The 72,089-nt window shown below is 37.0% G+C and overlaps 2 protein-coding genes across 3 annotated transcripts; both read right to left on the bottom strand.

The window, feature by feature from the left end:
* Positions 1–14,194: 14,194 nt before the first annotated feature.
* gask1a (golgi associated kinase 1A) lies at positions 14,195–54,449 on the bottom strand. 2 transcript variants are annotated; one of them, XM_048153456.1, is made up of 5 exons: positions 53,969–54,445; positions 32,464–33,825; positions 23,405–23,527; positions 19,701–19,804; positions 14,195–16,643 (listed from the first exon to the last, which is right to left on the bottom strand). In XM_048153456.1, exons 1-5 carry the CDS (start codon positions 53,969–53,971, stop codon positions 16,439–16,441), a joined length of 1,797 nt encoding a protein of 598 aa, XP_048009413.1. In that variant the 5' UTR covers positions 53,972–54,445; the 3' UTR covers positions 14,195–16,438. The 2 variants fall into 2 exon arrangements, with proteins under 2 accessions (XP_048009413.1, XP_048009414.1); XM_048153457.1 differs by having other exon boundaries at positions 16,410–16,643; positions 19,711–19,804; positions 53,969–54,449.
* A 6,620-nt stretch (positions 54,450–61,069) lies between these two features.
* entpd3 (ectonucleoside triphosphate diphosphohydrolase 3) lies at positions 61,070–71,593 on the bottom strand. The gene is made up of 10 exons (XM_048154167.1): positions 71,409–71,593; positions 70,102–70,224; positions 68,705–68,822; positions 67,086–67,245; positions 66,385–66,544; positions 65,842–66,069; positions 64,924–65,196; positions 62,556–62,666; positions 62,276–62,410; positions 61,070–61,797 (listed from the first exon to the last, which is right to left on the bottom strand). Exons 1-10 carry the CDS (start codon positions 71,463–71,465, stop codon positions 61,606–61,608), a joined length of 1,557 nt encoding a protein of 518 aa, XP_048010124.1. The 5' UTR covers positions 71,466–71,593; the 3' UTR covers positions 61,070–61,605.
* Positions 71,594–72,089: the final 496 nt, after the last annotated feature.

The following is a 72,089-nucleotide window of genomic DNA, read 5'->3' as shown; positions in this document are numbered from 1 at the left end:
TGCCTTAACTATCCTTACTAGAATAGGAGGAGTGATGCAAACCAGGTAGCAATGTCAGGCAGCCCTGTGGGTCGACGCTAGATGTTTAATCCATCTGAAGTCAAAGTGCTCGTCTCTTTCCAAAAACCTCTTTCCAAACCTATAGGAGAGGAGAAAAACTACTCAACCCTGAGGTGGCTATCAAGACGGCCTGAAGACGGCCAGAGCAGTGGCCACAAAACCACTCTCAAGTGGGACAAGGCCAGCTTACTCACTAATAAAGAGAAATACAAAAGAGTGTGATCTCTCCAGAGAACATACAATAGGCGAAAACCCATACTCAACTAAGAAAACCCAAATGATACTTCTTTCTCTCTAAAAATCGTTCTAGCCAACCTACAGGGAACTTCAGGGCACTAATTATATTTTTACAATAAAAATAAAAAATCCTTCCTAATTAGATGAATGCCCACGCACGTCCTACACAGGGTACAGCGGTCTAAAAGAAATACATTAGTATTTTAAATAGATACAAGACCTGGTAACAGTTCCACCTGCGGCCACAGGGTGGCCACCTCCACCATGGAAATGTGGTGTTTTCCACCCTTACAAACCTGAAAGGGTTTTCTCACTATCAAAGCCAAAGGCAGACCATCAGAATCATAATATTCATTATCGGCCCAGCCACAGGCCTGATGTAAGAAGCGCCGGGGATAAAGAAGAATGGAGCCTTCTGGCCCTGTCCGCAGCCCTTGGGTCGCAACGGGCCAGGCCCAATCTGTGAGGACTCAGACCTCAGCGGCATGCACGCCTTGAATGCCGCTGGTCTGAGTCGCTTAGCAGGTCAGCCTGGTGCGCCAGCCACACAGCCATTCATGTGCAGAGCAGCACCAGCCTGACCCGCTGCCATGTATGCCCTGCCATCTAAGCGAGATGTAACTTTAAAGGGCTTAGATGACAGAGTCTGAGCTTTCAGTGTCAAAGTGCGCTTTTTTTTTTTTTTTTTGATAAATAATAACATTTATTAATATAATTATCATAATTATTATTATCAGTCGGTGGCATCAACAAATACCCATATTCCTTCCACAAACCCTACACAGGGAACAGTGGTCTACAAAGATTTAAATAGTAACTAGACCTAAACAGTTCAACCTGTGGCCACAGGGTGGCGACCTAACACCATGGAAAACGTTGGTCTACCACTTTTATCAAGCCTAAAAGGGCATTATATATGTTTTCAGAATATGTTTTGGCATTCTTCCGTGCCCCTACAACCTCAGTATGCAGGTCAGGAAGGAATGGAAAGCTCACTTGAGCTGTAGGATTATGGCCCGAGAGAAACCGATCATCATGCCTTTTCGAATGCTTGCGGTCTCTCTCCTAACGCGCTGCCATGGCAACATTAATCTGCCGGCAGCTCGTTCCATAATCTACAACAGCTCAGCATACGCGGGATAGGGGGGAAGAGGACAACGTATCCTCTCCCAGCAGCTCACTCTCGTGAGCCGCCGAATCGCATGAGCAGTCACACCCCTCTCAAACTGTGCAGCGAACTCCATCCGAGAGCCCCATAATCTTCTCTGCCTCAGCGCGAGCAGGACCCGAACCACCAGGTCCAGATGCTGAACTCTCTTCCTCCGAAAAGAGAGCCAAACGAGAACCGAGCATTCTTAACATAGAAAAACGCAGTAAACAGTTTGCACAGGCAACTCCCTCAAGAATTTCCTGTGTGTGCTCTTCCCCAGACAGAGAATGCACAGCTGGTGTGTGTCATCTGGTGTAAGATAACGAGGACACGGATCCACACACTACATAAACCTTCTAGTTTCTCTGTGCGTTTCATAATTGCCACGATAGTGTTTCACACAAAACAGTCCCTGAAGACGAAAAGAGGATGACATCTGGGCACCCCTTATATACTTGTGGGTCGCATTGTTTTGATGTCATGAGCTGTCGCCGGTCAATATGAAATTGCAGAGTTTGGCAGGGGGAACAAGATGGCGGGCTAAGCACATGTAGATTTCTCTGCTCTCCAGCAAATCTTGATTTTTATGTCAGCATTCAACTTTTAATCATCCTAATTGTTGTGTATCAGCGAGTATTGGACTATGTCAACAAAAAAAAGCTTCTAATCACCCAAAAATGGTCATTCCAGGACAAAAAGGGATGCCTGTAAAAACTTTGGGTGCTCTTGCCGAACGCGAATACGTCATAGAAGTTGACCACGTCGATCATAAAAAGAAATGCAAAGAATCTTCCTCCTTGCAAAACACTCCAACTAAAGTCCAGGCTAAGAAACAGAAGGGTGATGAAAACCCTGAGATTTCCAACACCGCTCTTCTGGAAACAAGACGGGAAGTTGAGCAGCATTGAGCATAAGATCACTGAGAACAGTCTAAAGCCCGGAACACACCAAGCCGACGCCGGTGAACTGGTGGCGACACACTGCGGGGTTGGCTCACGTCGGCAGCATCTGGATTCCAAAGTTGCCCTGACACACCAAACCGACGCTCGACACCCGACGGCCAAATAGCACGTCCGTTCTGCAGCTGCCTAAGAAGAAATGCTTTTCCGTACCAGCAGGTGGCAGTAGTTGACCAGCCAATCAGAATGATCAGATGGCCAGACTGACCTACAAGCTCCGACGCCGATTCAACATGTTTAATCGGCCGAAAAAAGCAGGCGAGGACCAACTTCAGTCGACAGTGCGGAACACACTAAGAAAACTTATTTGGCCGACGAACAAAAACTGCCCGATGGCTGACCGTCGGCTTGGTGTGTTCCGGGCTTAATGATCGTCAGCCTGACAAAAGCTGTGGAATTCAACGCTGCGGAAATAAAGGACTGTAAAACTGAAATAAACTTGTTTGAAAAATGACTCGCCTCCGTTGTCACATCACACGCAGACTTGATAAGACGCACGTCAGAGCTCGAATGCTACAAAAGACGATGGAACCTCAGAGTAATCTGAATGAAAGAAACCGCAGGTGAAGATATCCAAAGAGAAGTCGTCTCCCTGTTAGCTGAAATTGCTCCTCACCTGCAGCACAAACTTGAAGGCATCGTGGATACAGTCCACTGCGTTGGCCCCAAAACAAAGGATACATCCAGGCAGGTGATCATTCAGTTCTGCATGCGGAAACACAGAGACTCAGGGAAGAAAGCCTACTACCGTGGTCCCTATGGCTACATAGAGGGCACCTGAATTGTCAAGGATGGTTGATCTCAACAACCTCGAACACACTCATTTTCCTTTTGTGTTGGCAAGAGGTATAAGTGGGATGTTTGTCTTTGCTTTGAGCGAGATATTAGTGCTGTTTGAGAGAGACATTGTTTTGTGTTCATTAGAGCATGGTTACATATTTTCTATTTGACTGTTTATCTTCTTATTTCACATTTATTTTATTTATTATTTGTTTCTATCAGTTAAATGTTCTCAGTGAGATCATCTTTTTCCAGTATTTCTTTAAACGCAAGGGGCCTCTGTAACTCAATCAAAAGAAAAGCTTTCTTTCTTTTTTGCAAAAACAAAAACTCATACTGTATATTTTTGCAAGAAATGCATTCCAGCCTTGATGACGTGAAGTTCTGGACGAGTCAATGGGGGGGCAAAATCATCTTCAGCCAGGGGCGCCGTTGGCACGGGGGACAGGGGGGACAGGGGGGTCAGGACCCCCGCAGTTTTGTAAAGATAGAAGTCGACCCCCGCACTTATGATAAGGGCTGCTTCATTTAGTCACACTATATCATCTTTTAGCTTAGGATATTTTCTTTCAAATGAGACCATTTTCACATTTCTGTGAGCTTCCGTTCGTAAATAATCAGCTGTTTTGTCGCGGATGTGAACAGGAAATGTGCTCTCGAACGGAGAAACACGCGATCTCCAAACCATCGATCAAAGCGTGCTAGCGTTATAGGACAGGTCGATGGTATATAAATCATGCCCGAACGTTAGCGTTTGTCAATCAAGCCAAACCGTCCAAATTTGACACTTTAAAGGGATAGTTCACCCAAAAATGAAAATTCTGTCAGTAATTACTCACCCTCATGTTGATACAACCATGTAAGTCTTTCTTTCATCTTCGGATCACAAATTAATATTTTTGTGATTAAATATGAGCGGTGGAATACTCCTCCATTGGCTTTAAGGGGGCCCAAACTTGTCCGTCCAGAAAGTCAGTGAAGAAAATGTTTAAATAGTCCATGCCACTACAGTGGCTCAACCGTACGTTTCTCAAGCGACGATAATACTTTTCGTGCGAAAAAAACAAACAAAAGAACGACTTTATTCAACTATTCATTATTCTCGCTCTAAGTAATTGTTTATGGCAATGTTAAGGCACCTTTACGTTTACTCGTTAGTTTTTCACGATTCGGACATCCAGGAAATGCACACTTTCTAACCATTGTAAACAATTACTTAGAGCGAGACCAAAAGTACGATCAATGTCAAATTCAATAGCTTACATACAGCGCGCGCGTTCACCTGCTTGTAAACAAAGTTTAGCGCTTCCGGCTATGCCAGCACTTCATCTTGAACACTAGGTGGCGGTAATACTCCTAAGGAGTGAGCAGCCAGTAACAAGTAGTAGTAGAAGAAGACCATCGTCAGTTTAGCTCTCGCGCATGCGTCATGGAGCTCTCGTGAACTAACGTCAGAGGCCTACAAGAGAGAAAATGAATAGTTGAATAAAGTCGTTCTTTTGTTTGTTTTTTTCGCAAGAAAAGTATTATCGTCGCTTGAGAAACGTACGGTTGAGCCACTGTAGTGGCATGGACTATTTAAACATTTTCTTCACTGACTTTCTGGACGGACAAGTTTGGGCCCCCTTAAAGCCAATGGAGGAGTATTTCACCGCTCATATTTAATCACAAAAATATTAATTTGTGATCCGAAGATGAAAGAAAGACTTACATGGTTGTATCAACATGAGGGTGAGTAATTACTGACAGAATTTTCATTTTTGGGTGAACTATTCCTTTAAGGTAAGGAGGCTGATCTCTCAGGTTGACGCGCGAGCTGGCTTGACTGAAGTTTTCGTGAGGATTTATAGTTTATGGACTGTTTTGATTTCGGTAATTACATCTTGAAAGGCAAAAGCATTGATGGCATCTATAAAAGAGATATCTGAAATAGAAACGAAAGTGATATTGCCTCATTCAGTGGAGGACGCACGAGAGGAGATCTGTGCGTTTAATTGGTATGTGTATACTGTAATACTTAATACTTATCAGTGGCGTGCACTTTGATCGTTAAAGTGAAAGTGCCTTTTGCGGTCGCATCGCGGTGCTGAACGTGAACGTGAGCTCCAGTCCATTACATTTAAAGAGGTGTTAAGGCCCGGGTATTTCCCGCGTTCCGTTCAGTCTCACGCGAGCCTTTCAGAGAAACTCCTTTGCCCATGAGCGCGGAAAATCGTTCAGCGCATGCATTATGTGCACCGCCCGTTGTCATAACAACCCCCCCCACCGGAACGCAGTTTGGTCCCCCTCACTTTGAAAATGTCTCCTGCGCCCCTGTCTTCAGCCATGCTTCTACACATTCTGCAGGAGTGGCAATACTGTTCAACAACCTACCAGGCAAAATTATTAAGGTAGAAACAGATCCAAATGGCCATTGGGCTTCAGTTGTTATCAACATTAATGATGTTTTGTTCATTTTATTCACTGAAATTTCTGATTCTCTATTTGAATTGAAACTTGTTTATCCAACTGATAATATTATTATAGGAGGAGATTTCAATATGGTTATGGATGAAGCTTTAGATCGCTTTCCGCCCAAATTGAATACCTCTCACCCTAATCTTAACCTTCTTAATTTTTGCTTGAATAATAATGTAGTGGATGCTTGGAGAGCTGCGAATCCAAATCTTAAACAATTTTCCTGGTTCAAAACTAATGGGACTTCCAAATCGAGAATTGATTATTGGTTTTAAGTAAAATTTAAGTAAGGCCAGAACTCAATTGGAGTTAGAAAACAAGAGAATTAAACTATTTATGTACTAAAAGTGAAATGGACAATAAAACTAAATTACAAATTCTATCCTTGCAATCCAAAATTGATGATTTATATACTCAAAAGGCTAAAGGAGCATATGTAAGATCTAGAGCAAGATGGATAGAGAAAGGGGAAAAAAGTAATAATTATTTTTGCAGACTTGAAAAAAGGCGACAGGAGAAAAATGCCATAAATTCTCTCTATGTGAACAGAGATATAAATACTTGCCCTAAAATGATTTCCTCAGAGATTTTTCAATTCTATAGTTCTTTATATAGCTTATCCTTCTCTGTATCAGACTGTAATATTCTTTTTGATAATATACACACTAGCATACCGCAGTTAAACCAGGAATTTAAGGAATTATGCGAGGCTGACATCAAAATAGAGGAATTGGATAAAGCAACAGATGAATTATCTTCAGGGAAATCTCCAGGCCCTGATGGCCTTACCTCCAAATTTTATAAATTCTTTAGGGAAGATTTGAGAGAACTATTGTTTCGAGCCTTTCTTGAATGTATCCAAAATAATTCACTATCTTCGACTATGAAACAAGGTCTAATTATTCTTATCCCCAAACCAGGTAAAGATGCACAACATATAGATAATCTTCGCCCTATCACTTTACTCAACTGTGATTATAAAATTCTAGCTCATATATTTTCCAATAGACTCAATAATCAAATAATTAGTGAATCACAGTCTGGTTTATAAAAGGCAGATCAATACATCATAACATCAGATTGATCTTGAATGTATTGAGGATGATGGCTATATTCTCTTTTTAGATTTTAGAAAGGCATTCGACACGATCAAACATAATTTCATATTTAGCTCCCTCAAAAAATTTGGTTTTGGCAGTAAATTCATTTCTTTTATAAAAATGTTATATAAAGACATCAATAGTTCTATATCCCTTTCATTTGGAACATCCCAGAGATTCAACATTTCACGAGGAATGAGACAAGGATGTCCCATTTCCCCTTTTCTATTTATCTTAACAGTAGAAATGCTCGCTATCCTGATAGATAAAAACAGCAACTTTGATAGACTCAATGTATTTGGAAGACAAATTGGTATTAGTCAATTAGCTGATGATACAGTGATCTTTTTAAAGGACCAATTTCATATTGATAAAGCCATTCAACTAGTTAATCTCTTTTCCAACGCATCAGGTCTACACTTAAACTTGAACAAGTGTGAGTTACTTGCAATTCATGGCAGCGAACTAGACACTTTATGTAACATACCAAGTAAAGAAATCTGTAAAATACTTGGGGATAACTATTACTAGAGATAGTAATCAAAGTGTCCAAGAACATTTTGTTAAAAATCTTTCAAAAGCAAAAACTATTCTCAATAACTAGATACAAAGAGATGGAATGGAATTAAAATGGAATTACTCTCCAGGTTTGTTTATCCAGCCTCCTCTTTAGCTATCGCACCTCACTTACTAAAAGAATGTAATACTGCATTATTTAACTTTATTTGGAAAAATAAGCATCACTATATTAACAAAAATGATTTAGTTCGCAGTTACGAAAAAGGGGGATTAAATGTTATTGACTTAGAAATAATGAATAGTGTTTTGGTTAAGATAATTTCTTTGTAATACAAACTGCTTATGGTTTACTGTCTCTTCTTTAATTGGAATTTTTAATTAGATGTGACTTTGATTTGTCCAAATTACCTCTTAAATTGTCTGCTTTCCATCAACAAGTTCTTCTGTGTTGGAAATTAACATTTTCTCACAACTTTAGTCCACATAAAACGGACCCACTTTTTATTAAGTGGCCTTAACTACTATGTACTTACATTTAAATTAATTATTTGATACAATGCACTTATTGTGTACATACATGTTTTTACATTGTACTTATATTTTAAAAACATCTGCATGTAATTGCATCTGTAATTAATTTCTGTAATTACATTTATAATTACACTGTTGACCCATCCCTTAACCCTTACCCCTACCCTTAAACCTACCCATACCACCAAAGCTTTCCCTAACCTTACTCATACCCCACCTCAATAGCTGAAAATGTGTTTTGCAATTCAATATGAACCCAATAAGTACATTGTACTTATTTTTTGATGTAAGTACATAGTAGTTAAGGCCACTTAATATAAAGTGGGACTTCCATATTGGATATGATGGACGACTATGGTAATGTTCTCAGTTACAATGATTTTTGTTTAAAACATGGGTTTGTATGTCATCCTAAAGAGTTTTACAATGTTGTAAATGCCATACCAAAAAACATGGTATTATTAGTAAAAGGGATTCTTTCACATTGCTCTGTGACATTCTCTCTCCCATCTCCTTGTCTGGGTGAATTGTTTATTAGGGATCATGAATGCAACAACAAACATATAAGAAGTGTTTTCATTGATAAACTTCATCCAAATAGAATAAAACGATATTATGTTTTCAAAGATTTTAACCCTAAAGAGGTGAAGGAAATGAGAATGAATTATCTTAACTTTCCAAATCTCCCTAAAATGAAAGAACTTCATTTTAAAATAATAAATGACATATACCCATCTTAAAGAATTCCTCAAATCAAAATTTGATATTGGAGAAAATTCTTGTCAATTCTGTGAAATTGATATTACAACCACTGAACATTTTTTTTTATTATTGTAATTATTCAAAGTTGTTTTGGACCCAACTGTGCAGTAAAATGTCATGTATAATTACATGTGTAAAACCCCTTGAATACAAACAAATTAAGTTTGGTGTACTTAAGATTGTTCACAACATTACTTGATTAACAACCTTTTCGAAGTTGCTAAATACTTCATAAGTGTAGATTTCAGAAGTGTAGATTTTTTTTTGTTCTTCATTGCCCTTTATGATTGTACATTTTATGTAAAACTTCACTGTTACATATTGTAATTGCAACTATGTCTGCCTTTGAGAATTGTTAATTGTTAATATTGTTTGTTCAATACCTATTTTGTATGTACATTATTTATATGCTATATATATATATATATATATATATATATATATATATATATATATATATATATATATATATATGCTGAGATTGGACAAAGAACACTGACAAGAAGCAAAACTCAATAGAAGGTTCCATTGCAAAACCAGCGCCCAGCAGCAGCCGTGCGTTTCCGCCATTTTGGGGTGAAAACAACTCGGCAGTCCACTAGTTTATATGGCAATATCAGCTGATTTGTTAAAAAAAAAAAAGTACATTAAAGCTAAAATCCAACCTGAATGATGACAACACAGAATAAAATACTATCACTAGTGATCAAATCCTTTTAACAGTTTATTTTACAGACTTTGTGTTTAAGTCTTCCACTTTTTTCACGAAACCTTTGCTCTATAGAAACCCAGTCAGTTAAAATTCTTTGAAGTTCAAGTATTAGCATTATAAACACTGAGTTAATACCAACATATGACATTAAATTAAGGACATGCATCAGAAAAATTGGGAATGTTGGACAATAAATATATATAACAGCTTGACAGCAAACTGTTTTTGCAGTGTTGTCTTATATTAATGTCCGTTAAAGCAAGACTATGTAAACAAAAAAACAGCCACTGTGTCCAAAAGTGTCAATAATGGCATAACAGACACAGCAATGCATCATGTTCTGTTAGATCATGTTTGTAGCGTGATCCAGTGGATTAAAACGTATTTCAGACCTAGTGGAGTAATTTACTATTACTACAATAGGTGTCATCATTGTGTACAGTCTACATATCATACCAAAGTTCAGGCTATTCGATCCATGTCATACAGTGTGACTTGATCTAATGATCTTATAAGATTGCCGAAATCACACAGTGTGTAGCAGGCATAACAAAATATCACTGTTAACATTAAATATGTGAAGACACACAACTATAGTTACTGTGTGAGGCATGGATGATGCTTTTATCTATGCTCAAGGGGAAGAATACATTATGTGCTCACTTGTCAACAGAAACATTTATAAAACCAGAGGTTAGAAAAGGGCTTACTTTCATCTGGAGAATTGCATCCTTGTTCACTTACTCTTTTGCGTTTCTGTCTCATTCTCTTTCTTTCTCTAATTACACTTAGTTTAATTGCTCCCCTGGTTATGATTAATTAAAATGATGTTTCTTTTAAAATGGATGCAGGCCAGAGGTAACACATGGCAGAGTCTTCTGCTTTACTAACAGTCTTCTGAGAAACCCTCTTACATGGTCCAGCAATAATGGCTTGGTCCACTCATCTCTTGCCTAATGATGAGAGCGTGTAGTTTTATATTTCATCCTTTTTTTATTCTGACCTTGTAAGACAACTGCGATCGAGTTGCACTTATTTATAAATTGCAAAACCATAGACTTGGAAGGAAATTAAACGCTTATGGTCTTTGGGAAATTAAGCTGATTATAAAACAGAAAAGTAATTATATTTCGGAATACTTAACAGACAGGCTTTAATTATTATGGTAGGGGATTATTATTTGAAATAAAACAGTATTGTGCAGTAATTCTGATCAAGCAATGAAACAAATGTTCTTTAAGGAAATTATTTCTTCAGTTTTTGCAATTAACATTTGCTGCAGGAGGGGAAAGCTTATACTGTACTTTCCTTCTTCACACCACAATGTGAATTTCTGAGGTTTCTAGAGTCACATTTTGTTATTACCGGGTTAAAATGTTTCCCTTTAAAGGGTTAATTTACCCAAAAATGAAAATTATCCCATGATTTACTCACCCTCAAGCCATCTATCTTCTTTCAGATGAACACAATTGGCGATATATTTCCAAAATGTCCTTAGTCCTCCAAGGTTTATTCCTGACAGCAACATAGTGTCGGGCCGAATCTGGTCCACATCTGGTCCGTGTGTAATCCACATGTACCGGATGTGGGCCGGATGTGGGCCACATGATGTTGCTGTCTGGGATAATGGTTGTGAATGGGGGCCTGCATTTTGAACAAAAAAATGTATCCATCCATAATCAAAGTAATCCATACGGCTCCAGGGGGTTAATAAAGGCCTTTTGAATCCAAGTGATGCATTTTTGTAAGAAAAATATCCATATTTAAAGCTTTATAAATTCTAACTAACTTCCAGCGGACGACCGTACACATACTGCACAAGTCGATTTTTTTTGGGCGGAAGAGCAACTTTTGACGAATGTAGAGGTGCAGAGGAGAGAGCAAAACAAAACACCAGTCATGAATTATAAGTCTAAAACGAGAAATTTTAAAGAGAAATGTCAGAGGATTTCGATATAAGAGAAGAGGAGCTTGAGTTTGTTGCGCAGCCCTATTTGTTTGAACCGCGATAGGTGTCTAAGCTTACGATACTCCTACACCCTGTGTAATACCAAAGTCCCTTTAAGACAAGTCATTTCACTCGGCGGCCATCTTTGAAACGCCTCTCGGGCATCCTGGGCATCATGCAATCTCTTTGAATGGGGAAACATCAAATTCTCCAAAACTGTTCTCCAACCTTACGATTAAATTTCATATTTGAAATCACCAATGAAATCTAACAACAACCGGCTCATAAATTTAGTTTCTAAACGCTCGAATCATGACAAAAAAACTGTATTTTTCAGGCTGGATCAAGCTAATGCGCATGCGCAGACCTAAATGCGCATCTCTTCAGAGGCGCGCGTCTGACTGTTTCTATAGAAACCGGTGATTCTAACGGCCGCTGAAGTGACGCGATGAATTAAAAATGAATTTAAAAAAAAATCTATGGGGTATTTTGAGCTGAAACTTCACAGACACATTCAGGGGACACCTTAGACTTATATTACATCTTTTAAAAAGAAGTTCTAGGGCACCTTTAAGTACAAAATTAGTGTGTGACAATAAAGCACTTTAACTACATTATGAAAGTGTACTTTTTTTCACTTGGGGTCATGTGTTGTCATCTCAAAATTACATAATTATGACACAGTATGAACGCAGTGTACAGTAAGCCCAGAAATTAGCATGACACAGTCCATCACGAGACAGAAGAGAGCCAATGCCATTTCACAATCAAGGCTGACGTAACGCTTATTCTGGTAGCAAATCTATCATTTGGCCTTGGAACACTTGGAATATTTGTTCTTTTTGAATAAATTGTGACTGTATTTGTATTTGCCTGTTATATCCTGTGTTTTATATTATATAATAAACAAGTGGGTAGGATTTGTCAATATAGTGTAAATAAAGAAGTAAAATAAATGTAAATAAAATTCTGCTGGCTGATTAAATTGAAAACCACACGCCAATATGTCATAATGGAAAAATTATACCACAATATATAATTTCATCATGATGATAAAATTCCCATGCCCCTTGTGTGTAATGCCAAAGTTTGTCATTGAAAGCAATGGAGAACCCTCCGTGGCAAAAAAAAAAAAAAAAAAATGCTAAAAAACATTTTAAAAGTGATGCAGAGAGAAGGGTCCTGAGGTGGTCCTGACCATGTGGTGAGTTGGTAGTGAGAATGTGTTGCATATTGGCCAATGGCCAAAATCAGTTTGGTGTGTCACGGCCCTTATGAGACTACCCTGTGCTTTAGTGGAGACCTATGAGTACTTGTGATTTACCTATCTTGTCTTACAAAAACACTGTAACACTACAATACTTTCCTTGGCATTTTAAATATAATATCACCTCATCGGGAATATAAAATATCTCTGCATTCAGCGTTTATGCTAAAAAAGGCTGATGTTCTCGACTCTCGAGGCTTACAATTTCTTACAATCTCTGCTGTGTGGAGAACTCTCTAAGTTTAAAAAGAAGCAGTCAAAGTACTTTGAAGTGAAATTGGAAGCAGAACACAGGCAGGAATCTCTGGCCCACATTAGGCAAATGTAAATGAGACCTGTGGGAATTTAAACTGGATGAGAGGGAGATTTAATGTTTCGCTGATATCATTTATTTTTCTCCCTCTGCATGCTCCTAATCTTCAAATGTATGATCAGTATGAGGCTTATAGGAAGTGATAAGATCAGCTCATGAACAGATGGGCTCGATATAGCCTCTCTAAACTCTGCTTCAGTCTCTGTCTCTGATTGAACAGATATCTGATGAATATCTTTGGATTATTTTAAAGTTTTCAGTTGTGTTAGAACAAAGAAAGACAAACTCAAAAGTGCAAACTCCAAAAATGTGACTTAATCACTTATGTGTGTGCATTATAAATATGCTGTCAGATACTTGTCATTCTTCTTATGATTGAGGTCTTGAAATACTTCATAAATCTTATATAAACACATTTATTCAAGACAATTTTCTAATTAAGCTTTTTAATTATGCATAAACTAAATTATGCAAAACACGTACACACTACAACATTTTGGGAGAAGCAAACGCATGCAAATTTGGGTGAATCATCTAATGTCTAATGTCAATAATCTTAATGATGTTCGATTCTTGAATGAAATATTCTTTAGGGTAAATGGTTGAGTCGGTTCACAGAATCGAACTGAATTCTGATTCTGAAGTATCACAAATAAGCAAACCAGACGGGTTATTGAACCATAGAACTGGTTTAAAAATGAACGAATAAAAAGAGAACCGACTCAAAAACAACTGAATGAGTGACGTTTTCTGAGGTTCCTTGGAAAACTTTGACAGATTTGGCTAATTTGGTTCTTTTTGAGTCGGACATGACTAAAATGCTGACTTTCAGCTCTGCCTTAATTTCAGACCAGTTCTTTGGTTCAGTTACAGTTCTGGGTATGCTTATTGGCTCATTTGGTGCTCCACAAGCGTGCTTGCTGCTTTGGATGTCCATTTTGAGTCATCAGCCTGTACCATGATGGTAGCTGAACAAACTCAGGGTTATAGGATTAGTTTCAAAGTTGACAAAACCAAACCACTCCAATCTGGCTTTGTTGATACCATGATGCTGATCATCAGCTTTCTCTGTCAACTAAGGCTTTAGATTCTGAGTTTGTGGAGCGCATGCACATGAATGTGTGACATCAGTGGCAAACAGCCAATCACATACTATGATTCACTTCTCACGTGACAGTCAGCGCGATTCAAAACTTTTTTTGCTGAAGGTTAAGAGATTGAAGAAAATGAAGAATTTAAACACATGTAGACTAATAAAACAAATAGGACAAATAATAGAAATTATCTTGCTCAATCACTATATATATATATATATATATATATATATATATATATATATATATATATATATATATATATATATATATATTCATTTAAACTAAATGCTTAATAATAACTGATCAACTAAAATTGCTAGTGTGTAATGGATTAATAATAATATAGATCATAAAATAATTATATAAATCCTATATAAATCATTAAATAATTCTAATTATCATTAAAGCCAGACAATTTCATTGTTAAATATTTGTTTTTATTATATAGTGACCTTTAATTTGGAGGAAGAGAAACTGGGGGAGTGTCACTTTGCTCACATCTGATTGTCCAGTTTCAGTTTGAGATCTCTTACCCAGAACAAAACCTGTCCCGGGGCAGATTAGCCGTGGAGCATAAGTTACTATGGTGATGAACACCGCTAAAAGCCAAGTCACTTTCATGGTACCTAAAACCGGCGCAAACTAATCTGAAACTTACCTGGCTAGCCAGCTACATGGTACAGGCCCCTGGAACTAAAGTTCAAATCAGATCAATTCTGTGAACCGGCTCAACTGGTTACTTGCTTAAAGGAATGATTCCTTCAAGAAACGAATATCACTATCATCTAAATCCCACTAGGGGGTCTTAGCAAAATTCAAGGGAGCCTCAAGATGACTTAAAATTATTTAAAATTAGAGAAAACAAGCATTATAATAAGCTAAAAAAAAAAAAAAAAAAAATTCACCCCTCAATTATGATTATAAATTTTTTCTAGTTACGCCAAGCTCTAAAAAATATAACAACAATACTATATTTTATAGTATTTGGTTTGTAAATCAAGCAGAAAATCTGGAAATGTTTCAGCTAATGTATCCTTAATTCATTCTCCAGTAAATCACAAACTGTAGAAGTCACATGGCCTTTTAATATTGTTTTTAACAACAGGAGGCCAAAAAGGAGTCAAAAAGGTTGAGAACCTTTGGTATAAATGATCATTGCTCAGACAAAGAGTGACAATCTGCAGTGTGCGTATATGTGGCCTATAAGATCCAGTCGAAAGCCAAGAATTATGTATGATAAATGACAGCACAAATTTAAACTCAGCAGTTTTGTGCATAACTGTGCCTTTAGGCACTGAATGCCCTGTAGGAGCCAGCAGGAGATACCTGGATATGGGCTCAGTTTCACACCATAACACAGTTTTATAGTCCTCAGCACCTATTCTAGACTGAAACAGCCTTCATTGAAGATTTAGCTTGTACAACATAATTCCATTGTTTTTTTTTTTTTTCAAGTTTCACATACACTATACAACAGTGTTTTCTCAACTCCAGTCCTCGGGACCCACTGCTCTGCACATTCTGCACTCTCTTATGTGACACACTCAGTTCAGTTCATGCAGTCTCTCCTAATGATCTAAATCAGGTGTGTTAAATAAGGGATACATACAAAATATGCAGAGCAGTGGGTCCCGAGGACTGGAGTTGAGAAACACTGCTGTAAGAAAAATATTTTGGAATCATTTGCTACTTTTCTCTTTTAATGCACCACAGAAAGGCTTGCAAGACTTGTCAATTTCTTCCATGTAAATTATGGTTTTGTAAAATGCAGATGAATGAAAGATTTTGTCAATTATTTGGTGTCTACATTGTAAAGAACATTTTGGTTACACTTTTACAGTGCTGTAGTTACATTGTAATTACTCAAATAAGTACTGCATGCTTTTAACTAACTACATGTGCTTACTATAGAGACAGTTAGGGTTAGGGTTTGGTTTAGGGTTAGTTACTTGTAATTATGCATAATTTACTGTTATTACTAGTACATGTAATAACGTGTAACTACGGCACTGTAAAATAAAGTGTTACCAAGATTTTTTTTTATATGTTGTAAATAAGCCAAAGATTATTGGAGTAAGTTGTACAATAAAATTTCACATTTAATTCATTATGAATTGACTATAGCAATTTCTGAGTGAAAATTCTACACAATCAGCATGGAAAGACAAATTGCTTGTTGTTGAAATCTTGCATCGCGTCTGGTAAGTCTCTTCACAGTGATGGGCCTCTGCATGAGTTCTGCTTTGCAAATGACCATCTGGAATCTCTTCTCTCGGATACTGAGAGCGCCAGTTAATCACAGTTCAAGGACTGTCAACCCTGATTAGGGAAATCACTCAAAAATCCATGCAAATGCACTGCCTCCTCTCATTTAAGCTGTCTTTTATAGTTTGCATGACTTTCTAAACAGCACAACAAACACACCTCGAGACATGCACATAAATGAATCTGGGCAAATCAAAGCAAACAATTTCCATAAACCTTTTGTGTCTTCTGAGAATTCAGTATGGTTATTTACAAAATGAGAGAATCTCTTCATGGGAGAGTTATAGATCTCTGTTAAGTCTTAGTTTCTTCTCTTGTATATACTGGAGGAGGGCCTTGGCTCTTTGTTCTATGTGCCGGATGAGAGATTTGAGTCCGGACTCCTCTCCTCTGCTCACCCAGAATTCCTGATCCACAGATAGGGAGTGAAGGAGCATCCTCTCCAGACATCCTGACTGCAGCACTGAAACAGCCCTTTCCGGAAACCTGCCAATCAACAAATACACTGTTCACACCAAGAACGATAACTATAAGGATAACTAGTGTCAACACCAACACACAATTACATTCTGTTTAATATAAGCGTGCAGTTTTGTCGTCTGCTACTTTAAATACTTCAGCTCTTTAAAGCAGGATGGATTCTGACTGGCTGTCAATGTTTTCATCGTTCATCAGCTGGAAAAATCCTTCTGATTTCATATTATTTCTCTGTGTCGTTAACGTTAGTTGTGGTGTGAACTCTGCTAGTCTGTTATATTTAGAACAATTTTTAGAACTATACCTTTATCGTTAGAGTTACAGTCCTTGGTTTTAATGGGCCTTATACACTGAGAGTTGTGTACATGTTGATCAGTCCTTAAGAACAATATCTGGTAACACTTTAGTATGGGGAACAATTCTCACTTTTAACTAGTTGCTTATTAGCATGCATATTGGCTGTTTATTAGTACTTATAAAGCACATATTAATGCCTTATTCTGCATGATCATATTCTACATCCCTTAATCCTACCCAATACCTAAACTTAAAGGGTCATGAAACCCCCCTGTTTTAGCCTGGTCGGTCACACCTCAAAGCTTGAAATCTCTGTTAAAATGGGCGTGTAAAGCTCTGGAAAAGTGGGAGTGTAGAGGGGGGGAGAACAACCAATAAAGCACAGACATATAGCACACTTATTATACAGAATAATGAATATTAATATATGAGCATGGAGAAAATGACAACAAACTCCCAAGCACAAGGGAGAAATACGAAAGAATATTTAAAAGGGCTAATAATAGGCTACTTTGATTACGTTTATGAGCACTGCAGTCTCATGATAAACAACACTTAATTTAACATGGAAAGAATAAAGACATAGTTTATTTTTTGTCCATTTTTCTTTGAATTTTCAATCTAAATCAGTCTTTTGTCTATTAGAATAATCGTGTCATCGTGTTCAGGCTACACCACTGTAATAGTTTTCAGTTTGCACATATAACCATTTGAAGAACACTTGATGAAATATGTGTGCATACACCATGCTGGTTCATGTTTGGTGCAGGAGAATATGTGAAATATATCTATAAAAACTTTAAACACGGATACTTTATTCTGTATATGAGCTATGAGCCACGTGGCTAGTGTTGTTAAACACAACGCAAAGCTCAGCGCTGAAACCGATCATATGCGCGTTCCGCGTATATATCATAACAATTGTATTTTTTATGTGTTCGTATTCAAAGTCCAGTTCTGACCGCATCACAGGAAAAAAACAAACAACACTCATATGCTGCTGTGCTGAGGGAAACATACATATGGCTCGCGTGTCCGAACACAGCTAGAGCAGGCAGAGGTGAATGAACAGCACTTTTTTGACATTTGAATTCTCCACTGTAATGCGATCTCATGCGAACATATTTTCCATTTGTGCTGGTAGATTACAGCAAAACAATCCACATTCACCCAAACTTCTGCTCTGGTCGCCTCGCAGGAAAACGCATTTTTGTGTTGTAGCACTGAGGAAACAACTATACGACCCATGTCTCTGAATGACAAGAGACCAAGGTGAGAGAAGTGGTACTTCCTCATGCATAATACCGCAATTATAATCTTATGCATACTACAGCGCAGTGATTGGATTTAATGAGCTTTAAGTCATGAATAAATACAGAAACTGTTGACGTCAGCATGTTCGACCAGCCCATACTTGGAGCCAACCAGCACTCCGGATCTTGCCAGTAGTACACAATGACGTCAGATTTTGTGACGTTGCTCCGACTTTGCTTTTCAAACCGGAAGACAGAAATCGCTCTGAAAAATGCAAAAATAACTAATTTCAACTTGTAAATAAAATTAATGAGTACCTTTAGTGTTTTCAATTATGTGCAGCCTATACATATTTGTTCACAGCTCAAAAAATGTGTTCTGGGGTTTCATGACCCTTTAAACGCTACAACAACTACCTTACAATCTATTAATAAGCAGTAAAAGCTACTCCCAAAAGTCGTAGTTAATAGTGAATATGTGTTCCCCATAACAAAGTGTTACCCAGTAACTTTATTCTAAAATTTGTATCTGTAAACATAACTTATTTTGCACTTTTATCCAAATGTATTTGCAATGCATTTTACAGGGATATTTCCTTTGGGTCAACATGAAGTATGTTGCTCAAGGGCACAATTGTAAGAAGTGGTTCAAACCTAACACATTTTAACCAGTTTTATACTTGGCCACACCACTCTAGCCATATTTTTATACAATAACACTGTAAACCAGGGGTCTTAAACCCTGCTCCTGGGGCCGGTTGCACCAGCTGTGCGTAAGTTGCTTGCAAGCCTAGTTTTGACATAAAGGGGCACTAAGTTACAACTTTTGCGTTGCACCATTAAACTTGAATTGTAACTGTCTATTAGGTAAATAGTTACGGAAGTGTCTGACAAGGATTAATGGTTGGAATAAAATCTCAGATTGACTGAACTGCATCAATAAACTCTCATATTGAAAATGATCAGACTTCAGTTCTTTAGACATATATGATAATGTTGACATTTTACATTTTAAGAGAGAACATTGTGTGAATATACAGTATTATACTTTTTTAGTGGCTCTTCAACATGAACCAAAACAGTACACCTCTGTGTGAATCGTTCCATGTTGTGCATGTCAAATAAAGTCAATTATAATAAATAAATGTAATTTCTTATTTTATTTGTATCACCTACTTATGCAACACCTATACCTACAAGCTACATTCTGCCTTCAGAACAAATGGTACAACCATATAAAGTACAGAGATTAGTTACAAACTAGTTAGTAGTTTCTAAGCAACTAGTGTTGACTTTAAGCTCCAATTAAAGTAAGGACTTATGAACGGCTGGAGAGCTACTATCCTGCAGAGTTTAGCTCCAGCCCCAATTAAACACACCTTGAAAATTACAGACAGGCATATTGGAGAAGGTATGGAACTGAAGTCTCCAGGGAAGGTATCTTTCCAGGATCAAGGTTGGAGACCCCTGCTGTAAACTGAATAGATAGTATAAATATTCACATATTAATACTTACTCATCAATACCTTCAACAAGTCTGAAGTTGAGATTGTCTTGTGGTTGGTGTGGTCTTCCTGCATTGTCAATAAAAACCAGTCTGGATGGTTCTGTCTTCCGAACCTATAAATAGAGGTTTACACACCATATTTGAATAGATTAATGCTCATTTATATTACGTACAGTGCCCCACATTTGTTTTGGACTCTTAAAAAGATATTTTACCCAAAATGAAAATTCAATCAATTACTCACCCTCATGTCATTTTAAAAACCATAAGACTTTTTTCATTTTTGAAACACAAATGAAGATATTTTAACGAAGCGTAAGCAATTTCTGCTTCATTGAATACCCATTGAATGTTCAAAAAGTTCAAAACTTTGTAAAAATCGAGCAGTTTAATCCAACTCTTCTAAAGAGACTTGATCGCTTTATATGACTTCAACAGATTTAATTTTGTTTTTTATTCACATATAAACATTGATCAACACACATACATAGAGCACATCAAATGTGGTAAACGGAAGCTCAGCTGTACTGAGCCTCATTGATTCTTGCGCATCAAGCAAGCACATTTGAGCTTCCGCTTGCCATATTTGATGAATGTTAATCCATCTTTATATGTGATTAAAATACTAAATTCTGTTATCATATAAAGCCATCGTGTCTCCTCAGAATACTTGGATTTACCATTTTTTTTTGGTAACACTTTATTTTAGGGTCTTTTAACTAGTTGCTTATTAGCATGCATATTACTAGAATATTGGCTGTTTATTAGTACTTATTAAGCACATATTAATGCCTTATTCTGCATGACCTTATTCTACATTCTTAATCCTACCCAATACCTAAACTTAACAACTACCTTACTATTAGCTATTAGTAAATTAGGAGTTTATTGAGGGAGAAGTCATAATTAATAGTTAATATGTGTAAAATGTTACCTTTTTTATTTTTTGAAGTGTCAAAGTGCATTTACTTTCAATTGAGGGACAGAAATCGCTCAGGTTTTAATATTTTCATTTGTGTTTCACAGATGGCTTTGGAACTACATGAGGGTAATCAATGACAGAATTTTCATTTTTTGTTGAACCCTTTAAGTCACACTTAAAAATATTAGAATTGCATTGCATTAGATACAAAATATCAAAAACAAGTGGCACCTGATACCAAATTCCAGACCTCTTGTTTTTTTTGTTTTGTTTTTTAAATTACATTTCACATAATTGTACCAAAAGTATATTCAGTGTGTACAAAAATTAATGCAGAAGTCATGAATAAAGTAACACAAAAACATCCTGTCTGCCAAAAAGTCAGACTTGCATAAAATATGACTTTTTCACTTCACATGCATGTTCAATTTCAGGGTTAGGGTTAACAAAAGAGACAGCTTTTATAAATTATACTGGTTGCTGTGAGCTCTGTAGGTTTTTCTAAGCGATGGGGAGATATTTCTAAAATTGCGGAATGATTTTGTGGGCAAGCGATATTAAAACAGATGACTTTTGCAGACTGGCTCCAAAAACCTAAACCACACCACACTGGAGCTCCATTTCTCCAGCTCTCCGAACACTATCAGATAATGGCTACAGAACCAATATAAAGGCTCCCATGGAAACTGATTGCCTTGACTCATTTCAGCAGCCTCACTTAATTTAGTTGGGGTTCTAACTCACAGTTTGAGTGGGAGCTCAAACTTCACATAGATCTCAAGAGCTGTTGGAAAGATATTACTTTTGATATTGGAAAGCAGAATGAAAGAAAAAAATTGTATGACACTCTCCTGGTAGAAAAACGAAAACTTGCCAGCTATGTAACCTTGTCATAAGGTCAGTCAATAAAACTAAATAAAAAAGGAACTGCTTCAAGTTTTGCTGAAGCCATAGTGTCATTATTTACTCTCTTCAAAGTCAAATGAAGTCCTGACTAAAGACACTTGCACAAGCTTAAGGTCAAAAATAAACAACATCCATTTCTCATGGCCACAAAGTACAAACCCGATTCCAAAAAAGTTGGGACACTGTACAAATTGTGAATAAAAAAGGAATGTAATAATTTACAAATCTCATAAACTTATATTTTATTCACAATAGAATATAGATAACATATCAAATGTTGAAAGTGAGACATTTTGAAATGTCATGCCAAATATTGGCACATTTTGGATTTCATGAGAGCTACACATTCCAAAAAAGTTGGGACAGGTAGCAGTAAGAGGCCGGAAAAGTTAAATGTACATATAAGGAACAGCTGGAGGACCAATTTGCAACTTATTAGGTCAATTGGCAACATGATTGGGTATAAAAAGAGCCTCTCAGAGTGGCAGTGTCTCTCAGAAGTCAAGATGGGCAGAGGATCACCAATTCCCCCAATGCTGTGGTGAAAAATAGTGGCACAATATCAGAAAGGAGTTTCTCAGAGAAAAATTGCAAAGAGTTTGAAGTTATCATCATCTACAGTGCATAATATCATTCAAAGATTCAGAGAATTTTGGAACAATCTCTGTGCGTAAGGGTCAAGGCTGGAAAACCATACTGGATGTCCGTGATCTTCGGGCCCTTAGACGGCACTGCATCACATACAGGAATGCTACTGTAATGGAAATCACAACATGGGCTCAGGAATACTTCCAGAAAACATTGTCGGTGAACACAATCCACCGTGCCATTCGCCGTTGCCAGCTAAAACTCTATAGGTCAAAAAAGAAGCCATATAAACATGATCCAGAAGCGCAGGCATTTTCTCTGGGCCAAGGCTCATTTAAAATGGACTGTGGAAAAGTGGAAAACTGTTCTGTGGTCAGACAAATCAAAATTTGAAGTTCTTTTTGGAAAACTGGGACGCCATGTCATCCGAACTAAAGAGGACAAGGACAACCCATGTTGTTATCAGCGCTCAGTTCAGAAGCCTGCATCTCTGATGGTATGGAGTTGCATGAGTGCATGTGGCTTTGGCAGCTTACACATCTGGAAAGGCACCATTAATGCTGAAAGGTATATCCAAGTTCTAGAACAACATATGCTCCCATCCAGACGTCGTCTCTTTCAGGGAAGACCTTGCATTTTCCAACATGACAATGCCAGACCACATACTGCATCAATTACAACATCATGGCTGCGTAGACGAAGGATCCGGGTGCTGAAATGGCCAGTCTGCAGTCCAGATCTTTCACCCATAGAAAACATTTGGCGCATCGTAATGAGGAAGATGCGACAAAGAAGACCTAAGATAGTTGAGCAACTAGAAGCCTGTATTAGACAAGAATGGGACAACATTCCTATTCCTAAACTTGAGCAACTTGTCTCCTCAGTCCCCAGATGTTTGCAGACTGTTATAAAAAGAAGAGGGGATGCCACACAGTGGTAAACATGGCCTTGTCCCAACTTTTTTTGAGATGTGTTGATGCCATGAAATTTAAAATCAACTTATTTTTCCCTTAAAATGATACATTTTCTCAGTTTAAACATTTGATATGTCATCTATGTTGTATTCTGAATAAAATATTGAAATTTGAAACTTCCACATCATTGCATTCTGTTTTTATTCACAATTTGTACAGTGTCCCAACTTTTTTGGAATCGGGTTTGTAAATGCATAAACAACCTGCACAACAATAGCAACCTGACTCTGAAGGATGGACAAACTAGAATAAGGATGCTGGGTCCTCAGTATTGATATGTTATTATCAGATGATCTGACAAATATCACCAATATTCAATTTACCAGGATGTGCACCAGATTTAAGTCCTTTGGGTTTTCACATTTGATATGCAGCAGGTTTTCTACACACAGATCTGATGGGTCTGGTCTGAAACCACAGCAAGACCGGTCCAGTCTGTCATTCACCTGGAGAAAACAACAAATGAATCACATGTTAAAAGAAATTACATGTAATCTCTGTTATATGAAAAATAGACAATAACACTTCAGTTTGGGACCATTTCTCACTATTAGCTAACTAGCTAGCTTATTGGCTGTTTATTAGTACATATAAAGCACATATTAATTCAGAATAAGGATTTATTCTTAATCATTATTCTGCATGATCATATTCTCTTAATCCTATCCCATACCTGAACTTAACCAACTACCTTACTAACTATTATTAAGCAGTAAATTAGGGTTTTTTTAGGCAAAAGTCTTATTTATTAGTGAATATGTGTTCCTCATACAGACATTCTTTTAATCTCTTTATGTCAATAGACATTCACAAAAATAAGCTTTTAAACTACATCTTTTAAAACTACTTATAACTTAAAAATAAAGTGTTATGGTGAGCTGTAGTAATCCAAGAGATGCAAGAAGATGATCAAACTGACTTTTAATGAACACCAGGTTTACGAGATCGCCTGTCCATTCAATCTTAATAGATAATGGTAAACAACCTTGGCTTGTTGTACTCGAAGGAGGCTCGAACTTGAGGCTTGGCTCGAGCTCTGAGCTAAAACCCCTATATTAGTACTGCGCAGAGGGAGAATAAGAGAAATAAAGGAGGATACAGGGAGGAGGAGGGATGCTGGAAGAATTGCGTAGTGACTGCTGGGATACTGGGATGACACAGTGACTGCTGCTTCTGTACATTCGTAATGATGATTGACAGGACTGAATGTTAAGGCTCTTCCTGAACCTTCATTTGGAACTACATTAAAACAAGCCACTACAGTACACGCTATAACATATATGTTAACATTAGACAAGGGACTAAGGAAAACTCAGGGCTTAAATACACAAGGGGGCTAATCAACAAAACTGGAGACAGGTGTGAAGCATAATCAGTAAACATAGAAACAAACAAGGATCGGGAACACAGGCAAACAGAACAGAACCAAACCAAAACACTAAAGCCATGTTCAGGCTGTCAGTGCATATCTGATTGGAATCTGATCATATTTAGCAAGTGTGAATGGCAAGAAAATCACATGAAATGTTTTTTTAAATCCGTTTCGGGCCACATTCATATGTGGTTTAAAATCCTATTCACATTGCATTTCAGGAAATTTGTTTCAGTCTGACCACAACCAGATTTTGCATGGTTTATGTGACTTTCTCATGCCACATAAAATATAAACATGCCAGATGTTGTTATAGGAAACATGCTGTAAGTCGCTGCAGAAGCAATGTTGTGTCTGTGGAGACAACAGCACAGAATAACCCACTCATATCAGCCTCCTACCTTTCTGCCGCTGCCTCAGAGGACATAGTAGTCCAGACATCTGTTTGCAAACCCCTCCATGTTGTTGTTGTTGTTGTTTTTGGCGTATATTTACTAACGCAACTTCATTGCCATTTACGTAGAAACCAATGCAAACAGGAAAACAAAAGAGTGCCACGGGACACAAAAATCAGATCCAAACGGTTGTGATACACAATGTGGACAGTTAATAATTTAGATCAGATTCCCAATTAATCATACATAAATAATCGGATTTGGACTGACAGTGTAAACATAGCCAAATAAACAGTTAACCATTTTTTTCCTAGTGCAAAGAACATTTTAATATTCTGATTATGAATAACCTTTTTCCACTATAAAGAATTTTTTGTGCAGTGGAAAGGTTTCATGGATGTTAAAAGTTCTTCATGGAAGTAGATACCCACATCCAAACATTCAAATAAGGAAGTTAACACAGGACTTTCAGTGTATTGTATAAAATAACGAAACCTGACTACTCAGAATTATTTTCTAACCCAGAGTAGTATGAGTTTCAGACTCATTCTTCCTTTAACCCTGCAAGCAACTACTTGCAGGACAGAGAGTATTATGAGATTCCAGTGGTAATACAGTGGATTATCTTTTCTCGCAAGAATTAGCAACATTACGCCTCTTTGGTTCCTGTGTGTCGTGATACCACAATGTGGGATGTGGGTGAGGAGTTAAGGTGAAATGTGATCCTGTGGTACAGAAAGTGTTTTACCAGCTCATTCCCAGTTAGAACACCTTCCTTCCCTCTCAAACTCCACAGGCCATACTGACACATCACTGCTATATTTCACATTGTAAAGCGAACCAGATCTGATCTCAGAACAACTCTGTTTATCCACTGAAAATGGATATGATTTCAAAAGCTGAGTAATAATCTTGCTATTAAATGTTATATGCAATTAATACCCCCTTCCCCATGGACTTTAGAGGGTTTAAAGATAAATAAAAAATAAATTAAAATAAAATGAAGACAAACTGTTTGGATCTTTTGTTGTTGTTGTTAATGTAATGAACAACACCTGTGGCTACCAATAAAAGTAATTAAAGGTAATTAAGGCATAGGCATAATTTATGTATAATTTTTGAATAGACAAGGCATAATTTATTTGAACATGCCAATTGGTCTAATATATTGTATAGTCATTTTATGCATTGAAATTCATGTTTGGACTGCACGATTTTTTTTTTTTTTTTTTTTTAAATAAAACTGAAATCACAATATGGCTTATTGCAATTGTGTCATAGTTTTCTCTTTTCATTTCATTGAGTGTGTGTGTGTGTGTATATATATATATATATATATATATATATATATATATATATATATATATATATATATATATATATATATATATATATATATATATATATATACAGTATATGGATAACTGGAAAAAAATTGTATTAGAAAAGTCTTTGTCGATTAGGTAGAAGATGATAACCTTAAATAGACAAAAAAAGATAGAAAAAGATGCCTATGTCACTTGTCTACATGCTGATATTCTACTAAGAATAAAACCATTTTTACATCAGCTCAGTGTCTGTGACAGCTGCTGTCAGTTGACAGTATCAGAAGCAGACAGTCGTCAACATACATTGTGTTCTTCCCCAACATCATACTCAAATCTATGCTCTCTTTCCTCACACAGCCAGCACTGTGATAACCTTAGGGTTCTCTTACGTAATGTTCTAGCCCAGTACTGCCACTGAACCATAGTGAATGCCACAGAGCATTTCTGTTCAAGACATTTCCATGTCACGGCTGCTCAAATTCCTAATAATGTGACCTTTTGCTCAGAAACCAAGACAATCATTTTTTGCCGTTGTTTTGAGAGATGTTGGGTTTATATATTCAAAGACTTTATACATACCACATGACACTACTAGTAAAAGAAAATACTTCTGTTTTGCAAAACAAAAATAACATTAAAAAATATTGTAATTACAAATTATATTGGTAACACTTTATTTTGTTGGTCCACTTTAGTTACTTATAATTTAATTAACTTTGTAACTACATGTCAGCTAACTCTCAGAGTATTAGTAGACTGTTAAATCTGCTAACACTATTTTGATGCTCCTCAAAAGACATTCTACTGACTATAATTAATTACATGTCAACTTATTCTACAACTCGAATCCTAACACCTAACCCTAACAGTCTACTAAAAGTCTAGTACACTCTCTATATAACCTAATGAGAGTTAGTTGGCATGTAGTTGCAAAGTTATTATAGTGTCTAAAGTGGACCATCGAAATTAATTGTAACCATGATATTTATTATATACAGAATTACAATTTGATTTAAAAGCATCTTGAATCCTTCAAAAGAAGCAAGGAACTCCGACATTTGTACAAAGGAGCTCATATGGTCCAAATGTTTGTATTTGACTGTGAAGTAATGTAGGATGTTAAACATGTGCTATTAATTATACATCAAAATGTTCCTTATTTAAAATCGATTTGGACCGCATTGTAGTCAGACTTTTAACCACTTACAAACAAAAGTAAAGTAACAAAATATTTGAATATTATAACTTATAATATTATTAGTATCCAGTTCCTGTTTTATAGAATCTTGTGTTGAGTGGAAACTGTGAAATTGAAAAGAAAAAAAAAAATCTCAAAGAAGATAAAATAGAAGCCATGACACATCTTTATCTATATCAGTGGTTCTCAAATGGTTTTACTTAAAGAGATTTTCTGTTCTGATACTGATTTTTTGTGATTTCTTTGCCTGGAAAAGTCTGGGCAAAGGATAAAGTTCTTAAAAGGTGAAATAATGGAATACTAAATTATAAAAATGACATAGAATGAAAAAGGAAAATGCATTAACAATAGCTGGCCATTATCCATAGTGTCAATAGTGCAATGATGCATGAAGCTTGCTTCCAAACCAAGCAGCTTTATATTGGTAAATGTGAAAATTTCACCAAAATAAAATAAATAAATAAATAAAAATACAGAAAAACAACAGCAGCCTTGAATCCAATGTTAAATCCACGTGGAGAAAATGTTCACCTCTTGTGTCTCTCGCACATGGAATTTCACCCATGGATTTTCGCTGTACAAAGGTAAATGTATCACACATGGAACAAATAATATGGTAAAAATGCCAAATTATTTGACATCAACAAATGTTTTCCTCCTCACAACAAAAGTTGCTAAGCCTATTTCATTTGCTAAGTATGTATCAGATTATATGGTTAGCTCCATTGTATTTACTGCATTATCTGACTACCTCCCGTCTATGATCCTATCAAGCCAGATCGGCCCACCAGTTGAGAACCACTGATCTAGATTTCAGAGCAGCACACAGAAGGTCTTGTGGTGACAGTGAGTGTGTCCTTCACACTGTTCTGTGCTTAAGGGTGTGAGGTTTCACATCAGTGCCATCAGAGGTGCTAAATGAATAGAGAGGAACAAGTGTTCAAGGGTCCCAGTCAGCAATTTCACCAAATCAATACAAAGCTATTAGCTGTTGGCCATGTTACAGCTATTGACTTTTCTTCTAAGATCTAATGTATTATTCATAGACATTCATACACCCACGTTTTCACAGTACACACAGTTTTCACACACACAGATTATACTCACAAATCCATCAAGCACATTCATGAGCACATGCAATTACACATGCAAGTCATGGGTGCGCAACATTATCTACAGTAAATCTGCCATAAAGTGATATTTTTACACTTCATTTAGCATGGTTTGTAATCAAGTGGAAGAAAAAATTTCTCTTAAACAAAATTTGTTAAAACAGTACAAACTCCACAAAAAACCCCCCAAGAAACTCCATTGTTGTACAAAAGTGCTATAAATTGCATAGAATGACTTTCTTAAAAATTTTTCCTTGAGGCTCATCATGCAGAATTAGTAAAAGGGGAGCGATGATTATACTTTTGTAAAGATAAAATCATAAAATCACAAAATCGCAAAGGAAGTTTCAACCAGTCACTTTCTCTTTCAACCTGTTCAATAGAAAGGATGCATGCATGCATTTATTCTATACCTATGTTCAAAATTTTAATTACGCATCACCATGACAACAATGGTTCTTTCAAAAAAAAATGCTGCTATGTGTAAAAAACATCTTCTAAACCTGCTAATGATGTGATACCGAATTACAATCCTCATGTGATCAAGATTTTGTATCATTCACAGTGAATGAAAGTCTCTAGTTACAGTTCTAACTTTGGCAACATCATATAATTGTGCTTGGATAATGCTCTGGAAATTATTATGGAATCATTATTAATTCATTTATTTGTTTGTTTGACTTTTTATCATTTAGTCTGAAAAAGTTACACTACAGAACTTTCAAGAAATGATATATTCTTTAACATATTTCATTATTACAGGTTTGCATAATATTCTAAATTTGTTTTTATTCATTTTGAGGATCGTTTTTGTGCGAGTGAGATGAGTAAATAAATGCTAATATTTAGTCTAGAACTACAATAACCATCATGTTTACACAGCGCACACAAAACCTCTGCACTTACGATTTCTTTCAACCTGGGGACAATAGAGGTGTCAGTCGAAAAATGGCAAAACAAAGTATCTTGTGTTATTCGAAAAAGTAAATCAGATGCTTTTTATAAATTTAAAAGTAATGTGTTACTTTACTAGTTAATTAAACAAAGTGATCTGATTGCATGACTCATGTTTCTTGTAATGTGTTACCCCCAACACTGAATGTGATCATCTTAGGGCGTTTTATTTTAAGATCGAGAAAGTGCATACAAAGAAAATTTAGCATCTGACATTTAATATTATTTTCAATAAAAGCTCTGTGTATTCAGTATCCTGTTAAATATATCCGTAGTACGTCATAGCAACATGCAAGGCACATCATTCCTGAGAATGACCTGTTTACATTCCTCTGCCAAGTCTGTAATGGGCTGATGGCAGTTGCCTTATACCAATCCTAGAAGCCAAGAAATAAAAATATCCTAGAAAATAAATGTAATAAAACAATGGACTGTTAACATCTTTACTCATAGTAGGTCATAAACAGATAATTAAACTAAGCCAAATCACAGTTTCATTAATTACATGTCAAACACACACTCTATTTTGAACCTTCCTGTGATTCAGCTGGCTAGTACCTGTCTGGTTATCACTTACAAATGAAGAGTTTCGTTGCAAAACGAGATAACTCCGTTTTTAACATTTTTGTCAAAACATGTTTATTATTATGTTATCATGTTATTATTTTGTTTTATGGTGCTACTTAGCTGTATTTTTTAAGTTATGAAGGTTTAAATCAAAACAAACCAACTGCAGTTGAATTTATCTCGTTATCTCGTTTTGAAACGAAACTCTTCAAATATTGTTTTAAACAAGGTTAACTTGGTCATTTACTCACAGTGATTGAATTTTTTAATTATAAAAACATTCTGAGAGCTAAGTCTTTCAGCTGCATTCTCTAACTTATAGCAGTGGTGTTTCTTCTTATCTTGTAAATGTTTACATTTTGATACTCTTCTTAATAGAGATGTGAATTTTAACTCTGGATCAAACCCTGAGTTGACAGATATGTTTAGAGTGAACGTTGTGAGACCCCTGAACCTGATCTAAACCAGTTTGGATTTGTTTGATTTTGTCAACTTCAGACCTATTCTGAAAATCAGTCTTTTCAACAACTTTTGTGCAACAGGCCTTTAACTGACTGAGCGTCCCAACCAACACAACATAACAATCATGGCTCAACCACCACGGCAGTTTGAGTGCTGGTCAGTTCTTTGTCTTTCGACACCCAAAGCACCAGCTCTGAACCAGGAAAAGTGGTTCGTCATGGTGCGTTCACACCAGAAGCGAATTAAGCGTTAAGCGCGAGTGAGTTACATGTTAAGTCAACGCAAAGACGTGAATAGACATCCTGCAGCGCGATTCGCGTTAATGAGGCGGCGCGAATGACGCAGCGCGAATTAAGCGTTTCGGGTGTTTGACGTGCGTAACGCGTGATTCTCGTGAATCGCGCAAGTTGAAAAAAATCATCGTCACTGTACAATACATCTTCATACTTTTATAGAAACAGGAATAAAAAGGATCTTGCTTGGAAGACAGTAAGTGTGGAGGTCGGACAATCTGGTAATTTCTAAAAAACGCTCTTTACTCAATTTGAGCTATATATATTGAGACTACAAGCTAGCTAAAGCTTGAATTGAGCTTATTCGCCGTATTTTACAACTACTTTCCCGCTGATGAGTTGATGTGTTTATTCAAAGGAAGCATGCAGAAACGAGACTGGAGCCGCCTGGCAGAAGCCCCTCTCATGACGCGAATTCGCGTCTGTTGTGAAGTGAATTTCACGCGCGAATGAAGCAAGTAAACTCAAAATGTTCAAGCGTCCAACTACGCACGAATAGCGTGATTTATTCGTGCAAGTCACGTCTGGTGTGAACGGCCCATAAGAACCGCTTGCGACAGAGGCTGGGGGCGGGGTTCCTGTGATCAACAAGAACCTTACGACCTCCGTTTTTGAAATAGCAGCTAATCAGCTAATAGCAGCTCGATTGTAATCTCCATCTGTATACAAATTACGGCGAGCCGTATTTGGATGACGATGTAGGTTCGCAAAGCCATGAGTATCAATAGTAGCGAAACGTCCACCATTGTTGATGGAAGGCTTGTTCGAGATGCACCGGAGCAGAGAGGACCGATCGGCGGTTGCCGAGGATCCGCGGGAGCGTTTGTAGAGCATGTGTTTGGATTTTTCTCGTGGTGCTTTGATGTTATGCGCCGATCACTATGCGAGAAGCTTATGCATTTTGAACAAGCTTGGTGTGTTTGTATTTGGCGCTGCGGCGCTAGCTTTGCTGTGAAATATGAGATGTATACAGTGATGTAAGACCTGGCTCTGTGCTGGCTATCTAGCCTGTGGAAAGGCAAACCAATTCTTAGAAGACTCGTCAAACCAATTCTTAGAAGACTCGTCAGTTGAACCAACTCCGAACTGGCACTAGCACTAGCACTAGCTCTGAACTAGCACCTGGTTTATGCTGGTGGAAAAGGGGTAATACTGACTTGAGTTTGAGGCACAACTTACTGTTAGTCTAAACAATGACAGATGGGGCAAGTGTTCAGAAAACATGTTTGAAACCTCAAATCACACACTTCACCTTTAAGAGGGTCTGTTTTGAACAGGAAAAAAAAAAATGCCAATGCTAAAATTGGAAGACATGAATTACTTTAAATACCAGGCTTGGCAGGTCTGCCATTATGTAGCTGGCAGCCCTAAATTTTATGACTCATAAAAGAGTTTCTAACCACAACAGTCAAAGACAATTTAAACTAGAAACTAGTCATAAAACCTAGTAACCTTTTAAACTTAAATTAGTGACCATTTCAATTTTATATTTATATTTATAAATATATATTATTGGGTTATATATATATAGATAATCATATTTTTTATATTATATTATAAGATAATCATGTTTTCTTGTTTAATTTGCAATTTACAAATGCAATTTACTCTCATAAAATATGTTTTTACACATTTAGACTTCATGGATTTAGATCGTGGAAACCAAATATTCAAAATATTATCTGTTTCAGTGTTTCTTACCTGCAGCATGAAGTCAAACAAGGCCAGCCGCCCCCACTCTGAATGATGAACTCCCACACATGTTGTAAAGTTCAGCGGTACCCGAGTACCACACCTGCTCTTAAGCAGAGACTGATATTGTGGCCAAGTAAGGGAAAAAGAGTTCTGGTCATTCTCAGCGTCAGACAAATGTTGGATGCTGGGGTCCCACCACACCACCGGTCTAGGAGATCCAGTTGTGTACCTGTATGGTAGAATCTCACTGTGGAATGTTCTTAACACTGCGGGCAAGCTCCGGTTCAGACCTAGAACTCTGTCCAGGTGAAAGGCGAACACCTCAAACCAGTCACTGGGGCGTTTTATGAGAGCACAGCTTCCTGTCTGACAGCGTTTGATATGATTGTCCCCTGCAGAAGCAAAAATGTCATATCTATCACTGAATCCAACCTGAATCACTTGACCATGGCCCGGTAGCCTGGCTTTACTCAGCACAGTGCCTCTGGAGAGAAGCGCCATCTTTTTCATATCGTCCTCACTCAGCCAGGGTAGAGACTCTGCTTTGGTCTGGTTCCAGTTTTTAATAAAAGTCTCATCAGCGACAGTCTTACACCAGTCAGTGGCTGAATCCTTGATGCCAGCCTCTGCTGGAATCCTGTCATTGTTTTCTGCCCCGGATTTGGGCTTCTTCCTCTCAAAGGGCCCTGCTTGTCTTTCATGTGTCCCTGCTTCTCCAGGGGCCTGTTTCAGTTTTACCACCTGCTGTGTATCAGAGAACTGCCCCACAAGCCTCTTTACTTTGTCCCCATCTGGAGCACATTTGTGCCTGCATGTCTTGTTATTTGGGTGGAGGCTTTGGATGCTGGCAGGCTGAGGGAAAGCTGGGTCATGTCTGGAGCGAAGAAGATGGATGGTTGTGTTAGAGTTGCTGCTATTTCCTAGTCTATTGGCTCGCCCTTTTTTGGCACTGGCTGCAAATGGCTTGGCTAGACGCTTGTTTGTGTTCTGCAGATAGCGTTCTTTTTTGTTTGCTTTACTTTTTGGAGGCTTTTTGGTTGATACTTTTTCCTTAACTTGCTTTCCAGAGGAAAATGATAGTTGATGATGGTTGACCATCAGAAGATGCTTCGCGGAATCTTTAATTTCAGGGTTCTTCCGAGTTCTGCTGTTCTGTCCGTATGAAGACACTGGAAGGTAAGGTCTCAGAGACCACTTCTCGACCAGCTTGCTGGGTTTGTTATTGCGGGGGCCCCGTACATTCACCCTGCTCTGCTCAGATGGGAAGGGAGGAAGGGTGTATATCATCGCTACTGACAGACCGAAGAAAAAAAGGAAGGCCACCACAAACCGACATTTTAGTCTGAACTTCAACCACACTCTTAGAGCCTGAAAAGACACAGCAGAGAAAGTAGTGGTAAAGATAAATGGTACAATAAAGTCAGCAGGCAAGTCGTAAATCTCAAAGAGAAAAGGTTTTGTAAACTCTACAACAGGAAAAGCAGTTTGTATTTCAGGGAAGGTAAGGAAATCTAAATGAGCGAATGCTTTTAGAGGGAATTCCATTCAAAGGTCTGGATGCTGAACACACACACACTCATTTCACACTTTTCCATATGTGGTTAAGATTGACATTATGCCTAGAGATATTTTCCATATGTGTCCATTCCATTGTAAACTCCAGGTTCTACAGTGTCAGACTGGAATGTAGATTGAATATTTCGAAGCTGTTAGATTTACAGAGATAGGCCTATGCCGGAGAATTAATCAGACTGAATACGGAATGTTTGGTTCACCATGAAATCAAAATGAACAATTCTTATTTTGTTAACACTTTATTTCGATGGTCTACTTTAGACATGGTCCACTTTAGACATTTGTATGGAATATTGTTGTATTTTTTTTTTTTATAAATGATTTATCTGTGCACATCATTTATATATATATATATATATATATATAAAATGATGTCAATAATGTCATTGTATTTGGCTTGTTTTTTAGTTGCAGTCTCTAATTTTCCTGCCCTAACCATGACCCGTTCTAAACTGGGCAAAGCCTTTCATTTAAAGCCTTTCATTTAAGTCATTTAACTTTTTACAGTAAAAAAAAAAAAAAACTTTTGGTAAAAAGCCTTTATTTTTTTGTTTACTGAGTCAAACAGTGTTAGGTAAACTTAGCAACAGCAAGCTATAGTAGTCAAACTAAAGTGAAGCTCTTTTGAAAAAGTAGTTAAAGGGATAGTTCACCCAAAAATGAAAATTTGATGTTTATCTGCTTACCCCCAGGGCATCCAAGATGTAGGTGACTTTGTTTCTTCAGTAGAACACAAATGGTTTGTGCGAGAAACCGAACATTATTTATATAATTTTTTACCTCTAATACACCACTATGTCCAACTGCATTCGCTTAGTGAGGTCTGATCGCTCTCTGATAACGGAAGTGATGTCTCGCGCATATACTTCAATGAGTGCTAGACATCACTGTCGTTGTCAGAGCGCAATCAGACCTCACTAAGCGAATGCTGAACGCAGTTGGACATAGTGGTGTATTAGAGGTAAAAAATGATATTAATAATGTTCGGTTTCTCGCACAAACCGATCGTTTCGTGTCTTAGGACATCAATGTGCCATCACGAGCCGCAGGGTTTAATATGGATTTGTCTATGCATATTTTTCTATGCATATGCATACTGTTAGAAATTGTGTTACCATTCATTTGCATTAGAAGACTGACAGACGGCAACGGTTGGAGTTAAAAATCATCATTTGTGTTCTACTGAAGAAACAAAGTCACCTACATCTTGGATGCCCTGGGGGTAAACTATCCCTTTAACTACCTTAATAAAAATAAAATAACTAAAGATATTTAAATATATTTGAAATAAATAGCCATAGTTTGATATAATTTATAATTGAATAACACTAGTCATTACAAAAAGTAGTTTGTTTCTGAAAAAGCTTGGTGTTCTGACGTAGAACACGGAAGCGCTTCGCTGTGCTTACTACGTCAACAGCGTAGGAGACTGACATGGAAGAGAAGAGATTCTTGAATAAATTGTTATTTTTGTTTTGTTTTTTTCCCACAAAAAGTATTCTCGTCGCTTCATAAATTTAAGGTTGAACCACTTTAGTCACGTGGACTATTTTATCAATGTCTTTAGTACCTTTCTGGGCCTTGACAGTGGTAATTAAATTGCTGTCTATGGAGGAGTCAGAGAGCTCTTGGATTTCATTAAAAATATCTTAATTGTGTTCTGAAGATGAACGAAGGTCTTACAGGTGTGGAACGACATGAGGGTGAGTAATTAATGACAGAATTTTCATTTTTGGTTGAAATAACCCTTTAAGCTGGATAACAACACTTTTTTTTTTTCTAGAGCTGCTCTACAGCCAAAACAAACGTTGTTGCATTATTTTCCTGTTATCACTGTAAAGCTGCTTTGAAACAATCTGCATTGTAAAAAAGCTATATAAATAAAGGTGACTAGACTTGACTACTGATCAAATGTAGAATAGTTGAAACACTTGAAAATGCAGTTTTAGAAAAATTCAATATACAAAACCTTAGAAAATATTGATTTCATGATACCTAACTGCCATGTATTTCCATTCCACATATAACTGGATGCTAAACAGGAAAGAAAGTTCTCAATACGGTAAGATCTCTCCTTCCTGGCTGACATTTTTATGACTTTAGCAGTTGTGCACCTGTGAAAGACTTCCATTATGCTTCAGTTTAAAGAATGCATTGTGTGCGTTTTCACAAGGCTGAGGGGCGCATCAGTTAAGACACAGACTGGACAGGTTACGGCCTGTTTGACTGTAACTTACACAAAAAAGTGAATGTTTCTTTGAAGGCAAGTGGATATTTAGGTCATAATTATGCATGAGGGAACCTTGCAGATTTCTTGCTACCAGGTTCAGTAGGTTTTTGCCATATTTGCTGTGCAGTAGTTTGGTAAAGGTGTAAAAATCAAATAGATGTACAGTGGATACTTAAGCCACACATGCACATCACTGCATTATATAGCACAATACTAAAGCAAGTGGTCTAAAGATAGCACAAGCACACTTTCCAAGACCCTGTTTTCACCTGGTATTAAGATGTGTTTTGGTCAATTGGATCACAAGTGGACAACACTAAATACAGGTGTAAACGGGGTGTAAAATGTTTTGAGCTTGTCCACTTTCGACTACTTCCAAAGGTATAGTCGAAAACGCATTCGACCTGGATTGCTTTCATAGTGGGAACGCTCATGTGGTCGAATGTGTTTGAACAGCCACTAAAGACCACCTACTCTCCGCCTACTGACCTTGTGCGTAAACATAATGGGAAGCACGTAAGCCAGACAGGATTTAAATTTTGTCGGCTGAAGACCCGAGTTTGAAGATGAAAACATACCAAGCACAATGTTCTCTCACCATTCTTGATTTCTAACACACTCTCACAGCGTCTGGCGTGGTCTTGCAGCTGTCATAGCAGAAAGGAAAACTGATGTTTTTCCATCATCTCTGGGCATGTTCATATGTAAATTGCGTGGGCTTATTTTGTCTAGAAAAATCTGAAAAACCCATACATTTACCCTCCCCTCGAGGAAATCAGGACAGAAGTGGTTGAAAGTGGACAAAAGAGACACCAGGTGTAAATGAGAATGTGTCTGCCTCGTCTACTTGTGATCCGATCGATCAAAACACAACGCGTCTGAGTGTGTCTGTGTGTAAGAAAATTACTTTTTGCAGCCAATCATGGTCGAAGTGCAGGTCGGATAAAATGTGTCTTTATTCAAGATGAAAGGCTTTAGATGTGTTGTTATAAGTTTTATTCAAAGAGATTTGGCTCTGTCACACACATTCAGAAACATATATACAACAAAACTTCAGTTTCACAAAAGAAAATCTTTAAATTCAAGGCAGTGTGATAACAGTGAGTCAGAGCCAAAACCCCTTAGCAATTCACATTATCTATACAAACTGTTAGGAAATCACACAACACACTGAAGCACTGATCCAGAGACACAGAACATCTGCCAAAACAAATAAAACAAAACCTTCACAGCCATTAACATATCTTAGACCTTTTAAAGTATCAAATGTGTTTGATTACCCAGTGGTGAATGAACGGAAAGGTAACTAGACATTCAGATGGTTAAAGGAAAGGGTTGAAAGTCCTATATAGCTGGTGTGAAACTTGAAATAGACAGAACTTCATACTGAAAGTTGTTGTGTCTGTGGTTTAGATGACACTTGCAAATGAAGTGCCTTGCATTAAGCTCTCAGTGTTCCTTTTAACAACTAAGCATATTGACACTGTGTGTTAAACTGGCAAACCCAAACGGCACAAACAAGTATGGCAAAGACATCACACTGTTAAACAAGGCAGCAATCCAAGCACAACAAACACAAGGAGACAGACTGAGAACATGAAGAGGAATTACTCCGACAAGTACAATGTTTTGTGGAAAACATGCTCACATCTCAAAGTTATTGTTTTTCTGGGTCTTACTTGCACAGACTACGCCTTCATGACTCAAAACACAGTGTATTAGCCACTGGTAAAATAATGGAAAGAAATTATATAAGTAATAAAAACCGAATAGCATTACATAAAAAAAACTCCAAATGATTCCAACCATGTTGTCAACCAGTCAAAATAAAACATGATAGTTACTTCTCAAAGCGGATTATTTAAAGCAAGGTGTTTGAAGTGTTAATGTAAGGTGATATATATCACTCTTGTTTGTTCTTGCTATCTCTTTCTCTGTAAATGTTCCCTTCAGTAAAATATACACTACCTGTCAAAAGTTAGGAATAGAAAAATATTTATATATTTATATATTTTTAAAAGAACTTATGCTCACCAAAGCTGCAGTTATTTGATCAAAAATACTGTAAAAACAGTAAAATTGTGAAATATTGCTACAATTTAAAACAACTGTGTTTAAAACAAAGCTCCAGTCTTCAGTCACAGGATCCTTCAGAAGTCATTCCAATATGATGATTTGAGGCTTAAGAAACAGTTCTTGTTTCAGCTTTTGCTGCTTAATATTTTTGTGGAAGCACTCAAAAGTTTGGAGTAAGAAAGTTTAAAAAGAAAAAAAAGAAAGAAAAAAGAAATCAATACTTTTAAATGCAGCCTTGGTGAGCATAAGAGACTTCTTGCAAAAACATTAAAAAATCTTAAATATTCCAAGCTTTTGACCGGTAATGTGTGTGTGTGTGTGTATATATATATATATATATATATATATATATATATATATATATATAAAGCAATAAGGTACGAGAGGCTGTGCTGTATCATGAATAAGTCATGGCTAAAGGCTGTTAGGCACGACGCATTTGAATATTAAAGACAGAAATATGTATCAATGCAACTTTCATGAAGTAAACTTTTTCTAAAAGCCTTCCCTCCGCCGGAAAAAATGGTCCCTGACCATGAACAGCAACAGAAGTTACATTAGTACACCATTAGATGGTGGCAAAGACTGTCTTTATGAGTGTGTCAGTCAGTAGCGAAGACTTTTATATTGAAAAGGTGTTTTGAAAATGGAACAAGATGCAACTGACAAATGCTTTGACTAGCAACTGTCAGTCACGGGAAAACCTCTTAAATGTTAAAAGGACAAGATAATACATCAGACATTTAAACAGATTTTTTATTATGAACATAGGAGTGATCTGAAGGAAAATGCTAAATCTGAATACAGGTAATAAACTCGCTCACTCGATCTCTTTCTCACAATACTCTTCTACATAATATAAGCTTCAATGAACAATATCAATTGAGAACATACAGTTTACGTTGCTAAGAGTGGTTGCTAAGGGTGTTGTGTAGTGATACACAGAACCGTTGGGTGAAGCGGTCATAGCCGTGTTTTATCGTGAATAGGACAAGAATCAAGGACAGGAACCAACCGTATATATATATATATATATATATATATATATATATATATATATATATATATATATATATGGTAACGCTTTAGATTACAGCCTGGAAAGTACTGCGTAATTACAACAAATTAACAGTGTAACTTTCAATAAATTATAGTATAACTATACAGTAAGTATGTGTAAGTATAGGGGAACAATATGTAAAGTATTGGGAATAAAGGGGTAACAACCAGGAAAATAATTTATTTATACTGTAAATATTTTATAACTTAGGGGTATGTATGACATATAACTAAGGGGTAAGTATGACATTACCGGCCGTAAATTAAAGTGGAGCTTGTTACCCTCTTATTTAATGTAATTACAGGGTAAATATGACATTACGGGCTGTAAATTAAAGTGGAGCTTGTTACACTCTTATTTCATGTAGTTACAGGGTAAGTAATTAATAAAATAAATAAATAAATAAATAAACGCAAACAGTCATATCACTTGGAAAACTTTATTTGAAAAACAACTTATTTCAAAACAGATTTAAAGTTACAACACTTCTTATTCGTTTCTCTTGCTTAGCTACCTCCTCCTCTTGTTCCTCTTTTTCTTTTTTTCCACTAATGAATCTTAAGAGGGAATCCCATTTGCTATTCTGTATTAAAAGAAAATACAGTACACCCGGAAATGTGCTCACCGTTTACTCATCTTTTACCCTCATGCCATTTGACATGTATACGACTTTCCTTCCTTTTATACGATGAACACAAAAAGGTTTTTAGGAAAAAAATTAATCATCTGGAAACGCTTTATAATGCAAGCTCACGTGTTCCTAAAAGTCGAAACATCAAACAGCACAAACAGTAATAACTACAGTAATCCATACGACCCCAATGGATGAATCGATGTCTTCTGAAGAGAAACGATATGTATTTGTAAGAAAAATACCAACTGTCTTCTGCGTGTGCATGCGAGGGTTGAGAGTTCATGCTTGATGTAACTTGAAGCATGACGTAGGCGCCCCGAGAAACTCACGCAGATGTTGGATGCCGTCAGTTTATTTTATTTCTTTTCTTTTTTTTTTCTTTTTTTTAGTAATGCTCACAACAAAATACACAGAATAACAGATAATGAGAATGAGAAACAAACAACACAGAATAACAGAGATGGCAGTTCTTGCGCGAGTTTCGCACAAATCTCCCGCGAGAACATCATGAAAGCTTCACGTTGCTCATTTCAATGTTCTTCGTCAAACGCAAAGTCGACTCTCATGCAGGCGATGGTGACAGTTGGTCGGAAGCGAAAAGATGAATAGCCTAAACCATGAATTTCTGGGTGTACTGTATTTTCTTATAGTACAGAATAGCAATGGGATTCCTTCTTAAGATTCATCAGTTGAGAAACAAGAGCAGGAGGAAGCCAAGCGAGAAACAACAACAACCAAAAAACGGACAAAACTTGTTACTTTCTGTCAGGACTTTAGAGTTTGAAATGAAAATTGATTTAAAAAAAATAAATAATAAGTGTTGTAGACCTGTTTTTAATAAAGTTGTTTTTCAAATAAAGGTTTCGGAGTCAGTGATATCAGATTGTTTGCGTTTTATTAATTACTTACCCTGTAACTACATGAAATAAGAGTGTAACAAGCTCCACTTTAATTTATGGCCCGTACTGTCATATTTACCCTGTAACTACATGAAATAAGAGGGTAACAAGCTCCACTTTAATTTACGGCCCGTAATGTCACATTTACCCTGTAACTACATGAAATAAGAGGATAACAAGCATCACTTTAATTTACGGCCCGTAATGTCATATTTACCCTGTAACTACATGAAACAAGAGGGTAACAAGCTCCACTTTAATTTATGGCCCACAATGTCATACTTACCCTGTAACTACATGAAACAAAAGCATATTTCTCCATGTATTAAAAAAAGATTGCAATAGTTCTTTCTACTTGCCTTGAAACAACTTAATCAGTGGACTTTCTCGCTAAATTGCTCCCAAACGTAAGATTGTTGTCTATCATAACAGTATAAGTACCCCTTAGTTATAAAATATTTACATTATAAATAATTTGTTATTTTCCTGGTTGTTACCCCTTTATTCCCAATACTTTACTTATTGTTCCCCTATACTTACACATACTTACTGTATAGTTACACTATAATTATTGAAAGTTACGCTGTAAATTCGTTGTAATTACGCAGTACTTTCCGGGTTGTAATCTAAAGCATTACCCTATATATATATATATATATATATATATATATATATATATATATATATATATATATATTAAACGATTTTTAGAAAAAAGTAAGCATGAAGGGGATTGCATGAAAACATGCAAATGAGATTCAGACGAATTAGCCACCAATTCGCCAAAATGTAAAATAATTATGACTTGCCATGAGAGTATGTTGGATTTTGAAGTAAACTAAAGTAAAATACTGAAATGACCCTTATTTTAATCAAAAGTAGGTTACTCGTTTCCCCCCAAAAAACACAATGAAGACATCTGAATGAGAGTTTGTTCTTTTTGAAATAGCGGTTTATCGAGCTATTCTTAGACGAAAGGGGACAGCAAAAGAAAACTAGCTTAACTGTCACACTCTCACTTTTAAGGGCTAGTCCAGAAGGAAGAAAATAGACCAAAACCTACAAGAAAAATAGAAACAGTGTTCTGTGGAAGTTCTAGCTCCCACTCACCTGCTCACTGGCCCTTCTCATTGAAAATAAATTGTGATCATTCAAGTAACTCTTTCCGAGCAGCTCGCTGTGCTTTCATTCTCTGTCCTCTCTCACTTCAGCTGCTTTGTGTCTACAGTACATCATAGAAATAGGATAAGCGGTTTGTCCATGTTAATCTCTTTATGTGCTAGAAGCCAAAAAGCTGCTGTCAATAGATGTTAAAGATGAAGTATGTGTTTTTCAGAGTTAAAGGGATAGTTCACCCAAAAATGAAAATTTTATGTTTATCTGAGTTATCCCCAAGGCATCCAAGATGTAGGTGACTTTGTTTCTTCAGTAGAACACAAATGATGATTTTTAACTCCAACGGTTGCAGTCTGGTAACAAAATCTATGAGAGTTAAAAAAAAAACATGCACAGACAACTCCAAATTAAACCCTGCGGCTCCTGACGACACATTGATGTCCTAAGACACGAAACAATCATTTTGTGCAAGAAACCGAAGAATATTTATATAATTTTATTTTTTTTTACCTCTAATACACAATCAGATGACACTAAAAGATATACACTATGACTATTGACACTATATCCAACTGCCTTGAGTGTGCGCATGGCATTCCGGTGCGTGAGGTGTGTATGTGCTTTGGCGTAGTTTAAACATGGTGCCTGTAGTACAACGCACGTCCTGATATTGCTGAGTTAGATGCGTTCCTGGGTCAACATATTTTGTTGATCCTGGAACAACATTCTAGTCTGAAAATTTTGTCTTAACCCTATTCCTACTCCTAAACCTAACCCTACCCATAAGTTATCCCAAAAATCAGAGGGAAATGATAGATAAATAACACTGATGTAGAAGCACCAATTCATGATTTTAAGCCTAAACTTGATATAATCTGTAAACTTGTCCCTCAAATCTGATTGGTTGATTTGAATGTTGTTCCAGGATCAACAAAAATGTTGACCCAGGAACATGTTGAACTCAGCAATATCAGGTTATGCGTAGTAGCACAACAGTTGCTATACAAATGGAATTAAACCACTAAAAAACATGATTTTATTACATCAAAACTTCATTTTATTTTGTTACTTTTCGTGAGGGCAGATTTACAAATAAAAAGGACATATACAAAGATCTTGTTCACATACCTCAGTTGGATGTGGAAAAACCATAGGCACAGCTAATGGTTTAAGTCGTACGTGATCCTCTCCTGGGTATGTAAAATCATCAGGGGAAAAATGATCGCTGCAGACCCTCAACAACTTTAGTACATTAAAGGGTGTGTTGATTTCCAGCCGAAGAGCAATCAACCATAACTTCAGGCGGCAGGCTCAGAAGTTGGGAATACATGGAAAGTCACCACTCCCGAATGAGTTTGTGTGAGAGAACGTAATCTTTTAGTTTTAAGTTGGTTTGAACAATCCAGATAAGCACAAGTAAATACCATTTTGATTAGCCGTCATACCTACAATGTTTGTGCACTGTGTAAACAATGAGTGACGTATACGTGCGAGAGATCACTTCCAGCGTTTGCGTCTACGCCAGATCGCATACACACCGCATACACACCTCACGCACTGGATGCCGTGTGTGCGCTCAAAGCAGTTAGACATAGTGGTGTATTAGAGGTAAAAAATTATATACATACTGTTCGATTTCTTGCACAAACCGATCATTTCGTGTCTTAGGACATCAATGTGTGCCGCACGAGCCGCAGGGTTTAATTTGGATTTGTCTGTGCATGTTTTTTTTTTACTCTCATAGATTTTGTTACCATTGCCATGCATTGACTATATGACTGATAGACTGCAGTGGTTGGAGTTAAAAATAATCATTTGTGTTCTACTGAAGAAACAAAGTCACTACATCTTGGGTGCCCTGGGTTTGAACTATCCCTTTATTTTTGGGTGAATTATCCCTTTAAAATACCTTTTCATAGCCTAGTTTAATATGCAGAGACAACTATAATTAAGCCATTTGCTCTGTTCGTTTGAACACTCTGACCAGCCCATAGCAATATTTTCTCAACCAATGGCATGACTTCAGGGCAGTTTAATCTGTTTGGATGACCAATGACAGATCAGGGGAGTGTTCTGTGACAGTTTTTAAACATTTATGACCGTTCATAAATTTTTGTAGATCCATTTGTTGCTGCAAGTGCCACAGAAATGAAACATTTCACTTTTAACTTGTATTTACCCAGAACATTCATTTAAATAAATACAGAAAATTCTGTTAGATTTCTATACATCTTAAAAATGGCATAAGTCCAGAGGAAGTTCCCTGGCATCTAACATTGCTCAGAAAGGAGGAGTTGCTGAATTTCTGACTGAATGAAAAGACTTTTTAGAAATGTCAAACTACTTTACAACATCTATCTCTGTAAAGAGCAAGACAAAGGAAACAACCAAACTGTCAGCGTCTGAGTGGTTATGACAGCTGTATTAGAGATCTGAATGAACAACTCATGACAACAGAGAACAAAGACTCACTCAATTCTAAGATGTCTATAGAAAGATGGATAGATCAAACAATCAATCAATCCATCCATCCATCCATCCATCCATCCATCCATCCATCCATCCATCCATCCATCCATCCATCCATCCATCCATCCATCCATCCATCCATCCATCCATCCATCCATCCATCCATCCATCCATCCATCCATCCATCCATCCATGAATTATTGTCACTGTACACTTATCTGTGTGTTATATTTTCATATTGTCATGAAATGGTTAGGTTAAGATATTGTAACTAAAATTAATGTCATTGTGCATTTAGCTTATGCCATTTATGTTTAGTGTAGGGGTGAGATTAGGTACTCAAAAATGTCTTTATAAAGATTTTTTCCCTTTAAAAAAAACAAGCAAACAACAACAACAAAACATGTATCATAATGCTTACATTAAGAAACTCTGTAGTCCCCTAAAACTAACAAAAAGTGTAATGTCAGCATCCAAGATCTTCCATTTCATGACCGGCTGTGGGAAAACTCTGTTTGATATATGATCTTTCATGCATTGTGCAAAGGTCAGCATTACCCTCTATCCATAAAGGGGGATCAGCTATACCATTGCATGCAGGAGGAAAATGGTTCAGGGGGAGAGAAAGGTACACTGAGGGGGAAAAGTGCGAGAGAAAAGAGAGAGGAAGAAAAAAGAGATCAGCCATCTGCTGTCTTGTCTGTCCTGCCTCAGAGTGTCATCAGTGGAGTGTCTTTTTTTATTACGGAGCAGATGCTTTTGACACGAGTGCCATCCTGAAATATATAATGTGCAGGTCTCTGTGTGTAGGATGAAAATGTGTCAGTGACAGTCTGCTGCAGTCATTTATATTCACACACAGAAAAACAACAGAGAACAACAGTAAAAAAATAAAATAAAAATTAAATAAATAAATATATAGAAACAGGCTCTTGTGCCCCATTCTTTGGTAAGCTAATAAATACACAACCAAACATACCAGTATCTGTGCACATGTAGGCTTACTCATACTAATTTAAACACCACAAATAGATGCCTAAGAAATGCATAAAAAAACACTGTCCACAGAACAAAATGTGAACAAATGTTTGATGATTAATAACGTCCATGACAAAAAATCAATTGCTGTAATTTTAATTCAACATTCATTGCATAAACAAAAACAAACGCTGTCCAAAGAACAAAACTTGAACAAATATTTGATGATTAATAATATCTATGACAAAAAAATCAATTGCCATAATTTTGTTAATTATGTACATCTGTATAAACATCTGTACGTCCAGCACTTCCAGGTTCTACATCAGAATGCAGACTCAGTATTGGCCAAAGCTGTAACATTTGAGCAGTACAAGGCATGCAGGAGTCGGCCAATAATGAGCCGGCGTTCTGATGTAGAACCTGGAAGCACTGGCTGTAAACAACATAGCAGAAAGACAGGGGAGAGAAAATATTGTTGAATAAAGTCATTTTTATTTTTTTATGCATGTCGCTTCATAACATTAAGATTGAACCACTGCAGGCACATTGACTATTTTAACAATGTTTTTACTACTTTTCTGGACCTTGAATGATGGTAACTGACCCTTCGCAAAGACCCGCCCCGCTTAGTTACTGTTGTTTTGTCCGACAATACATGCTGTTGTCACACCACTTAGAGGGAAAAATACATTGCGGAGCAAAGAGGACACTGACAACACGTTGATTGACAAGACAGAGCAGGTTACTTATGATATTAAACAAAGTCCCAGCTTTCAAATTGTGTAATTTTTAAAGAAATTCGAACAATAAAAAGTTTTATGGCTCTTTAATGTGCCATGACAGATTGATGTAGCACCTCAGCTCAAGCGGCTCGTGAACCGATCATCTCTTCCTACTAGTTAATTTGTGTCTCAGCTTTCCTGTAGCTCAGTGGTTAGAGTGTAGCACTAGCAATGCCAAAGGTCATGGGTTCGATCCCAGGGATTGCACATACTCAGATATAAATGTATAGTATAATGCAATGTAAGTTGCTTTGGATAAAAGTGTCTGCCAAATGCATAAATGTAAATGTAATTTATAGCATCAAATCAAACATGAATGAACATGAGAAGGAGTGTTGTTTCAAATGCAGAAAGACAATACACACCATTTTTCAAGTTCAAGTCCACTGAACTCCTGACTGCTTTGTTGGACAAAATGGTGGATCCGGCATTATGATTGGTTAGATCGCTTGTCAATCAAACTCCCGGCGAAGGGTCAATTACGTTGCTTTCTATGGGAGATAAAAACCTTTTGGATTTCATCAAAAATATAATTTGTGTTTTCTGGAGATGAACGAAGGTCTTAAAAGTGTGGAACCGCATCAGGGCAAGTAATTAATGACAGAAATTTCATTTTTGGGTGAACTAACCCTTTAAGTTCAACCTACTACAATCAAATTTTGAGTTCACACAACTTTTTTCTTTTAAGTACAATGAACTTTCATTAATATTTGAGTGAAATTAATTAATTTCACTGTTCATTTTTACAGTGGTGTCAACACCACGATGCAGCATCTCGTTCCCCTTCTCAGGACACCAGTGTTGCATATGCAACCTGAGACATTTCTTATATTTGATTTTATTGTATATAGTAAATATAAACCATGGTAAACAAAGTGACGTCAAGCCTGAGGCCAGATCAGTGCATCTTAAGAGGTTAAAAGAGGAGATAAAAATGTAAACATGAAAGGTTACAGTTTATTTTGATAGCCCACTTTAGACATTCTACTAACTATAAGTAACTTTGCATGCCAACCAACTCTAACTAAAGAATATTAGTAGACTGTTAGACTTGGTTAAGTAGAATAAGTTGACATGTAGTGCAAAGTTACTTATAGTCAGTAGAATGTCTGTTGGGGGACCATTAAAATAAAGTGTTATCAGATATTAAGCAGACAGTCTACTACTCTAATGACTGGTAGGTGACATTTAGTTGCAAAGTTACTTGTAGTTAATAGAATGCCTAAAGCCATGCACACACTTAACGATTGTAAGGCCTATTATGAATATAAATTGATACTTATGACTGATCGCGCTCAAACGAATCCAATCAGAGAAAGTTCCGTTCAGTCGGCAATTACAGTCAGTGTTCAAATTCTGTGTAAGTATTTAAATCTGCTTCAGTTGAAGAAAACAATCGCTGTGTGTTGAGCACAGTCTTAGAATGTTTTAGCTATTCGTTAAAGGTACAATTTGTAGGACCTGCCACTAGAGGGCGCACTACCAAAACAATAACAATCGTGTGGTTTGATGACGCTAAGAAGGTGCATGGAATGATGGGATTTGTTGTCTTCTACCCAACCGCTGACGGCCATCAATCAGACGGAAAGATAAATCATGGATTTAACGGATGAGGTAAAGTTTTATAAATGTATAAACTATGGATCAGACGCGTCCTCGCGTGGGTCTAGATACGCGATGCCCCGTTTTGATGTATATGCCCCATAATACTAATCGTGTTGATCGTTATAATGGCATACATTTTCTGTAAAGATACGAATCAAAACAACTCAAATGTCGAGTAAAACACAAGCAAGATTGGCATCTCTTTATAGGTGAAGTTTGTCGCGAAGCTCTCTCCATCTAGAAAATGCAACACCGATATTGATCCTCGCTCTTTCTCTCCTCTTGTCCCAAACTCTTCTTGGGTCGTTTGGTTGGCCCGTACGCTTACGTTTGCGGGAGCTGTCCTTGTCGACAGAACCAGCGGCAGATGGTAAACAGTAATTATGTCCATAAATAAGTAACACAATCCACCATAAAACGTGCAAGAAGTAAATAAGGAACAGCTTGAAGCAAGCTAGTGGTTTGCTGGACGCTAGACACTACTTCCGCATTTGTCCACGACACTGTTGTCATGTGGTTTCTACGTCAGTAAAGGCGGTAACAAAGGGTAACTGACGTCATTGACAGGCGACTGCACTGCCCCGTGTCACTGTTTAGAATGGGAATTTTCTCATGATTTACAAGTTGAAAACATTAGAGATATTGTTAGTAATCAGCTGGACAAAATATATAACACTAGCCTAGTGGTTTTTGGATATTTTACTGCAAATATCTTACAAATTGTACCTTTAAATGTGTGCCCGGCTTAAAGAGGATTATCAAAATAAAGTGTTACCACATGAAATATTAAATCTACTACCCTCATTGAACTGTCAAAATATCATATCAGCAGTGGGGGCTTTCTAGAATTTTAATCTTATAGGTGGGCTTGGCCCCCTACCTGGCACGAGCTGATGTGTCTCAGAGGAATATTTCTTGATACAAGTTTGAGAATCTTGACTAGGCAACAGTCTTGACTGACAATGTTTTTAAATAAATTAAAATAGCATCTGTCTGCCGGTAGATGCAGTATATGTCAGTAATGGTGGCATATGTGATTGCATTTTAATGTTTTAATTTCACTGGAACTGAGAGTTTTTGGATGAGGAATAGAGAAGTGGAGTCTGAGAGTTGTGTGACTGAGAGTTGTGTGCAGGGGCTTTGCTGCCCTATGTCACCTATGACCGTGTCTGCCACTGCCTAGAGGGAAAAATAATACTTAATGTAATGAAGTTGTTCTTTTTTTATAACGATTGGGAGGATTCTGAGTGAAATAATCACAAACAGCTACTGCTGCCATGAAAGGAGATGTCATAATCACAGAAGGGTGTTGACAGTTAATCACAGATTTTTAGGAGAACAAAGGCCACATTAATCTGGATATATTTGAAAATAGTGTTTTTGTTTCAGAAAGTTAACAAATACAGATACAAATACATCTAATATGCAATGTTTTGCCACAGGACAGCAATTGCAAGTACATTTTTCTGTCTTATGTCTGTGTGGAAGGCCAAATGTTAAGAGAAAATTTTCAAATTTATCCGGATTAATGTGGATGTAGCCTTAAGGCCAATTCACACTGCACAGACAAATGGCAACAAACACGAACAAACAAGTTGGTTATTGGATTTAGAATTTTATGAAAAATAACTGCCATATTCACATTGCCTCAACAGACTCAGAAAAACGCTGATTAAACATGTTCAGTCGGGTGAAAAACAAACCCTGACCAGCGGCAACAGTCGTCGACAGGGGTAACACACTGATCAGACAAAACCCATCAAACGTGCTTGTTTGCATTTGTCTGTGCAATGTGAATTGGCCTTTAGTGCACCTGGCTAATTTGGAGCATTTGTTTCTGAACCTGGTGCATTTTCTCCCTTAGTTTGGTTCATTTAGGCATATACGAACACAGCAGTTGCGCTCGGATCCACACCAAAACAATCGCTCCAAGAACTAGGTGGTCTCAGCCCGACTGAAAACGAACTCTGAAGCGGTTCGGTTGAGATGAGAAAGCAATCTGACCCAACGGACCAACGAACCTTGCGGTATCATAATTCACAACGGGAAATGCGTTACATAAAATGCAGCAGCATATTGATGGATGACGCAGATGAACGTAAACAGGTGAAATCTAACCAATAATAGGATGTTATTGGTTAAACACATTTTGGTACGCTTAAACAAATTTTGTTACGCTTTGAAATGTTGCCTTGTGAAAGTGAACCAAACCAAGAAGAAAATGCAATATTGTAGTAAATGAAGCTACAGGTCTGAAAACGCCCTTAGATGAAAGACCGGGGAGCTGAAGCCCCCTTAAATAGGGTATAGTAACACCTACAACCAATGAGTACCACAAAGTAAGTTTGTCTTTAAAAAATCAGGCATACCTCAGACAGTTTCAGATCTGTTTGCTGGATAAACCAAATGAATTCAGTATCAAGCATATCATCATATTTCTTGATTATTTACATTTAGTCTCTCCCTGACACTGACTTGCTCCAAAAGCTCAGCCAAATTGTGTGCAGGTGCTGTTACTCCATGGCAATTTGAAAAGCCATTATTATAATGCCACAACTTCCTCAAACAATCAATTCTAATTCCCTTGGTGACTATCTCACTCTGCCATGCTCGTGCACAGCTCACTGCTCATTGGCTGCCTCTGGTTAACAGGCAGGCCAGTAACACTGCAGACATGACTTTTAGATAATGGTGTGTGAGTCAGAGTATCTCAATTTTTGGTGGAAAAAAAATAGCAGTCAACTGTTCAGCAATGTTTAAAACTCAAGTCTTTCAGTCTTACTATGTCACCACATCACTAGAGTAACAGAGTAAAGAAAAACTGGCATATGTTTGAAGCTTATCCTTGTTTATATGCTTTTTATATGCTTCTTATATTTTATATGCTGATTTGGTGCTCAAGGTCACAGCTGCAAATGATTGTGCTGCTTAATATTTTTGTGGAAACTGTGAAAACATGATTTTTTTCTCCCCATGATTCTCTGCATAAATGTTAAAATGATAACAGCATAAATGAACATTATTGTATTGTCATTATACAAGTAAAACTAATGTTTTATTTTTTTATTTTTTTATATATATATATTTTTTTAGTACTACATCTTTTCCAGAAGGAAATGTGTGCATCTATTGATGTTACATAAAGGAAAGAAATAAGCCTTAACTATTGCTTGGGAATCTGGGACAACAATTCTTAAAGTTATTAGTAGGAAATACTGCTCTTTCAGGAGGAACTAAGTCAGCCAAGCAGTAACTGGCATACAGATGGCATAACATTTTTTTCAAAAATAGTTCCCTTCTTACAAGTCAATTCAAGATGTTCAGCAATGAGTCACATTTAGCAGATGTTACAACATAAGTTCTGAATTAAACACCGAACGTTTCAACCTCACCTGCAAATGCTTCAGCTATGAAACAGACTTCACTAAATGATAGTGATGTGTTGGTTTTATGGTGCGTTTTCCTATATTTTGACTGTAACAGTTCAGCTTTGACAGACAGTTTTAGGAATAGTAATATTATTTGGGTTTTCAGAATCCATAAATCTGTGGCGAATCTGGCAAACACAGTTTTGTTTTTCCAATCTTGTAGAAAAGTCATGCCAGCTATCATAAAATAACACAAACAGAACAACAAACAAATACATACAAAAAGGACCTTCCAGAATCATTGGAACCCTTGATACATGTTCAATTCAGTTGAAAACATATGGTTATTGCAAAGCTGGCCAAAAATCAGAGATACCCATGCCCATGTTCATGTAAGATTAGAGAACACAAGTTAATGAGACATAAGGCTATAGACATTATAGACATTATAGACAAAAAAATAATATAAAATAAAATAAAAAATAGAAAATGTGTATTGTCCACACAGCAAGGATCACAGATGGACAATTGCGGGTGCTTTTAGCATCCTGGTTTCAACAATCCTGCAACCTGTAATTAAACACCATCTCCATGCCAACAAAACAATTGGAAGGTTCGCCAGAAGAAAAACTCTTAGCTCTTGCCAAAGTAAAATTGTAAATGCCAAGGATTTTCTGTTGTTTAAAAAGTAAATTGCCTAACACAATTAAACTAAAATGACAAATACACAGCTATCTGCCATATAGGTTTAGTTTTGGTGAAAAAGTATAATGTCATGCAGACAATAACCGAATCTCCTTGTGAGGTCTGATAATTTGGTTTTCTTAATAAAAGAAGAAAAAGAAGCAGATTCAATTCCTTAAATTCCAGATATTACATCAACATCTGTATACCAGTGCCAGCAGGCATGAAATGTTTGTCTCACATGTATACATGCATTATTTCCTTATTATACTACGGGGGCTGTTGAATGCTTGAATCTGATGGGTCGACAAATGTTCTATTGGTGTGTAATTATTTTCAAGGAAACACGTGGCTAAAGTAGTTCCAGCCAGGTCATGACCGCATTTCAGGCAGCGGCTATTTGCACTAAGTCACTAAGTGCAAAAAGCGATAGATGCTATTTACGCTAAGTGAAAATAGCATATTTTCTTAGCAATAGATACTATTTACATTATGTGCAAATAGCTGTAGATGCTATTTACACAAAGTGCAAATAATACTTTTGAAGTGACAATAGCAGCATTTTCTTAGCAATATGCTATTTACACTAAGTGAAATTAGCAATATATTCTATTTACACCATTTAAAAGTAACAGTTCTTTGCAATAGCCCAAGTGTAAATATTTGTTAGATGCTATTAATACTTATAGTGCCAGATACTATTTGCACCTCAATATTGTTGTACACTAACAGGATGCAATAATAACATAGAAATAATTATATTGATTAAAATTATTAAATGGATGCCGCCTTGTTGGGACAATAAAGCCCTCCCTACCCCTAATCATACCCAATAAAATAAATGCCTTTCTGATCTGATATGTGATGGGAAAAGTAAGAAGACCGAGTTCGGCAAAAGGAAGATTCAAACTCGGTTCGATCGCATCGAAAGCTACTTCCATGTGTCATACTCTCTATGGCCTACACTGACGTTGAACGTTGCACATCTTTTTCATTCTTGTGTGGCCCAACCAGACATCGGTGGCCAGAGTTAGTGTAAATAGCCTTTGCCAACAAGACAGGTTATTTACACTTAGTGTAAATAGACACTCTGTTTCAGTTATTTTAAAGGTTCTTTCTACCTCCTTACAGCCTACAACAGCAAAAGAACAAAAACCACAACGACACTGACCAAGCAAATAAATATATTCAAATAATATATCAAAATATATTACTTTTTTTTTTTTTTTACCTTCATGTAAAAATCACAGTGGGTTCTACAAGAAAATATTTTATGTCAAATGTTTGGCTGACTAAAAAGTTACAGGGATACAGGGAATGATACAGGGAATACCTGCATTAAAGGACTCAGCAATGTTCTATAACAGCAATGAGTGTCCACCTATGTTCTACATGCATGAGTGCCTAGTGACCCAGATCAAAGGTAACCTTAAATAATTTTACCTCATAAAAGACTAGATTTATCTTAATGGTTCAATGATCGGCAGATAAAGACCACATGCATTTTTCATCACCTTCTCTGCAAATAATTGCAGTGCAATGCATGGTAACTGCAACTAAACCCTAAACTGCAGAACACAGTCAACTTTGTGTCTGCTGAGTCAGGGAGTTTAATGGGGTCTGCTGGGGAGGGCTAGAGCTGGGATGAATGATTCAAAGAATTCTCAATGCTGAAAAAACAGACACTGTTGTTGTACAACTCTTGGGTGCATCATGCATTACTAACAGAGTCTTTTCTGCGGAGTATATATCAGAGGTCTCAATACACACAATATGTGCTTTAGTACCATGTCCTGCAAAGAGCAACAAATTCTTTTGATCTGTCTCAGTCAGAACTATTATTTTCAGTGAATTCAGATACAAAACATGCATTCCAATTTAGGTGAGAGATTGCATTAAACAATAAAAGCTCATCTCAGGCAATTCATGCTTTCAGGTATTTGATAATTCACCAATGAACATGACCTGTGCAATATAAACTCTAGTAACGTTAATATGTATAATAATGAACAGTTCTCAATTGGACACTTACCATTATAAACACTAAGGTCAGCAGCCTAATGTGCTTTGGCTGTTCACTCACAGCATCAGCGCCACATCATCTTAATTCCTGCGCTCCTCATTCAAACACACTATTATTCCAGCACACAAACCTTCTTGAAGTTCCTCTCATCTTAACTGGACCATACGTGAGATGCATCCAAAGTCAGATTCTTTAGTGACTTTCCCTTGGTTTATTCTTCAGTTTCCAATGCATAGTCTCCAAACTCTCAGAACAAAGCTCTGATCTCTAGCAACACGTTGCAGGAGGATGGTGGACTTGAGAAAAGAGAAAAGAGAAAGCAGAGTGGAGGTTTGGAGAGGAATGTGCTGTGTAACATGAGAAGAGGCTTTAAAAAAAAAAAAAAAAAAACATGCTGAGGAGATTTATTGTCCTGGGCTGGGCGCTTCTAGAGTTTACGCCGTATTGCTAATGCACAAATGTTGTATGTGATCTTCATTTAATATTTATATTAAAAAAAATCCTCATTCAGATCTCATTAAATTTACTATGATAATTAATTTCCATCAAAGTAATTACAACTAGAGTTAATGTTGTTATAACATTTCTGTTGCAGTTAGCCTCCACTGTTATTTAAAAAAAAAAAAAGAGAGAGAACAAAATGATGAAATGTTCCAAAACATTGTTTGAAGGAGATCCAATATTAATAAATTATGATTTCACTGTACTAACAATAATTGTTCTTAAAATGGGGAATTACAGGAAGAAATGTAGGCCTTTGGAAAACACCAAACTTGAATTGTACAAAGACATATTCATTATTTCACATTTTGTGCCAGGTCCTCAAAGATTATGTTTAGAAATTATTTATTGAACCTTGAGAACTGATTTTGGGATTATACTGTCCTCTTCTGGTTAGAATGGTGATTTACAGTATGAGGGAAGATTATACACCAGGCTAGTGCATGAGGCCACTAGTGTACACTTCACTTTTTCTCTTATTGTAAAATGCCCCCTTGTTGAGGAACCTAATGGGCCTCAATGAAAAACCAAAGACCTTAAAGATGGCAGAGTAGAAAGATGCAATACATGTTTTCTGATTGTGAGAGAATGGATTTTTGGTGAAGTTTGTGCAAGACTAAAACTAAAACCATAAAAAAATATATATATTTTTAATTACTTGTAATTAAAAAAAAAAAAAGTTAACTGAAAAAACAAAAACAAAAAAAAAATGTAGCATTTACCATTTTCATTTAGTTTAATTTGATGTACTAAAATAACTTCTGTTATTCTGAAAATTCTGTCATTACTCACCCTCATGTCATTCCAAACCCATAAGACTTTAGTTCATCTTCAGAACATGAAGATCTTTTTGATTACAGAATGCTGTCAGATTTCACAATTATGCCAACCAAAATGGTACACTTAACCGGTACTGGCCTGAGACCGGGTACTGAAACTGAGCCGGCACTGGGCCACAATCACAGCAACACTTAGCCGGTACTAGTCTTGTTTGCTAAATTAAAAAAAAAAAAAAAAAAATATATATATATATATATACTTGCACTTACTCACATTTTTGTGTGTTCAGAACAACTTCTAAGATATGTGTATTGAAAACCCCTTCCAGTTTTTAAATATAACATTTTGAATAATTTGTTTTTCCACAAAATTAAATTGTTACCTTAAAATCCTTAAGATGGCATCTACTGCCAACTTAATATTTTACATTGTCCTTGCCTACTGTTACGTGTAGTGTGCGCAGGAGAGATGAGGCAAACACAGAGATCCACAAACAACAGGGTTTTAATGATAATCCAGGAGAATAATACAAAGTAGCACACAAGGCACATCAACATAACATTAACAGAACGGACAGGGAGTGAAGGGAGTGAGACCATTATAAAGGTAGTGCTGATGAGGAAGTCCAGGTGCAGGTGATCCGTGATGATGGGGAAAAGACGAGGGAAGTGAGTGCAGGTGTGGAAACAGGAGGATGATGGGAAATGGAGTCTGGGAGACAAGGGATCTGTGACAGTACCTCCCCCTCCCGGTAGGCGTTTCGTCGGGGGGGTTTCCTGGAGACCTCACACTGGTGCAGGGAGAGGGACGGACATGATCGGAGGTCTCCAGGATGAGTCTATGAGTCCAAGCCGCCATGGCGGGTCTGGAGACGAGGGCGGCCATGGCGGGTCTGGAGACGAGGGCGGCCATGGCGGGTCTGGAGACGAGGGCGGCCATGGCGGGTCTGGAGACGAGGGCGGCCATGCGGGTCTGGAGACGACTGTTACGCCATGGCGGGTCTGGAGACGAGGGCGGCCATGGCGGGTCTGGAGACGAGGGCGGCCATGCGGGCTGGAGGAGGGCGGCCATGGCGGGTCAGGTGAGCAGAAACCCCACCCACATGTTCCCCACACTCCCCCCCCCCTCGGGAAAGGAGAAGATTCGTGGGTTGGAGTGGGCTTGTGGGCGGCGGAGTGGTAGGAGCGGCAGGCTCGGCGGCTGCTGAGACTGGAATGCCGGCGCGGCTGCTGAACTGGAGAGCCGGTCGGCTGCTGAGACTGGAATGCCGGCTCGGCTGCTGAGATGGAATGCCGGCTCGGCTCTGAGACTGGAGATGCCGGCTCGGCTGCTGGACTGGAATGCCGGCTCGGCTGCTAATGGAGATGCCGGCTCGGCTGCTGAGACTGGAATGCCGGCTCGGCTGTAGCTGGAGATGCCGGCTCGGCTGCTGAGACTGGAATGCCGGCTCGGCTGCTGAGACTGGAGATGCTGGCTTGTTGGCAGCTACTGGAGCGGCTTGAAGAGGGGTCCAGTCCATCCCCTCATACACGATAAGAAGCCCCTAATGGTACCGGAGTGGGCTCAGCGGAGTCTGGAGAGGGCTCCGTAGAGACTGGAGAGGGCTCTGAAGTCTTCCTCTCCTCCTCCTCCTCCGCCCTCTGGACCCAGCGGAGGTATGTGGGTCCAGCAGGACACAGGGGAACAATTCACTGGAGGGGTACGTGGAGGAAGACGGAGGCTGACGAACTGGCCAGGCCGACCGTGTTTCTGGGGGGGACTGGACGAGATGAGCACCTAGAATCCTGAACCTCTTCAACAACGAATTTGGAGCCATTTAAACACAAAATTAAATAGTATTGTTTAAGAAAACAATCGTCAGGTTCATCAAAACGGATCGAGCTCTCGTCCAGTCCGTCCAAAAACAGGTCGATTAAACGAGCGTCTGACCAATTCGTCAGATAAGCTAACTCTACGAACTCCTCCACATACCTCTCCAGCGAATGTCCCACCTGAAAGAGCCCAATAAGACGTTCCGCTGCCGACATCGGAGTGGGAGGCACGGGAGGAGCTGAAACCTCAGAGAGGATAAACAAACCCATGCAGTTGGTTTGGTGGATCTCCAGCGGTATTGGTCCGTTCTTCTGTTACGTGTGGTGTGCGCAAGAGAGATGAGGCAAACACGGTGATCCACAAACGACAGGGTTTTAATGATAATCCAGGAGAATAATACAAAGTAGCACACAAGGCACATCAACATAACATTAACAGAGAACGGACAGGGAGTGAAGGGAGTGAGACCATTATAAAGGTAGTGCTGATGAGGAAGTCCAGGTGCAGGTGATCCGTGATGATGGGGAGAAGACGAGGGAAGTGAGTGCAGGTGTGGAAACAGGAGGATGATGGGAAATGGAGTCCAGGAGACAAGGGATCTGTGACACCTACATGTACTTATGCATGTCAACTTTACAAAAATTAAGGGTTTGGCCCTTACACTGTTTTTTTTGTTTGTTTTTTTTTTCGTTTTTTTATGGCATCCCCACCTACTAACCCAGGAGGCTCCTCAAGTAAGTGTACCCTAAAAGAGGAACAGATTGACAGAGAGAGAGAGAGAGAGAGAGAGAGACAAAAAGGGGAACAGACAATGACATGTATGGTTAGTCTGATCCCAGAAATCTCAGACTGATAACACACTGAATAGTAACTCTGATAAATGTTAACATTTGTAACATACCTTTGGTAGAATTTGTTTGCTTTCAGGCCCACTCTTTTCTTCCCCCATCTCTGTCTGGAGCGAGCTACAGCCATCTTTTGATGATCTCTTCATCTGATGCACTGGCAGTACTTGCATTTCTTCACACTGAAAAAAAAAAGAAGAAGAAAAAAAGATCAGTTCGCATTACTATAGACATTACTTTCAACATCAACAAAAAACTTCTTTACACTGCAAATTTGGAACAGAAGTTGCATCTGACATGGCATTTATGCTTATTTACACAGACTATTTAACGCTGTTCATGTACATGTATTATTGCTCCTGATAATAGATATCATTACTGTGGTGGAGAAAAAGCATGTCATATTCTGGCTTCAGACAAAGCAATAAGAATCGTTTATGAATTTATTAAAAATTAAGACTTTACATTGGTTAGATTAGTAGCTGGTGTCCTGCAGAGTGTAGCCAGAGATTGTATATAATAGGGAGATAAGAGGGTCTGTATATCTTACCATTGGAGAAAGCGTAACGGCTAACTTAATCACGTGTGGCACCTCTCAGCGTATCGTGTAATGGCAGTGACATCAGTCGCAACATTCCCTAGTCTGCCTTCTCTTAAAAAATACATTTTTATCAAGCTAAAATCTACATATAGTTCCCAATGAAAGTATTGTTTAGTGTAAAACATGCTGAAGATTAGTGAACAGGCTGTCGATTAATTAAATGATTAGCTATTTCCCCACAAAAGCTCTTTAATCAGCATAGTGAAGCCTCTCATCCATTGACATCCATTCAAAAAAAAAGCCTCTGGTCTCCTTCTCTGCGTACCGCCAGGGGCAGGGCGTTAGAATTAGTCATTACGGTTTTTTTGACTAAAGGTTGCAGGCTTGCCTTCCAGTGGCTCCAACCAGCTCCAAAACACCTACGTTTTTAGTAATCCTGGAGACTTTGATTAGCTTCAGGTGTGTTTAATTAGGGTTGGAGCTAAACTCTAGCACTATGTCAGCCAACTCACAATTATAGCTTTATTATAAATAAACATTATTTTGATATTATATGTGTAGAACGGTTTATTATAATGATATTATATGTTAGATTATCAAAGTTTTACTCACCATGGTAGCAAGTTCTTTTGGTCTTCTGGCAATTAGCAGCACAAAAAGTCCGCCAGGTGTCGTCATTAGATGTCAAAGTCTTGAAACTTATATAGCAGAAATAATGTTAAAGTTCCCTTTAACCACTTTAAGCTTGTTTCATTATATGAATTAAATCATTAATTTCCAAATGTAGTTAGTTAAGAAAAAAGAGAATGTGGGGGGAAAAAAGGGGGGAAATAAAAAAAATAGGAATAAAAAAAATAATAAAAAAAAATAAAAAAACACCAATAAATATCATAATGTTGACAGGGAATTACGTTTAAGTGTAAGGGTCACTGCTACATGCAATTTACCACAATGTAAAAGGAGACCCACCCCCAGCATTCAATCTAATCTTGTCCGGGTCTGTGTGGCCGTATCTCACCCAAAATCAGACCAGCCCTTATGATCCGTAATCGGGTCGAATGTGGTTAAATGTGTCATGTCTCTGTGCAAATCGGGCCAAATCCGCACATGCAAAGCCTAGCCAAATCTGGCAACCATTACTGGGCCAGAGCTGGCTCACTTTTGGTGAGCCGCAGCCAGAACACAGCCGAAACTCAGCCGACACTCAGCCGCAGCTGACCCGATTGCGCTGGCTACTAATAATATTTCAATGAAAATAACATTGGTGCAAACTGGGCTCACACTGATTTTTCAGTAATTATGTAATATTTCAATAAATAAAACATTTTGGACTAAAAACATCTTTAAGGGATGTGGCGTTCTGAAATGAGGAGGCAAACAACGACCTCAGTTTTTTAAAATTATTTAAATTTTTTTATAAATCAAATGTAAATTCATATCCATTACTTTTAATGTTGTCACATTTTCCTCGTTAAATGAACATTACATTATATCAAAAAAGAAACCAAATACAATTCTATTTTGCATTTTTACAGTAACAATGTAACTAATGTTCTATTTATTAAAACCACATCATCAAGTTAGTGTTTAAGCATTTTTACATTTATTCCAAAATAATAATAGTGGCAGTAACAATTTAACCCTCTATGATACGCAATATGATATCAATGAGGAAAAAAAAAATATTTGTGGTATTTTTCCTGCTTAAAATTGGACACTATAACACTATCAATAAACATTTTCATTAATTTTTAATTAATTAATTTTTAAAAAAGTTCATTTAAAAGTCTAATTTTTATTAAAAACAAACTAAAATAGACTATTTTGCCTGGAGGAAACACCATACCATAAAGAGTTAAACAATATATTTTTATTTGTGTATTGATTTTCAGATCTTCAGTTCTTTTTAATAGTCAACTGCCTCCTCTCACGTGACTTTCCCCCATTCATTCTCTATTACCCCCCACAAAACCCAACACACACTTTAGGGGCTCTGTTCATTCTCTATGAGCTCAAGGGAGGCACAAGAAACATGGACTCCCACTGTAACTTTACCTGCGGGTGTCGCTGTTGGACAATGTTCCTTTAGAAAAACATGCGACTTGTACAGTTTTTATTGTCACATATTGTAATATTTGTGTCATTTTATTTTTTTAATAAGGATTATTTTCTCATCCTAATTTTTTGAGGAGGCACTGCCTCCCTTGCCTCCTCGGAGGAGACGCCCCTGTTACGTACTGTATAGGTATGCTCTGTATACATTTGTTTAAAAATTCCTACTGTTTCTGAGTGTTGAAAGGCACTATTCTTTGTAAAACTGCTTTGGAACAATAGGTTTTGATAAATTCACTATCTAAATTGAATTTAATATTATTATCATTATTATTTACATTATACATTTTATGGCTGCTTTTCTTATTGTTTTGTTTGTTAACAGACATAACACAGGCAGAACCATTAACAGACACAAATTACCCTAATTAACTTGAAATCATTCCTAGTCTCCCATAATTTGTGTCCTTCATTTGTAATAACTTTAATAGCATTAACATTATTACATCATATAACGTCAAATGCCCAGATCATCAGTTAAAATACCTAGCAATATAATCACTAGTCTTCACTACACTGTCATTATCAACCATAACATTTATTTAGATACTATGACATTTCATCCAAAGACAATGTGCGCTGAAGAGCACATGCAGAAATACATGTATGAGATACATAAGGCATGATGCTAGGGATGAGACAAACATTAGATACAATACACAATCAAAACATTATCATGACCATAGTAAATACTTTTACTGTATATAAGCTAAAACCTTTACTTTGTCTTCAGTGTCTTTATTCAGATCCACAGTACAAGAGCTTGCCACTGTATTCCTGGACTAGAAAGACCTGTGCACCCCTTTTTGGATAGAATGACATTTAATACAGGTTTTAAACACATTTGGAGTTCACATCAGGTGTCTTTTTTTTTTAACCATAGCACCGCTAGACATTCAAGACCTTCAGGTTCCAAAATTAAAATCCTTCTCTAGCAGGTGCATCTGCATTGACACATCAGCATCTTTTCTGGTTTCCAAAACCTCCCTAAGTGGGACACTAGTCCTACAGGTGAGAACTCAGTGCAGTATAGATGGGAACTCAGTACAAAAACCTCAATAACAGAAGCGCACCAGAGCAATGACGAGGTATGTGAGGGTGATAATAGTCAGAGCAGAGAACAGAAGGAGGAGTCCAGTGAAAAGAACATTGTTTATGGGTAGCTTGATGATTTTCCCTTCGGCTGGGATCATGTTGGAAAGTGCAAGCATGTAGCCAAGGGACCAAGCTATACTGGTCTTATTTACCTATGAAACACAAAGAGACAAATGAAGAGGTCCAATTTAAAGCACCATTTTGGACAGAGCTGATTTGCAGAAATTTCACATTATAGTCATCCACTGAATCTTGAAGTGTATGTTCCTTAGAAATCAGGTGCTCAGAAATGCATTTGCTGTGAAAAGGTTTAAATGAATATTTCATTTCAAATAAATGTTTTCACAGCAAATATGCCACTTACAATGGATGCAAATGGGACCAATTTTTGGAGAAATTTTGTGGTAATCAACATCATGCCACAAGTTATACTGAAACAATAATCCTTTAATAGATTTTGTACAGTTGACTGGTACAAAAGTTTACTCTTTACCTTTTTTCAGAATTAAAGGGAAGAAATTATGTTAGAAATTGTGAGTGGCCAGAAAATCTTATCCTAAACTGTAACCTTAAACCTTTCTCGTGATAAACATAAAAAATGCAATAGAAATGCATAGAAATGCAATGTACCTCTTTCTGAAAATTGAGATTTTTCCAGTTGTTCGTGTTAAACTTGTAACCATCTGCAAGAATGGTATGCACATAATTTGCAGAGTAGCAGTAGGACTTCAGATGGATGTCACTGATGTTGTTGTTTTGCTTGAGCTAAAGGAGGGGGAGGGGGACATTAAAAGGTAGGTTTATTGATTGTACACATATATAATAAATGTAACACAAAGAACCACAACACCAATTCCTCCCAGTCTATTTATTCCTGCTAGTTGTGATTATGCAGTTGGCTGGTACTCACACTTTTCCAGTCCTTTGAGCAGAACAGATTCATGTTCATGTTGAATGTCTCCATACTTTTGGAACCCTCTACTTTAAGAGCCCAAGCAGTCCAGTAGAACCCTGCATAAGCCTAGGAAAGAAAAATAAGTGCTTTAATAGATCTGAAAGAAATGGTTTAACAAAAAAATTTGTGCAATATAACGCAGGCTAGATGTCATAACATTTGGTCACAATAACATGCAAGAAACATGCAAGTTATTAAGGTTCATTTACACCAGGGGTGTCAAATTCAGTTCCTGGAGGGCCACAGTCCAGCAGAGTTTGGCTCCAACCCTAATTTAACTAGCCTGGTAATACCAGACTCTGCTACTTCACTTTGCTTCGTAGACAGAGTCTGGAATGGCATAATAGAGAAGTGTTTTCTCTCTCGCTAGGGGACGCTTGTCTGAAGTTTAAAATCATTGGTTACCCGTAAGCCAATCAGATACGTTTAGTTATGACGTATGTTATCCGCCTGTACAGCCGCATCGAAGCACAGACATCATGCATCGAACTCAAATCTATGATTGAACTTCCACTGTAAACCTGTTGTAAACACATGATGATGTGAGCGAAATACCGGAGTGAACATGGCTGTAAACGACTTTTGCAGATTATGCGAAGTTAATGCATCCCGAAGTTTGCATCCCGTGTCTCGTTTCCCATTTCCGCGGTCGTTTCGGTTTTCGATTTCTCTAACCTACAATGTAAAACTCGGCGCTTAGCATCTACGTCACGGCTCTCAGCCCGCCCTCTGTTCGTTGATTGGCCCGGCTGTTTCCAGACCGGTGGCAAACACAAAGCTCTGACGCTGTATCAGACTGAGTACAGAAGCGAAATGAAATTGAGCGGAAGTAGGAAGTCTGACGTAGTCAGGCTATAATTTAACACGCCTGAATAAGCTAATCGAGGTCTTCAATGAATTCTCGCGTCTCGCCAGAAGATGGCGCTCACAGCTGAATCATCCATCCAACCATTTTTCAAACCGTTGGTCCAATGTGAGTACAGCATAATATCATACAGGCAGGGCTTGACATTAACACCCGCCAACCCGCCAAATGCGGGTAGATTTCAGCTGTGGCGGGTAAGACAGCCACTCCCACTAGCCACTTTGGCGGGTTGAATATAATTTCAGCCTACAGCCAAATGAAAAATAGCCAAGATCGTCGTATCACAAAATTACAATTCAGTCACAATTCTTTATTGATTAACTTGCGGTTAGTGAAGGCGGGATAGGCGGAATCGCGCTGAATGACACAACAGAAGCGCTCGCGTGCGCGCTTTCTCTGTCGCGCGCGATCAGTTCTCCTTGCGCCTGAATACACGCACACACGGATGTCAAAATGCATCGTGTGGAGTATCTCGCGTGAGTACAGTCGGCTATGGCTTACGGCTAAGTGGGTAAAAACTGGATATGTGTCAGTAGGCTATATGACGTCCATGCATTCAGCAGCTCCCAAATAAATACCTGTCTGTCATTAATGTTAATCAAACATCAAAAATGTTAAATAAATGTATACATGTATGCTAAATAAACATATGTATCTGAAAGAAAAAATATATTTTTTAAATTACTATTTGTAATTTGCTTCTAAAATAACTATACATACCTGATATATACAATGTATATAGTCTTGATTTGGGTGGTCAATCTGCATTTGTAAGTTTGAAAGGGTTTTAAATCTTGTAAATCAAGTAAAATGACTCAAAATCAAGTAATTTAAGCATGCCAGAGTCAACTTTAATCATATAAAATGTAATTTCCCAACAGCAAAATTGTGGCCAGTGAAAATGCTGAGTGGCTAGTAACTTTGGAAAACCACTAGCCACATTGGCTGGTGAGCAAAAAAGTTAATGTCAAGCCCTGCATACAGGTATATATATTTTTTAATTGATCATTAAATTGTTTAATTAAGGTTTATACATACTAGTTTCCATGACAGAGTTCAAAATTCCATTACTACTGGAGCTGCCAGTTTGCCAAGTTTCAAATCATTATTAAACGGCAAGCACAAACTATGTAAAAGCAGTAGCCCTTCCGGTGCACTCAATGTCTGAATTCACTCACTCGTATTCATTCACTCCTTCAAGTGGATTATATTAGTGGAGTAATGTAGGGAATAGAGAAGGTATAGGGGGTGATTTCGAACACAGCTCTAGAAACTTCCATGCAGGTGTTATGAAGCTGGCTGGAGCTACACTCTGCAGGACAGGAGCCATCCAGGAGCGGAGTTGGACACATATGACATGCAGGTTTGGAATGACATGAAATTAGGTAAATAATGACAGAATTTTCATTTTTGGGTAAACTGTCCCTTCTTTTAGCTTAACTAAAGAGAAATGCCTACCATGAAGTCTCCACTGAGTGGTGGTTGATAAACTCCATCAAAGGAGCAGTTTTCAGCTCCCTGGCAGGATGTCAGGTCAAAGACACTCCTGACCAAGGCTTTGCACTGTCCAGGGTTACTCTGTCCAAAGAAAGTAATATTTCGCTTTGGGCTATACCTTGAAGGAACTTCCTTTTTTGTACATTCACTTCCAAAAATGTCCTCTGCAAGAATGGAGATGTTATAGCCAGAAGGATAACAGGGGTGTATCACACTAGCCCAGTTGGTGGATTGCTGAAAAGGAAAACAATTCAAAGAGTTTTAGACAACTGAGATGAATTATAAATAGTGTAAATCTGACAAGACCTCTGAGGTGGGACAGGCCAAAAACTTTATTCTAATGAGGGGTTACAGACATTTGATTTGTTGAATACTAGTCACTTTTAATGCTAGGATAATAGTTTATATGATGCATCTATGATGTATCTATAATGCATCAATAGATAATAGTTTATATGATGCATCTAAAGAAAAGTATAGTCCTGTAACTAATTAGTATGAAATTTCCTGGAAGATTTCACATAAGAGCAAATCAGGGAAACATAATGTAATTCATCCCTCTATTTCAATCCTACATTAAATGACTGAAGTATTGACGTGGCTCGTTTGGGGAAATGGTAAGCATAATCTACGGGTTTAATTGCATCGCACAGCATCAGCAATAATGGATTTTCTAAGAAAGGTTTTACACAATTTTGTGATCAATGTCTTAGTATAATTAATGGTGGTGCAAAGCAAGAAGAAACATACAATAATATTCAGTCTAAAAGTACAATATATTCTGTATCTAATGTTTTACTTAATGTATCCTAAATAAAACACATATTTTGGTTGAAGGACCATTCAGAAATTTACTTCAATTACATGAGCATACTGCACCTTTGAAAGTGTGGCCAAAACTCTTTTCTCAGCTTCATTTTTGCCGTAGCAGAGGAAACTGTGTGTGTAGATGTTATATTCATAGCCATAGAGCGAAACCTTAATGATATCTTCTCCTTTGGCATCATCAGAAGTAGCAAAGGCAATCTGGGTGGAGGCTCCGCCCAAGTCCAATGAACCAACTGTCTTAGCCCCATGAGGATGTACCCAGGCATTCCAAAGATTTTTCTATAAAACACACTAAAGTTTAAAATTGTAAAAGTTCAATAAGCTCTGTTGTCCACTTCTGGTTTAGATTCAATATTGTGTCATAAGATGACTGCAACGGCTTGAACGCATCATACCTTTAAGATAACAGGACTCTGTTCTGAATTAAGACATATAACTGGGCTACAGTATGAGACCTTTTGAAAGGTTTCAATTTTCAAACATTTATGCTGTTTAAAAACATACATTTAGGATGAAACTGTAACTAAACAAATTCTGAGATGAAATAATTTAGTTCCAAAGACCAAAATAAAAAAAAAGATTCCATGAACTGACCTCTAGGAAGTTCCCCATCAGGTAGTTGACTGTGATCCAACCATAAAGGCCTTCTTCCTGTCCAGAGATGATGGAAGCATTTTGGAAATTGAAAGGAAGAGAGCTAAGGTAGTTCTTCATGTCTTTCAAGATAGTGTTGGATGTCTCTTCATTTTTCATACTGTGTAAAAAAGATTTGAAGAGGAGCCCACATGGTGTCAGTGTCATGTTTTTTATATATATATATATATATATATATATATATATAGTATAGTATATAAACTCTCCACTGGACAAAAGGTTCTTTATAGAGGAAAAAGTTTCTTTAGATTATAAAAATATTCTTCACATTGGTTGAACCACACAAATGGTTCTTCTAAGTCATCACTTCAAAAACCTTCTTTTAGAACCTTTTTTTTTACCATATTATTTTTGCATTGTCATAACATATAAACACTACGGTTTGTAGTGCAAATAGTTTTACTGCATTTTGTTATTCTTCTAGTTATTAATATATAGCGACTAATGAATCAGAAGAAATAAAGTGGATATTATTTTTATTATATTTTATTGTTTAACACTGTATGATCATCTGAGCTTTTGGTATAATCGCAAAAGGCTCTACTGATACATAAATATGGCTATTTTGCGATGAATAGGTAAGAACGTAAACAGAAAATATTATTAAAAAGATGAATGGACTTTGTTAATATCATTCTTACTGTAGGAGCCTCATCCCTGCTGTTGCCCCAAGGAAGACTGGTGTGGAGTTATGCTGATGGGAGGGAATGGCCTTGGACATCACTGTCATGCAAAGTTTTAAACTTTGCCATGTCTTTTTGTCCACTTCCTCGTCTACACCGAAATCTGAAATTCCTGGGCCTTGAAAAGACACATTACATTATAGTTCGATATGTATATATAGTTCTATAAGTTCTATATGTATATTTTAATGTTAAATGATTATTCTATCACTTCCTACTATTGCTCAGTCAATAGAGTAAAGAATTATACTCACAAACCAAATATTAATAAAGATAAAAGATTTCATCCATTCATCTATTGTTCTTAAGACTCAAAATATCCACAAAAGTGTACATTTTTAATGTTCACTAAAAGAGGTGCTTTCAGAAAAAGTATCTTATCAACTTCATAGGTCACTCTATATGTACCAAAAATTGTATTTATTACTTTTATAAACTGACATTATGTGATTAAATGATTAAATTTAATTAAACAGATAAAAATTATAGTGTGTATAAATATATTTGGTTGCACTTCATTTTGATGGTCTCCTTTAGACATTCTACTAACTACGTACAAGTAACTTTGCAACTTCATGTCAACTAACTCTCAGAGTTTTAGTAGACTGTAGTAGACTGTTAGATGTTAGGGTTCAGGTTAGTAGAATAAGCTGACATGTAGTTATTTATAGTCAGTAGAATGCCTGTTGGGGACCATTAAAATAAAGTGTTAGCAGATATTAAGCAGACAGATGACTGGTAGTTGAAATGTAGTTGCAAAGTTCTTATAGTTAGTAGAATGTCTAAGGCAGACCATCAAAATAAAGTGTTAATATATATTTAAATGTGTATGAATTTGGTAACAGGGTTGCCAGTAACATGGCTGTATGTTTAACCTAAATGAGCAGTCACTCAGTAGAGTTTAGCTAGTATGTCGTTACTGAGGAACTTGTATTTCCAATCAATCAATCAATCAATCAATCAATCAATCAATCAATCAATCAATCAATCAATCAATCAATCAATCAATCAATCAATCAACCAATCAATCAGTCAATCAATCAATCAATTTGTTGGATCAAATTTTCGAATTTTAAAACAATAACTTGATTTAATCCTTACTACAATGGGATTGAAAGTGTGATTTTGAATAATCTAGTCAGCACTTATTTGTTTAAAAATTTAGAAAATGGAATGAGATTATTTACTTGTTTTCAAGTCATAGGTCCAAATGATTTTACAGTTCTCAAAACTTTGAAGAATGTTGCATTTTTTGTAATAGAAGGAAAATCGTATGGTAACAGGGTTGCACACAAAATGGCACCAAAATGTAAGACATTTCACATTATGTGTGAAAAAAATAAAAAAAAATAAATGAAGATGAGAAGTTCAAGTCCTAAGCACGAGACATTTGACGTGTTTAACACCATGCCAAGTTTAATTTCAGAATGATAAAAAAATGTGGGATTTGTCATCCAATGTATACAGTATTCATGGAAATTGCCACCAATATTTCTGAGCTTTTTGTCACTATATAAAGAATAAGCCTCCATATCTTTATGTACACCATCAAAGGTTTTATGTCAGCTGATTTGTACCTTGAACCTGACACTTTGTTGTCTGGCTTACAACCCCAGTGTTGTTTTCTTTCTCGGCAGGCCATTCATAGAGATACACGGTAGTCCTGGATGAGCCTGCATCCAAAACAATACCGTACTAGAAAAGGAAAGAGCAACAGAAGTGAAGGAGGACGTTAGTACTGTAACCATGTTAAAACCAAATTCTAAAGATCTTGCAAAGCCATAAAGAGCTTATTCATTTGCACTGTTCGCAAAATACACTGATGAATAGCAATTTGCCATGGTCTAAATCATGACTGAGTGAAGCACTCAAGAACAGACATGTCTAATTGCCTCCAGCTCTTTTGAAAGAAACTAAACAAAAGCACATTCTTCCATTGGGAAAATATTCAAGGATTCACTTTATGAGTCATCAAAAGATCATGTATCTCAAGATTAAGGATGCAGCATTACTGCATGATAACTCCATGAATGGTGATTATCCATGAAAGTTGTTTTGTGTTTAGGAAAATGGGTTTCCGTTCTGTGTTACAAAAACAGCATTTGTTTTCCCTAAAAGTAACAGGAAACTACATATGGCATGGCTATAATATTCTTTCACCACATTTACCTGCTATTCATCTGTAAATGAATAGTGGCCCATATTGTGATAACATATGTGGAATGTGCAATGTTTGTTTTTCAACACATAATAGAAATATTACATAAACAGAAAATATAAACACTACTCTTTCCTGTATAATTAGAAGGAAAATCAGTATGATTAAATAATATGAATTCATAATTTAAGGAAAATTCATTCTTGAGCACATATTAATTCCCACAAGTGACTGGTAAACACCAAATATGCTTTTATGTCCCTTAATTTTACCTGAAAGGTACCTAATTTATAGGTCTGTTTAATACAGAGATCTTCAACCCTGCTCCTGGGGACCCACTGTCCTGTAGAGTTTTGATCTTGGAATCTTGAGATGATAACACGTGACGTTATATTCGGAGCTGTTCACGTACTTGGACTGGGAATTATGTGTTTCCATGGCACCACTATCAACGCCTAAATGAATCTACAGCAGTCAGGTGGAATAGCGGCCACGTGGTACTCCTGGGAACTTTCAGAAAACTCCCATCTTACAAGCTGTAATTATGAGCTCTATAGGATGTGAACGCTTTTTAAAGCTAGAATCTCAAAACTACAGGAGGTGGCGTGAACGTACCTTTTATCTCAAACCCTAATCAAACTCACCTTATATACCTAATCAAGCTCTTCAGAATTACTAGAAAATCACAAGTTGAAACAGGTAGGATATAAACTTTGCAGGAAAGTGGGTCTCCAGGAGCAAGGCTGAAGACCTCTGGTTTAATAGGATCCCACTTGTACTGTTTGTATCATGCATGCTCAAATTTGATAATTTTACCTTGAGTCCACGGGATATATAAGTCTTCTTATGAGTTTGTACAACTGCTATAGAAATGATCACCGCTATGCTGGCCAGCATAAAGGCGGCGGCCAAAGCTACTGCCACTTTTGCCATCCTCACCTACAGACAAAAAATCATGAACAACTTGCTGCAAAGCTGTCTAAGACGTGAGCAATTGTCTTTTTTACTCTGAATATGATCATAAAATGCATCTTAATTACTCAAGTATTATCTAGTCACTCTGCATTTTTTCTTTTGACAAATCAACCGAGATAATGAATGTGGTTCAGATAACATAATATTTTGAGTTTCTGTTGATTAAATCAATTGCCTTCATTGTATTAACTCAAATTTTTTTATTTCAATGAACTCAAAATTTTAAGGCAACCAGGTAACTTACTTTTTTAAGTTAAACCAACAATTCTTTTTTACAGTGTACTTAATGTAGTACTACTAATTTGTCCTGCTTTACTTCATGCATAGTTACCTATTAATGATGAACCATTATTCTAAAGTGATTCTAAAGTAATTATTATATTTTTTTTTTTTAAATGACAACATAATTTGTGTTTTTGATAGGAACAGGGTTATTTGCTGAGCCTAATAACCATTAAAAACTTTACTTTTTAAATAAGGTCACTCTGAGCATTTGCTTGAAAAAAAAAAAAAAAAAGTACAAGTAGAGACATATACACTTTTGCCATGTTGTAAGATTTAGGAAAGTTTTTCACATTTTGTTAAGCCCACAGGCACTCTGTCAATTGCTGATTTGTTATCTCCTTTAAAAATGACCTAGAGCACACCCAGTTTTGTACCTTATTCATCCAGATATAAACACACACACATACCATCCTGGAGACTTTTACCATAACCATATTATGGTTTCAGTTTCTAATTTAATCAAAGAAAGTGGTTAGCGGTTTGAACTTACAGACTGATGCATACAGTATCTTTAAAAAATAAAGATAAAAAAATAACAGCACAGAAGCTGGATAAGAATGACAACCAAAACACCTTACCATGCCATTGCTATTTAAATTATATATTATTGTAATATGGTGTATTATAATATTTATTATTTAATTTATTAATTTAATAATTGCTCTTTTTTTAGAGATATTGCAGATTGCAGAGACACAAATCAATAAAATTTTATAATACAATCAATTAATCTGAACCCACATTTGTTACATGATCTGATATTACATGATCTGATAAGAAAGCAAATATCAAATACAAAATACATTCATGCTTGTAACAATCATGGCATTAAAATAGTAATAAAAAAAGATTTATTTGCTTACCCCTCTGCGTGAGGCTGCAGTGAGGTGGTCAGAAGATTGGGACTCCTTATTGATCATTCTGTCCAGACGTGCAAGACTGTGAATTTGTAACTGGTTTTGATGTGTGTGAGAGTGTGTGTGTGTATATGTTTGTGTGTGAAAAAGCGTGCTGAAGAGACTGAATGGGAGGGGTTTGGCTGGCACTCCCAATATGCAGGACCTTTCTTTTAAAGTTCATTAAAAACTCCACCCATTCTGAGGGATGGTAAATAAGCAAAAGACCATGCTGAAGAGACAAAATAGGAGGGGCTTGGCTGTTACCCCCAATAAGCAGGTTTTTTCTATTAAAGTTAATTGGAAACTCCACCTATTCAGATGGATGTTAATAAGCAAAAAGGCATTGTCATTTCTGAAAATAATCAAACAATATTTCCAGGTCATATTTAGCTATTTATGTACTATGTTTGTTTTTTAAATCTTTTTTCTCAATTCAATAAATAACTGTTATGAAAAATATAGAATTAATTGTATCAGATATTCTTTTGAATATAGCAGTTCCCACTGTAAAGAAAAAAAAATATTATCAAACAATATTTCATTCAATAATGTTAAAGTACAAAATAATGACTAGATTAGTGGGAAATAAAATCAACGTAAAGACAGTTTGCAAGAGTAAAGACATTTTGAGCAGTAAAATACTTT

The sequence above is a fragment of the Megalobrama amblycephala genome, linkage group LG13, assembly GCF_018812025.1.
Source record: "Megalobrama amblycephala isolate DHTTF-2021 linkage group LG13, ASM1881202v1, whole genome shotgun sequence".
In the NCBI taxonomy this organism is placed as follows: domain Eukaryota; kingdom Metazoa; phylum Chordata; class Actinopteri; order Cypriniformes; family Xenocyprididae; genus Megalobrama; species Megalobrama amblycephala.
This window is presented reverse-complemented; position numbering and strand designations above follow the sequence as displayed.

Bases quoted from the DNA above. Each gene is read 5' to 3' on its own strand.
- gask1a (XM_048153456.1), bottom strand. The intron at 19,805-23,404 runs GTAAATTGAATA...CTCTATTTATAG, and splicing joins TAAATCTGGTGCACATCCTG to GTTCGGAAGACAGAACCATC. The intron at 16,644-19,700 runs GTAAGTATTAAT...GTTGATTGGCAG, and splicing joins CTTGTTGAAGGTATTGATGA to GTTTCCGGAAAGGGCTGTTT.
- entpd3 (XM_048154167.1), bottom strand. From the start codon at position 71,465: ATGATCAATAAGGAGTCCCAATCTTCTGACCACCTCACTGCAGCCTCA. The intron at 66,070-66,384 runs GTCAGTTCATGG...TGTGTTTTATAG, and splicing joins TGATGGGGAACTTCCTAGAG to AAAAATCTTTGGAATGCCTG. The intron at 62,667-64,923 runs GTAGGCATTTCT...TTTCTTTCCTAG, and splicing joins CACTCAGTGGAGACTTCATG to GCTTATGCAGGGTTCTACTG.